The sequence below is a fragment of the Pseudopodoces humilis genome, chromosome 5 (assembly GCF_049639895.1).
Source record: "Pseudopodoces humilis isolate 2021_Gansu_Grassland_sample_001 chromosome 5, ASM4963989v1, whole genome shotgun sequence".
Lineage (NCBI taxonomy): Eukaryota > Metazoa > Chordata > Aves > Passeriformes > Paridae > Pseudopodoces > Pseudopodoces humilis.
This window is the reverse complement of record NC_142204.1, coordinates 70,270,085-70,338,998: the sequence shown is the minus strand read 5'-3', so window position 1 is coordinate 70,338,998 and position 68,914 is coordinate 70,270,085. Positions and strand designations below refer to the sequence as shown.

General features: G+C 47.1%; 1 long non-coding RNA gene and 1 other non-coding gene across 2 annotated transcripts; one reads left to right on the top strand and one right to left on the bottom strand.

Moving 5' to 3' along the window:
- Window positions 1–8,559: 8,559 nt before the first annotated feature.
- LOC148184379 (uncharacterized) lies at window positions 8,560–10,342 on the bottom strand. Its single transcript, XR_015772583.1, has 3 exons — window positions 10,162–10,342; window positions 9,893–10,004; window positions 8,560–8,992 (listed from the first exon to the last, which is right to left on the bottom strand). It is a non-coding gene; the product is annotated as an uncharacterized LOC148184379 (long non-coding RNA).
- A 19,066-nt stretch (window positions 10,343–29,408) lies between these two features.
- Window positions 29,409–29,523, top strand: LOC148184378 (U5 spliceosomal RNA). Its single transcript, XR_015772620.1, has one exon. It is a non-coding gene; the product is annotated as a U5 spliceosomal RNA (small nuclear RNA).
- Window positions 29,524–68,914: the final 39,391 nt, after the last annotated feature.

Sequence of the window (68,914 nt, the reverse complement as noted above, 5' to 3'; positions counted from 1 at the left end):
ACTGGTGTCAAACATTCAGAAATTATATCTTGAATGATTTTGTGGAAGCACATTTCTGCACAGGCAGGAGAGACCTTGTTACAGCAGCATCAGCTTGGTCTGGGTGCGATCTACAAGAATAATCCATATGAAGGATGAGCAACTGGTGACCCAACCCTGCAAGGGGTGTCAGTGCCAGTTTAACACCAGAGAATCCCCTCCTGATGTCTAAGGGATGCTTGGTCAGGTGCCATGGGCAACATAAATGGCTAAAATTGCTCTTTTTTCCAAAATGCAGCTTAGTTCACATCCCAGCAGGGGCCATTTCAGCAGCTGGTGGTTTTTCTTGCAGTACCTGAATCAATCACTGACTGCAGATTAATTCCAACAATTTTGGGTACTCATTGTCTGCAGTCTGTACTTGGAATCCCTTTGTTTATCACATAAGGCAAGAGAGGATTATTTCCTTGGCCAGGCAGGCCTTCACCATGAATTAGACTTAAGCAGAGGAGAAATGCAGCAGGAGGACAAATGTACAGACCCCATTGCACCGAGGAATTTAGCCAGGGCGCTTTTAAATCCATGCTCATAAAGAAAAGACAACCAAGCACCGATTTCCTTGTCCAAACACTGATTTCCTTGTCCAAACACCGATTTCCTTGTCCAAACACTGATTTCCTTGTCCCTGGTCCCTGCTGCTGCAGTCAGGTTCCCCGTGCCCAGCTCAGGCACACCCAGAGCTGATATTTTCTGGGCAGTGCTCTTGTCCTCAGGACATTTGTGACATGCAGCTCAGGGCACAGCAAGCCCAGAGTGGGTTTGGGTTGGTTTTTTTTTTTGCCACAGAAAATATTCCTTCCATGCTGCATTTAGGATAAAACTGACCAGCATCACTGCCATGAGTTTTTAAGAAAATGAGAGAACTGAGGGCTGAAAATAGCCCCAGAGTAAATATGTTTCAGAGATAGGTTCTTGATGAATGGGATTTTCCTTGCTGAAATCAAATTGTGAAGTCAAGCATTAGAGAACTAAAATGCTTTTCTGTATTTTCTCTTTTGTCATGGTTTGTTTTCTGATAGGAGTTACCAGTGTGACCAAAGGATTTATCATTTTTTTGTTTTAACTTCACTCTTCAGCAAACTCATTATATCATAAATTCCTTCTCATGCAACATCAGACAGTTTTACTTTTATGACTGAGCCATTAAAGAAAAAAAAAAAAAAAAAAGAAAGAAAATCAAGAAACCCCACAACCCAGATCAGCTTTTAACTTTCTGTGAAAAGAAATAAAATCAGTTAAAGTTCCTAAAAGTATCATCTCCATTTTCATCATCCTTCAGGAATATGAAAATTGTAGCTGATCAATTTTCTTCTGCCATAATAGTTAATTTCTAATAACTGGGAAATGTCTTAAGACTCACTCAGGTTATTCAGCCATCCATTTACTGGTGCCATTCCTCAGTGTTTTCACATATTCCACAGTGAAAGCTATTAAGTCTCTTCTGTCATTCTGAAACCTTTTGCTAGATGAGGAAAAGTGAATTAAAAGTTAGTTATATAACCTGCAGAACCAAATGACAACTTAAATATAGCACACTCTGCAGTATGTGAATTTAGCAATTAATCTGGAGATAATATTCCTCTTATTTGTCATTAATTTGTGGACAAAATCGTTTCTCCCAAGGTTAACATTTTCATTATCATCTGCAAACGATGGTACATCACCAAAGTTCAAGCCATTTGAATGTAGAGCACCTTTTACATTTTTAAATATTCCTAATGCAGTTTTTATTGCTCTCTTGAAAATAATTAGGCAGAAAATGGATTATTCCTCTTTCAATGAACAACTATTGGAAACATTCTGAAATTTCATGCTTTCAGGCACCAGTGGCCACAGAGAGAAATATGCCCTTTCAACCAAGCCCTTAATTATTTTATCAATTGAAAGAGGAGCTAATATATTGTTGGTAACACATAAAGCATTGTCCTCCAGATCTGTATGGTTTTATCCATGGGCCAATCCTGAAAAATAATTAACTGCCCCAATCCAGTGATCTACACAAAGAGCTACAATAAAAATGCTACAATGCACCCCTGTCCCTCCTTCAGAACAAAAACCTTTCAAGAGTTTTGTTTTCAGGAGCTGCAATAGAACTATTTTTATCATCTTTTATATTCCCACGCTTTCCTGTATTTGCCAGTCCACGTCAAGTAACCTGGAGACAGTATTAATATTTGTGCTGGAGAAGGCTTTTTGCTTTCCCTATTGATCCATTCCCATTCTTTGGGAAGGAGCAGAGGATTCTGGCTGAGTGTGTTTGGACCTGCTGATGGACAAGGACTGATCCACGTGGAGATTTAATTCAATTAACTAATGAAAACCATGGACAGAGTCCTCAGATTTGACTTGAGGTCACGATTGCTTTGCTTGATTCATCCCCTGCATGTGCTGGCCCGACGGTTTTTAGGAAATGTGCCACATCTGGACCAGATTTAGCACAAAATAAACATGTGAGATAAAGTTTTCTATGGAGACAAAGGGGTTGGATGTGCAGGGCTACCCCCCCTTCACTTCCAGCAGACTGGATCTGTTCAGCTTTTTGTATTTTGAGGGAAAAAAAATAATTTGTGTAGCACTGGGAGAAGAGTCAGGCTCCTGCCTAAGAAAAAAAGATGGGAAACAATGAATTTTGTTTTATTTAAGAGATGGGCAGTCACAAGCTGGGAACTCTGGTGATCAGCCAGACCAAGTTCATTCCTATGTGTTCAGTTGCCATGGAGACAGGCACGTTTTTATGAACCTCTTCCCAAAAAAATCACCACAATTAGATCTGCCTTCATGCATCACATAGGCCTGAACTCTTCCCTGAGGTTCCTTAAGCAGTTGTGACTGATTCATTCTCCTTGCTGACATCTAAAGAAACAACCTTTACTTCCCAGTTCTTGGGCCACCTTCAGTTCTAGTTTCATCTCTCCACACTTTCCCCACAGCCCAAAATGGGTCACTCCCTGCTGTGCTCTGTAGTTAAAAAAGCTCCAATCCAAAATTCCCACCAGGGATCACCCAAGGAGAAATGCCTGCCCAAAAAATATGGAAAAGAACAAAGTTTGGAGGCAGGAGCATGGGAAAGAGCAGGAGGAGGAGGCATCAGGGTGTCTATCTTGTGCTGCTTGACAGCTGCAGAGACTGGTGTTCAAAACACTGATATTTCACAACCTGATCATGCTCAGAATGGCAGAGGCAGCTTTGTCTGGGTCAGGGACTGGGACAGGTCAGCTCCAGGCTTCCCTTTTCATTCCGAGATGTTCAGTTCAGCTCTGAGGGCCTGGAGTTTGCACATCTGTCATCAACAGGGCAGTACTCTGTTGCTCAAATGCTGTCTCCCAGGATGTCCCATCATCTTCAGACAAAACCTTGTAAGGCTGGTGGGTCCTCCCATGATTTCAGAGTGAGAAAAATGAGGACAAACGACCCTTGGAAGAGCTGGGTGGGATTCCTTTGATTGAATGTAGACATCTGTGCAATGGGTGATCACCTGGGAGTCCATTTGTACCTTTCAGAGAGATCCTGGCATTCCCAGGGAATGGTTCAGCTCACCCAAATGCAGTCAGGATTAAGGCAGGTGCTGATTTTACTCCAGTGCCTGCCAGAGAAGAGTTCAGCACAGCTGGAGGCCCTGGCAGTAAGGCTTGACTTAAATTAATCCCGTGTAAACACCTCTAAATTCAACCCCGTGCTGGATCCAGCTCAGGACCCACAAGTTCACTTTGACTGGTACCAACAGTGTTGGGAAATTCTAATGACACTAACTTAGTTTTACAGAGAAATGCCACTTTTAGTGATTAATCTTCACTGAATTCTTGCAAAATCCAGGGGGGTGGATGAAATGAACATTTTGGAAGGCAGAAAGAGTGCTATGTTAATTAGCTGCAATCATAAAGGGAGGAGAAAGCGTCTCCAAAAACTGCACTCCTCTGATTTACAAGTATTTCAGCTGATTTTGCTGAAGCTGATTTTGGACTCCATCTGAAAGGTCATTTCCAACATAAATGAGTCTAAGTTTTAAGGGGTGAAATTACTATTAAAAACTCACATTAAAGTGCAAGGTGCTTGCATAACTGCATTATAACTGGTTATGAAAAGAATAATGGGAACTCTTCTGGTGGCCAAAGCAATTTTTCCTGCACATGTTGTGATGATTTGAGAGCTGAAAGCCACGGGATTACAACACTGACCTCTACAAGTTATCACACAATCAGCTCAGCCTTGAGAGTCTGTGGTCACATGAAGTGATTTTGTGTTCCAGGTGCGACACAAAGACTCAAAGAGTTTCTCTGGTTGAGCTGGTATCTTCTAAACACCCCCCAAAAAATTCAGGCTTTGTCCTGGTGGTTTTGAAATCAGGTGAGTTCCGGTTCTTCACAAGAAACTCTTCACAGGGATGTTTTAAGTCAAGGCCAGAGGACATCTTTTGTGTTGTTTAAACCACCCAAGCCATAAAGAAGACTCTTCACTTTGAATTTATGAACCCCATTAACTTCCCCAGGAAAAGTCCCTCTCTCTTATTAAATCATTCCCTGGGAAGAGACAGCCACACAAGTCATCCTTGGAGGAGGGAAAACATGGCACTGCTTTAGAGGCTTCCAGATAAGAATTAATTAGCAAAACATACTGTGTAAATTCAGCAATATGCAAATGAGAGCAAATCTGAAGGTCTGTGTGCAGGGCTGAGCTGGTGCTGAATTATTCTTATACTTTGCATAAAAAGTATAAATAGTTTACCTGTTTAATGAAATTTTTCAGATTTTTGATGTAATTTAGGATAATAACGATACCATTAAATATACATACAGAGATACAAAATATTCTGTATAATTTATGGCTTCTGTGGGTTCTATGCTCACAGTTTATAGATCTAAAAGTGAACTTATTTTTTTCAATTCTAATTAAGATTTAACAGGTTGTGTGCTTGTGTAGTTCTTAATATTCTCAGCATTAGACATATATTTATTTAATATTCTCAGCAAAAGAAATACATTTCCTGAGAAGAGTTGAGGACAAACTTAACATTTTTTGACGCTTTTAACAAAAATTGTCTCATGAGTGTCCTAGGCAGCATTTTTCCCAGAGTGTGCTCCAATCCAAACCCTTTTTCTCCTGTGCCTGTGAGTTTGGGGACAGCTGGGACAGCAGGTACAGCGTGTGTGGATATTCACTCTTGCTAAGCTCAGACAGGATTTGTTGCTCGTGGCATGAACCCCCATTTGTGTGCAAATGTGTAATTCTTAAAATAGAAATTTTATCTACTGCCAGGAAGAGAGGAAAGAGGAGGAAAAGAGCGCTGGACAATTATCCATGACCTGTTTGGTCTGGTGTTGGGACTGGATGGAGCCCAGCTCCATTCCTGCTGGAATTCCTTTGGTTTAACCTTAGACATCCCCTGGCCACTGAGCAGAGCTTGTGTCTGAGCCAGTCACCCCCAAATCATTCCCGTATCCAAGGCACAATCCATAATTTTCTCCTGGAGGCCACAGCTGCAGGATGAGGTGTGAGGTGTCTGGAAGTGCTCCTTTCTCCCACTGCTCACAAGGTTTGTCCAAGTAACCAGCCAAGAGTTGATTTTTCTTTTTTTAAGAGTCCCTTAAGTCAGGACTGATGGGAGCTCCCCAGGCAGCTCAGCAGCCTGGAGAAGAAAAAGCTCCATGGGGATCTTATAGAACCTTCCAGCACCTAAAGGAGCTTTGAGAGAGCTGGAGAAGGACTTTGGACAAGGGATGGAGGGACAGGGCTTAGAACTGCCAGAGGGCAGGGTCAGATGGGACATGGAGAAGGAATCCCTGGCTGTGAGGATGGGCAGGCCCTGGCACAGGCTGCTCAGAGAAGCTGTGGATGCCCCTGGATCCCTGGAAGTGTCCAAGGCCAGGCTGGATGGGGCTTGGAGCACCCTGGGATGGTGTCCCTGCCCATGGCAGGTGCTGAAACAAGATGATCCTTAAGGTCCATTCCCACCTGAATCATTCCAATATTCTATTAGTAGTAAGCAGTTTATTATGAGCAGCCATAATTTCACCCTGCTCCCATCCCTTCAGCTCCCACTCCAGGCACAGGTGAAGGCCTTGCACCACATCTAAAGGAAGGAGGATCACAAGATTTCAGTGCCTTTTAGCCAGGAAAATTGTTCCAGTGATTCTCCAGTTCTTCCTGTCCATGTTGTGTTTCTAATAAGAGCTGTGCAGGGATTCCTTTGCATAAAAGACATGAATTTGAGTTGTGGGTACTGTCATCAGACATCTGAGATGGGGGAAGATGAATCCCGTCACAATTCCACTCGGGCAAGTAGGCAATTAACCTTCCTTTCCCCTTTCCACACTGAGTTATGGATTTATGTGGTAAAAGGGGCAACAAAGAAGTGCTTTAATGTGAATTATTTAGCCCAAAGAATTACCGTGTGCCTTTCCATCATTTGAGTCATGGCACAGATCTGATTAACAAAATGCATCATGCATCAGCCTGCCCTCAGGCACCTTCCTGGGAGAAACAGGGCTCTTCTCATGGAGACTGGGCCTGAGGGAGCAAAGTCTGGGATTTTACTGTGACCAGGAGGTTTAGCCCACGAGAAAAGACAAAGGAATATCAGGTGCTGGAACAGGGAAAGGCCCCTTGATCACCAGAGATCCTGGAAGCAGTTGGAAAATGGTTTTGCTCCCTGACAAAGCAAAGGCCAGGATTGCTCCAAGGATCAGAACAATCTTCTCAATTTCCCCTCACTTTTCACTGTTTCCTAATATCAGGGTTAATCTTTCTGCTGCAATTTAAGCCCATGGCTTTCCTGTCCTGCCTCCAATGTCTGTGGAGAATTCTGCCTTTATGGCACGAAAAGGGACTGCAAGGTGGACACCACTGTCAGAGAAAGGCACTTAAATTTGAGGGTTTATCCACCCCATGAGGATGTAACAGAGCAATTGGTAGGAACCAACAGGAAGAGCAATGGAAGGGGAGATAAACAGGTATCTTGTTTATTTTCCTTTTTCATAAGGGAAAAAAAAATGAAACATAAAAATTGCATGAGCTGGGTCACACAGGAATTCTGCAACAGAGCTGGAAACTGCATCCAAGCCTTCTGAGAGCCTGCAGGAGCTGAAACAGCTCAGCTGCCAAAACTTTCTCCTTTTTCAGCAACTGCAAAGGAGAATCTCAGGTCCAAACAAACCAAACCTTTGTAAAAAAAAATGGAAAAGGGCAAAAAATTCCCTTCCTTGGTCAGAAAGGATGCTCACCTCAGACCTGCAGAAAACCAAGGGACAGCAAACACAAATGTGCAGGCAGGAATGTTTAGATGTGGACCAGTGGTGGGTTTGGCAGTGCTGGGTTAACAGCTGGAATTGATGATCTTAGGGGTCTTTCCCAACCAAAATGATTCTGTTAGAGGCACAGCAGAGATCTTGCACAGAAGTTGGGGACCTGGCTGATTTCCACTTGTTCTGGGTCATTTTTGCACAGTTGTGTGTTCCCAGGGTTCTGCTTCAATCACAGTTGGTGTAAAATTCCAGACTTGTCTTACCTGGTGCTGGAAAATGAAGGATACAGAGGATTTCCCTTTTTTGTCCTCCATAGCACCTCATTCCTGCCCAGCACCAAGCAGCACTGGTGCATTTTCCACACGTTCCACTAACGGGGATAGGTCTTGAGAGAGAGAAAAAGGCAGGGACACACTTCAGCCAAACAATTTATCCTCTCCTGAGTCCAAGACATTCCTCTTTCACCCTGGCATTGCCTTCTGGCCACCCTGTGCTCACAACACTCCAAACAGGAGTGGAGAACTTGATCACATCCTCAAATTTCAGACAGAAATTTCAGACAGGAAAAAGCTGAAGTTAGCATTGCAGTGCCAGGCCATTTTATCAAAGAAAAGGGGATTAGCAAGCAGGAGATGAAAAGTCTCCCCTGCACGAGCCATCTGGCAATTCCAGTGAACGTGGACATAATCAGGAAGCCTTTCCCGACCTGGCAGCCTGTGGGATAGTGGGCTGGAAATGGGATCAGCCAGGATGGGTGTGTGACCCCGAGCCCTACAAGAGCCCTCTGTGCCTTTTCAACCACTTTTTCTCAAGAACAGAAATGGAGAAAACAACCCAACCCAAGCTCCCCCTGAGAGACTGATTTATTCTGTGCTGGCAGGAAAAAGAGGAGACGACATGGAGACAACAAATGCAATTAAAAGGGAAGGGAGTCATTCCCTGAAATGGCTGTTTCCGGCAGGCAATATGCTGAGGATTAGAACGTCTCAGGCCCGGAGTGGCACCATATGGCAAAACTCCCTCCGTCCCACATTAAATCCTGGCATTTTGCAGCTGTCAAGATTAAGCTGTTTGTATGAGTAACATTGTAGTTTGCTTATAGGGAAATAATATGTAGCCAGTTATGATTAATCAAGGTGTCCAAAAGCGGCTGCGGGCGCCTGGAGGAGACTGGGTTCCATGGCAGGAGCTTTGTCTCTTAAATTATTGACATGTTTTTTCCCTTTTTTCTTTTCCTTTTCTTTTTTTTCCCTCCTTTTTTTCTTCTTCTGTGTGTGCTGTTTATCCCCCTCCTCCCCAGGGCACACAGGGAGTTGGGAAGAGGAAGATTTCATCCCCAGGCAGTTCCGTGGTCCTCTATATCCAAGAGATAGGGCTGGCTCCATCCATCAGCTGAGGGGTGATGTCTTTGCTTCACTGACTCGAGTGGGCACAAGAGCAGAATATGTCCCTTTTTTAAAAACAAAACCCCTGCCTTTGTAAATCTGGAGGCTTTTCTCTGCATGGGATCATGTTATTTTCATTGCTAGAGATGCTGGCTATCCTTCTCTCCTGCCAAGAGAACTTGTGGATGCCTCACCCCTGGAAGTGTCCTTTGGACAGGTGTTAGTGTGCCCTTCCTGCTGGATTCTCCCTTTGGGGGGATTCTCTTGTGCTTTTTCCCAGTTTTGCCCAAATCTTGTTTTTCAAATTGCACATAAGGCAGCCAGCAGCTCCTGATGGGAAGACAAAGAACCAGCTCTGTTCCTGGCCATCCCTCTTGGCAGGGAGGCCATAAAACTTGGTTATTTAAAGGCAGAAAACAGGTGATTTATAGCAGTTATGCTAGAAAATGTTGCATATTGTTCTGAGACCCTCCTGGGAAGGGTTTTACAACCAGCCTGTCCTGACTCTGACAGCTCCCTCTGGACACTTTATTGCGTGACCATCTCAACAAGGCACCCAAATCTCTCCCTCTTGCCTTGGGCAAGGATTTTACCCAGCCTTCTACACAAACACACAGGACAAGCTTTGGGATCTGGCCTAAAACACTTTTACACCTTCTATCCCTTCCTAATGATAATGCAACAGCCTTTTAATCTGCAGATTCATCACCTCCCCCCACGAGCCCCCGAGGAGATTTATCCCTCCTCCTCTGCCCCATCAACATTTGTTGCTGATTAGTCAATATTTTTGGGTAAATCATTTGGAATAGGATGCCTGGCAAAGGCTGTCCCATCTCCCTGGATGAGCCACTTATGGGAAACAATCCTCTCCATAGGAGGCTGTTAATAGGGGCTGCAGAGAGAGTTATAGATAATCAATGCAGAAATCACATTTGTAAATGGCCCCTGTAGCTGCTTAATTAAGCACAGCGTTCTGGCATCAGGCATTAAGGCGCTTTAAAGCCTATTTGTCTTCACAGAAAGGATCCCAATAATATATTTGCAATTCTGTGCTAACCCAGCCTAATCTCACCTGCCTTTTGTGGATTAACAGGATAAAGTGATTTAAATAACGGTGAGGAACTTCTGGGGAAGGTGTGGAATCAATGACAGTGCCAAAGGAATATTTGCTTTTGATGCTCTGCTGAACAAATTTTTTCTCTCTTTTAACTTTCCTCTCGCATCTGATACCTGGGATGTACTCTGCAAACCTCCGAGCCACCAGGAGAGCCACCAGCTCTCTTTCCCTTCCTGACAGAGAGCTTGGGATGTGGCAGGGAGCAGATCATCAGCCAAGTTATTCCTGAAAGAGGGAGAAAAGGAGGGATTCAGAAGCAGGTAGGAGAGTTGAGTTGTTTATGCTGCTGTTGTTGTTGTTATTATTATTATTTTATTTTTTTTCCCACACTCCCTCCTAACAGATGTTCATTTCGGAAACATCTTTGGGGATTTTTTTTTACCCTCCTCCTCTTATCTCTCTTGCAATTCCTCATTCTTCAGTCCCTCTCCTGCTTCCATCTGCGGTGAAAATTCAGTCTTGGAGTGTGTGATCAGCTGCTCCTGGGAGACTGGGCTGGATCTCAGGAGCACCTCAGTCCAATCAATGTCCTTCCCAAAATCCACCTGTTCCCCAGGTGCAAGACATCCAAATTCCTTCTCAGGTTTCCAGACAGACAACAGCTGGGACAGAGATAATAAATTGCACATTTCCAAGTGAAACTCAAACCTGCATAATTTGACCAAAACAAATCCCCAAATGTTAAAGTTTTCCTGCTTTCTCTCTACTTTTTCACTAAGTCACAGCACAGATTTTTTAATTTTTTTTTTTGGTAAATTTTAAGTCTAAAAATGTCATGATAAGGTGCAGGCAATGCCACAGACATGACAGCTGGGATCCTGGACAAATGTGACTTCATCCCATATTAATAATATCAATTTTCATCTCGCTAAGAACCTCAGCTATTAAAAATAACTTCTTGCTCTCTGACATTGTTATTTGCCTACTGCCAGAAAATCTTGAATAAACCCATGGTGGTGGCACTCTTTCAGTGAATAAACCTGTCACGACTTTTGGGGGTGACTTCAGACCTCCCTCCTGCCAGGAACTGTGAAATTTGAAGGAATGTGCAAATCAAATGGTGAGAATGTTTCCAGCATGAGGAAGAATTTACTTGGCTGCTGCTGAGCCTGGGAGAAGCCAGGCCTTTGGGTTGTCTGCAAATAGGTGTCATTTTAGACATCCCATTCTCTACCTGGCCCCAGCACAATTTCCAAAGGGTTTGGGACTCTCAGTCTGTGTCACATCTGCTAGCCTGGAGCATCTCAGATGGCACAAGGAAAGGAAATGTATGGTACTTGTCTAGGGAGGAAATTCAGATGTATTTTCGAAGATTATGTCAAAGGGAGCTGCAAAACAAAGGCGGGCTGTGCTAGACGAAACAAGGAGGTGAGGAAAGCCCAAAATCAGATCCGGCCTTCTCCGTACTACAGCATCACCACAGGGAAAATCCTGGGGATGTGATGCAGCTTATCACAGCCCTGTGTTTAATGGTCAGGGTCCCTTTTATCCCCAGTGCTCACCATTTGTCCTGCACCCTGCCAGGGTGGGAGATTGAGGCAGAAATCATCGCTGTGCCGGAGGGGTCAGGCCATGGTTCACGTGCTGTGGCCCCCTCTGTCCTCCCAGCTTTCATTAATCTGCTGGTGACAAGGGCATGGAAAGCACTGGCTCCTGCTCCTGCCTGCAGGGATGTGGGCAGATCCTGGAGGTGGAGAGCCCTGGCAGCAGATAAATTCTTGGGTGGGAACAGGGCTGGTGTGTCCTGAGCACATCCTCTGGCAGGGAGCACTTCATGGAGGGGGTGTGAGGGGGATAGGAAAAGTGGGAATTGGTGATTGGGAAAGATAAAACAAAACAAAACATCCTCAGGCACAAGGTGAGGCAGGAAGGAAGGAAGGCAGGAAGGAAGGAAGGCAGGAAGGAAGGAAGGCAGGAAGGAAGGAAGGCAGGAAGGAAGGAATCTGAATGCTAGAACTAGGGGTGAAATAAAGAGCCTTTCTTTGTCTGGTCAGACTCCCTTTGCACGCAGAGCTGTGCACAGAAGATCCCACATGGACAGATCAAAGCCTTTGAGGATCTTCCCAAGCACCTGCTGCTCATCAAGCTGCAAAGGAGGAATTCCAGGGAGGTGCAGCCCAGGTCCTGACTGGCCAAGCCCATTTCATGAAGGAGCATGTGCTGGTAAAGCCTCAGAGCCACACAGGCAGAGCTGATGATGAGGGAAGCTGCTTTGAAGCTGCACGGAGCCCTGGGAAGCAGTTTGGGTTTTATGAGGAGAGAACTGCTCCAGAAATGTGTGCAAAATGAGGCACCACTACCTGCCCCTAGCTCACCAGTTCTTTCATGGCCCTGAACCATACAGGACCAAATGCAGCAAGGCCAAAACCTACCCCGAGAGAATCCCAAACCCTTGTCCCTCCTGGTGTCATTTGCAGCTCTGCTACTGGACATCAACACCAGATGATGTTTCGGGACATCCTTTGGCTTTTGTGGCAGAGGAGGGAGTGAGTAGACCCATGGGGATGGATTTCTGGGTGGTATCTCCAGCCAGGGATAAGAATTCTGTATTTTTTTCTGCTCCACCTCTCCTCTCACAGCCTCAGGCTCTTCCCCTCTGGAACATGAAAAGTTTCCTCGTAGTTACCAAACACTGGGGCTCACAAAGGGTTTGCAGTGAGCAGGGATTTGGTTTCTTCTGTGTATTTCAGGCAACATTTTTCATCCACAAAGCAACAGATGAACACAGCTGTTCCCTGCTGGGCTCCATTACGCCTCCCTAGCCAAACTGTTCCCTACTTGAAGACAGCAAATGGCAAAGATTTCCATATCCAGCACAGAGGAGCAGGGAGGCTGAGTCAGGTGGACAGCCAGGACCCACATTAACCCCTCAACAACTGCAAAATTCCCTACAAGATCACTGATGGAGACAGCAGACCAGTTTTAATCTCACCTGCCTACTTTTCCTTTCTTTCCTTGAAGCTTTAGCCTTGAACACACCACGACTCGTTTGTTTTGGGAGAGGTTTGCTCCCATTTGGTGAGATCAGATGTTAAACTCTTAGGTTCAAATCCAGATGCTGAATATCTTCCCCTTCATGTCTATTCCTGCTTCCACAAAACCCCTCTCCTCCTCCCTCAGTGCCATGTAAAATAAATGAATAAAATCAGCTTTTGATCTCCTGTATTCAAGGCTTAATGGGGAAAAGTTTAAATTTGTCCCTACCATGTGCTCTGTGACCCTTCTTCTTGAGCTAATGGTTATTAGTCTACCAGGAGACTGGATTCCTAAGGTTATAATGAGTCTTAAGAGCTTAAAGCAGAGATTTTTAGAACTAAACAGTGCAAAAATACCTGTAAGTGATCACCTTTACTCCTAACTATTGAAATAAGCTCAGAAATAGGTTTGAAAACATTTTGGAAAATGAATATTCCCAGGCTGGGAGCCAGACTGATTCCAGAATCCCTCATGTTAAATCCTGGATGTGGGAGATGTCCCAGGAGATAGGACAACATCTCAATTGCTCTTCAGTGCTGGGAAATGTCCTCCTGGCCTCTCATCTCTGGGCCTCAGTTGCTGTGACTGGAGAAAGAAATTCATGCTACTTCTGTTTTCAAATTCCTTTGTGCTCTCCCATCCCTCTAGGGTGGAAAAGCTTTATTTTTCAGTATTTATGTCAAAGATGGCCATCCTTTACTTAGTGACTATTGCTTCTTTCAGTCCTAGCACTGGTAAAAGCTGAAGCTTGTCCCAGGAGTGATTTTCTCCCAAGGTTGACAAAATTCTGCATAAACAATGCCAAGGAGCTGCCAAGGGATCAATTAATAACAGGGTTTGATTTTTTTTTTTTCTGAACAACAACAACAACAAAAACCTGCTGAAAAAATCAATTAAATTATTTTGGGAGTATAATGTAAATACTTTTCAAGCCCTTAGAACAGGCGCTGTTGGACTTCCTGCAGAGGGTTTTTTTGGGAAGGGGTGAAATGTTTACAGGCTGAGAGTTCATCAGAAATGTCATTTATCCAAGGATGTTTGTCAGCAGGCTGCATGGGATGCCCCACATATTTCTGGGAATTAATTTCCCATGCCAGTCATCACATTCCTATGGCCAAGGTTTGCAGAACCTGGGATGTGCAGCTCACTGGGCTCTAACCTTCCACTCTGCTCTGTCTTGCACAGAGAGACCTGGGATCATCTCAGATGAGTATTCCCACCTAAAATTTAGCATCCTCTATCACAGAATCACAGAATCAACCAGGCTGGGAAAGACCTTTGAGATCATCGAGTCCAACCTATGACCTAACGCCACCTTGTCAGACCATAAAACCACCTGACTTTTGGGGTCTGTGAGGAACGGGTCTCCATGGGATTTGGGTGTCCATTCTCCTAAAATCCTAAAGCCACCAAAAAATGCTTTATCTCACCCTAAAGCAGAAGATTTTGTGAGCCCTGAGTTGATGATGTTGAGATCTTGATGAACTCACTTGTGGCCCTGTTTGTTAACTACAAATGCCACTGAACATCTTTGTTTACACAGCTAAACTCCCCTCCCCTCTGGAGCATCTTTAATCTCCAAATCTGCACCTGAGCTGAGTGTCCTGGCTGCCAGTAGGAGCTGGCATTGAGCTGAGATCATGAGTACAGTTAAAGCCGTCATTCGAGCGATGAGAAGCCAACGCCGTCTCCGGGAGAGATGAACCACAGGAAATTTCAGTGCCCACACCGACTGTCTCTCCTGATAGAGCTCACTGAAGGTGACATGCTCAGAGGCAGATTCTCTGTTGCATCCCTGTGTGATTGTCCAGACTCCTTGGCTAATCACTGCTGAGGTTGGTACCTAAAGTCCTGCCTCCCTCTTGGATGCCCCACAGGGTGGCAACATCTGTCTTCTTCATCCCGACCACAGAGGGGACACGGACACTCCTCTCTTGCACACCTCATGCACAATCTTTGATTTGCTCCAAGCCTTGGGACACCACCATGGTCAGCTTGAGGGTGTCACCTCAAAATCTGAATGTGAGGAACCCTGGAGACACCATGTGGGGATTGAAAAGCACCTCTCAGTGGAGGCAGATTTCACTTGCTGTGCCTACGTTTGCTCTGAGACACAAAATCATGGAATTATAGAAAGGCGTCAGGTGGAAGGGGCATTAAAGATCATCTTGTTCCAAACCCATGGGCAGGGACACCTCCCACTAGACCAGGTTTTACTCCAAGCTCTGTCCAGCTTGGCCTTGGAAACTTGCAGGGATGGGACAGCAGAGCCCAACTCTCTCTGCAGCCTCGAAGGTGTGAGGTGGAAATATTAATGTGGATGTCCATGAAGGTTTTGAGGTGGGAATGATGCACTTGGATCCTGTGCTGTAAATCTCAGCATCCGTCCACCAACAGATCCCACCCTCCTGCAGTACCAATGGCTTTCAGCCTCACCACAGGAGAGAAATTAAGAATATACTGAAAAAAGAACTATTTTGATCCATGTCAGCTGCAGATTGGCCCCACCCCAGGCCTGCACATGCCCATAGAAGCAGAAGATGAAACTACTGTTGTGAAAGATTCAGCAAAGAAATATAAATGCACATTTGCTGATTTAGAGTTCCCTTTGGCTTGGCCACTGAATCCCACTACAAAAATACCCCTGTTGTTCTCCTCAGAGGGATTTTTTTTTTATCCTCTTCTCCACCAAAAACTGAGAAATATGTTGTGTGAAATATCAAGACTAATTAGACCAAATGGTGCTCAGATCTGTTGCTGGTTTTCTGGAGGATTGCTGACAGCTTAGGAGACTTTATTTTTCTTTCTTGTTAACTAATTACGAACAATTCTTCACACAGTTGAAAATTCCTCTGGAGGCATTAATGAACATGGGATGGCTGTGGGAACGGAGAAAGTGTGACAGCATGTGTGGAAGGGTGTGGGGCTGAGAAAGGGAATGTTTCCATGGTGGGATTGTTTTGGAGTGCACATGTGGGGAGGGAAGGAGTGTCTGCTCTTTAAAGGGTGTGTTTATGGTTTTCTGAAGCAGGCAGCGGTTTGGGGCAGCATTTCTGAGGGTGGGGAGGTCTCTCTTGTGGTGGGAGGGAAGGTTTGCATGAGGAGCTGCTGGTCTGTGGGGCTGGGGTGCAGATGGTGCTGCAGATGTGGAGGAACACGAGGATTTGGGATGAGAAACTGCTGTGGGATGGCCAAGGCTGTGCAATCCTGGAGAGCTCAGGCACAGCTGGTTCACTCATCTGAGGATGGCAAAAAATAATCCAGAAGTGGCTGCAGAAAGGATCATGGCATGGAGCTGTGCCAGGGAATGTTTGGGTTGGGAATCAGGAAAAAGTTCTTCACCAGGACATGGTCCCAGCCCCAAGCCTGACAGAGCTCAAGAAGTGTTTGAACAATGCTCTGTGGCACATGGTGGGATTTTTGGGGGGTTTTGCAGAGCCAGGAGTTGGACTCAATGATCCTTCTGGGTCCCTTTCAACTCCCATGAGTCTATAATTCTATGAAAGCTGAAATCACAGAGAGCACAACTCCTGGGAGGGCTGCTGAGCTGAGCAAACACCTTGGTGTGGGTGATGAATCCTCCCTTTCCATGTCCATGTGCTGTGAGGAAATGTCAATCCTGCAGTGAATCCACAGAGCTGAGTTAGTCCCAAATCCATGCCCTGAGGAGGGGGCTGTTAGAACAAGTGCCCCATATGGAGGGCTGCTTCAAAACCCCTAAAATCAACACAAAATGCCTCTTCAGCATCCTCTTCCCATCACATCAGACCTTGCAGAGAGCAAAACTCCACCATTTCTATGACCAAGGGTTGTGCAAACCCTGTGGTGAGATGTGGGAAGCCAAACCTTGTCTCCAGCTCACAGAGTCCTTCAGCAGCAGGATCTGAGCAGCACCCCTGACAAACCTGGATTTCACCATCTCCTGTTTCATCCCAGATTTGGCCCAGTCCTGGCCCCTCTCTGCCAGCCTACCAGGCTTTCATTTGTGTGTTTCTTCTCCTTTCCTTTTTTTTTTTTTAATTCTGTTTTTTTGGAGGTTTTTTTTGCTGGTGTTATTTCCTGGCATACTGAGCTGACAGCTGCATTAAGAGACCTGAAAATACCATAGCAGAACTAAAGCAATTATTGTAATGTAGTTTAACAGAGGCTGTAATGAGAGAGATTTAAAAATGTGCCAGTCTCATCACAATTTGGTGTTCCTTTGACCTTCCAGGGGTACTGTCAGATGAGGAATTGAGCAGCCCCTCTGCTGTTCCCTCCTTTTTTTCTTGTCAGAATAAGGAACAAGCAAGGGAGAAAGCAAAAATTAACCAAATGCACCAGTCTTTTCTCCAGGGCTGTGTGTGGGTCACATTTGCCCTGACAGTCAAGGGTAGAGAGGTGTTCACTCATCATGGAATAAAGTCCATCAGTCCCTAATCCATCCATATCAAATCTGCCTGGTAGACCTCCCCACTATTAAGGTGAAATTTAGGATATAAAGAGGCAGAAAAGTGATGTGGGTCTGGAAGAGGCCTCTGAATCAGCAGGCAGATAAGGCAGGTAGAGATACATTGCTCAGAAGCAATAGCCTGGAGGTGGAAACCAGAAAAATTTTCTCAAAGTTTCAAGATGAGACAAAAAAAGGGTGTTAAAGTGGTGCTTTTTGTCATTAAAACGATGCCTTACCAAGCTGCAGTCATCTCAGGTCAGAGAGGGAGCTGAGGTCCCACAGTCCCCATCCCTCAGAAACAATTTACTCCTAATTTTTTTGCATTGCAGGTTCTTTCCCTTCCCTGCAGCACCCCTGGACTCACAGCTGCTGTTCTCCTTCCTGACAAGTGAATCCTTTAAGAAAGGTCTCACCAGGATGTTCCAACTCTTCCCAGAACCACCAGGGCTCTTCCCTGCCTGCTGCAGACAAAATGTCCCAACACCTCCACTCCTGGACTAGAGAAAGCAGCAGGGCAGAGGACCCACCCAAAAATGAGATTTGGTAGGATTTTATCCCCGCTTCTCCCCAGCTCTCAACTTCTCCACTGTGCGTGCAAGTGCTCCGACCAGTAACACCATCACCAACACCTTCCCCAGGCTTTGGTTTGGAAAATGTGCTAAAATTAGACTTCTCTCATGCAGATGAAATCTAAGCCTTGCAAATCTAGGAAGGATTCCTCATCTCAGAGAGGCCAGGTGAATGTTCCAGCAGCAGCCAGACCAGCACCTGCCATCAGACCTAAGACATGAGGGAAAGTTTATTTGCAAGGCACAGGAAGAATTGTGGATTCTGAAAAGCCATATTTCATTCTGGAGACAGACATGGAAGGGCTATGACTGTGCTCTTGGTGTAGTTTTATTTTCAACACAAAATTTATCCCAGGCACTTGGAACAAAATGAACTTTCCTCTTTCCCTGGCTGGAGGGAAGCTGTGACTCTGTCAGGGGCAAGATCATGACCAAAAAACCAACATCTGAAAATGAGGACAGCCTTAAAACTCTTTGGAGAAGTCAAACTGCTTAAAAACACTGAGTGAGAGTGGTAGCAATCCCCTGGATCAGGAAAGGGATGGCATGGAAAACATTTCAGCATCCACCAGCTCAGACAAGAGTGCTGGGGGGTATCGTTAAGGGGTAAAATCTCCACAGATAAATATCTGCAGGTTGTGCTTTGGCAGCAGCCCTCAACTGCACCTTCTGGGGAAGCATCTCATTGGTTTTGGACCTCCACAGGGCATCCTCTGGGCTCTAGAGCAGGGAAGAATTGCTCATCCTCCACACTGCTCTTCCATAACACATCTGAGAGTGAAAAGAGGCTCGAGAAATTCTTAAACTAAGGAAGAGATCAGGAGGAGGCTGTTCCCGTGTGTAAAAACCCAATGTGTTTGTTGTGTACTACTCTGAGGCTTCTCTGTAGGAGCAGGACCAAAACCACAGGAAAAGATGTTCTTTGAAAAGCAGACTTTTGTGCTCATCATTAAAAGAGGCTGTGGGAAGTTATGGCTGAGGGGATGAACCCAAACACAGAATGAAGTGGAAAACAGCCTGACTTTCAATTATGTTCTCATGAAACCGAGACAAACAGGTCCCTGAGCCCAGCAGTTACCAAGAAATATTCTTTCCTTTTTCAGTTTCTGACTTTGGAACAGCTTGGAGACAACAGCCCCAGACATCTCCTCTGTTTGCTGCCTATATTTATAAAATCAGTGGATGTCAGACTCTCACCTGGCCTGGAGGTTGGAGGGGGACATGGCACAGGACCAGCTGGAGACCAGGTGGGACACGCTGGGACATCTCAAATGTCATTTCCTGGCTGTGTTGGCAGCTGGATCCCACTCATGGAATTCCAGCCACGATCAAGTGCAGCTGGTTGTCTCACAGAAGAGGCAACACCCACCTTCACCCACCTTCCTCTGTTATCTGCTCTCTTCAGCCCCACTGGTGGGAAAGCTGAGCTTCCCCCAGCTCAGTGAGGAGCGTGGAAGGAATGGTGAAGATGCAGAGGAAGTGCTCAAAGAGGAGAGGGTTTTTCCAGGAAAACACATGCTGCTGTTGAGACACTTCTGGGTTCAATTTTAGTGTCACAACTGGTCCAGCACAGACACTTAATTATGAGTTCTCCTGTGTTTTGCTGGCAGTGATGGGATCAGTTTTAGGCAGCAGTGCATCCTTACACCACCAACACCTGTAGAAACAGTGGTGAAGGCTGCAGGGACAGGTATTTCATATAATGCTTTTGATTTTGTTACTAATGCTGCTTTTCTGTGCTGCCTTGAGCTGAGTGTTAGTATAACTAGAGTGATAATGAGTACTGTATTTTGGTCCAACTGTTAATTCTGTAATTAAGCCAACAATAAGAGGTTTTTTCCCTACAGACAGAGTGTATCCTGTTAACAAGATGTTGAGGGTCAGGAAATGAAGGTCTCTGAACCTGCAGAGCTGCCTCTCTGTGATCAGCCACTTTCTCTTTTTTATCTAAATGATCATGCACATACAAACCACAGGACCAGTCTTTTTGCCTCACTGCAATCCGCTCCAAAACTGGCCTATCATTTTCCAGAAGGCTCAAGAAGAGCTGGGTAAAATCTTCACAGGTTTGTGTCCTTTAAAATAAAAAATCCTGTGGCTGGGGGACAAAAATGCAGTGAAAAAGATTGGATCAAGATACCCTGCTCATTAAAGTCAGGAAATGGTACAATCTGAAAGGTCTTAACTTTCAGTCCCAAAATAAAAACGCCTTTTCCTCTCCTTTTTATTTCTTTCCAAGCCATTTCAACGCTGCTTACTGCTGCAAAAGCGATCTTGATAAACTTTAAAAAGGCTCCAGATCCTCTGACTTTATTGGAATTCCCTGTTACAAAAATATCTTAGCTGAGGACTGAGTGTGCTGGGCACTGAAACTGCTCAGCTGTGTGCTGCAGCTCTCAAAGAGACAGCACAGATTTGCTTTCGGGTCTTGGGTTTTTCAGAGCAGAAGGACTTTTTTCTAAGGAGGAGGATTGACAGTTTGTGGAGGGGGATGATCCTTCCCTTCTGCTGAGGCCACATGTGGAGTGCTTCCCATCTCAAGACACACATGGACATACCGGACATGTAAATACAAATAAAATCTGTTTAAAGGAATTTTAAAAAAAACAACAAAACAAAAATTTTTTTGTGAAGGTGGCTGAGCACTGGAGCAGATTACTCTGAAAGGCTGTGCCCAGGTTGGACAGGGCTTGGAGCAACCTGGAATAACGGGAGGTGTCCCTGCCCATAGGAGGGGGTTGGAACTGGGTGATCTTTAAGGTCCCTTCCCACCCAAAACAATCTAAGATTTAATGTTTCAGTGAAAAACTGTAATTTTATCCCAAACTGTAACCAAAAGCGTGAATCATCCAGGGAGCCAGATGGGTGACAGCAGGAAGGGAGCAGTGCAGGAATTATTAGACCACTGGTGTTCTTGTGGTATCCAGAAAGAAGAGGTATCCCACAGAACCTGATGAAGTAGCCTCTGGAAAGAAGGGGGGATCTCTGTGTGAAGGAGTTTTGATGTTAACTGGTTCTTTTGACACATTTCTGTCTCCCTGACACCTGAACCCTGCACAGCCACACTTCAAACACCTTCCCAGCTGGAAATAAGCTGAAAAATAGTAGATGTTTTCCATGTATTAAAGCACTTTCCTAAATAAACTTGGGGTAAGCACCAGGGGGGATGAAGAGGTACTTAATAAAAATGACAGCACTAACATCAGTGAAAATGAGGATAAATAGCCCAGGAATTGGTTTAGGGTGGGAATTAAATTTAAAACTCACCCTCTCCTGTAGATCAGCCTCCCTTCAGGACCAGAAACAGAAGTGTTAATTTGCCTCCTCCTCACTTGATCTGATGGAGTGAATGTGACAGGGGAGAGAATGACCTTACACCACAGTCTATCCTAGACACAGTTACAGGGATTGTTTCTGAAAGGAAATGTAGGAATCATCTCACTTCTGCAAGAGAAACTCTAACTCTCCTGTTAATAAAACCTGTGACTTGGGCTCCAAGTACTCCTGAAGCTGGGAATAGATTTTTTTTCTGGGAGAGAGTTGCTGCAAGGGGTAGGAGAAACGCAGAACTGCTTTTACAGAGGCCACAAACCCAGCTTTCTTCAGAGCATCTCCATGCTTGTTGTCCATGTGGTTGTGAAGGCTGACATGGCAGCTCAGAATTCATGTTCCCAGAAATAAAAATTCAGATTCTTTGCCCTTTACAAAAATCTTTAACATCAGGAATTTTCCACTCTTGAGAGCGAGCAGATGGGAGGAACCTCCCTTAAATGCCATCTGCAGCACTACCATAATTTCATAACTCTCACTGTCATGAAAGATCCCTTTTTAAGTCAAAAGAATTGATTTGAGCGAGAAAAAGGGACATCTGAGCCTACATTCCTTGTTTCCCTATACTGGCATACAAAGAGGAGGTGAACACTGTGAATCCAGCTTTAGGAGACTGATGGGTGGCCTGAACAGGCAGAGATCTTTATGAGGACATGAAGGAGCACGATGGCCCCAAGACACTCGGGTTTCTTCCTTCGCACCTCCAGCGACCACTCCATGATACCTGATTCACACCTGTGTCAGGAAAGGACAATTTTCTCCTTGGAAACTCCTCTCTCTCCCTCTCCATGGACATTAGAAAGCCCTTGAAAAACTGGTTTGGGCCAGTTACCTGTTACCTGTGGCTAAAACTGGACATTGAGTCCAAGCCTGCACAACTCACCCAAGACCAGGCAGAAGCAAAGAAATTATTTACTGGGGCACTCAGCTGGCCTCTGGGATAGCTCTGGAAATGCCAGATCCCAAATATCTTCTCTTGGAGATGCAGACAGAAAAGCTAAGACCCTCCACCACAATGCTCATCATGCAGGGCAGTGCAGGATGGTTCAGTCTGGGAACTGGGAAATGCATGCCAGGAATATTCCAACAGCTGAAGGCTGCTGGACCCTAAAATTTCAGTTACCTGTTAGAAAAAACTTATTATCTCAGAAAAATATGGCAGGAAGAGAAGCTCTGTGTGTGAATCTAGATCTAAAACTCAATTTCCACCTAATATAAATAAACCAAGTTTCGGAGCAAGGCGGAAGGAGGGAGGTGGGCAGGGGAAGGTGTCCATGGACCAGTTTCTCAGCAGAGCGCAGGCCTCCCTGCTTCTACTTAATTGATTAATTCCTTCTTAGCAGAGTCATCTGTTTGATGTGCTTTTCCATAAAAAGCAGTTCAGAAGGTTCATGGGAGTTAATCCATGAAGATGGCTGGAGCTGCAAAGCCGAGCATCTGATTAAAGGACGAGGAGATCGCTCACAGCTTAGCTGCTTTCAAAGTTGTTCCCAAAGTCTTTTCTAACCTTCATATTTCAAAGTTCACTTCATGGCACTGGGGAATTTAAAGGGGAAGGCTCCTTTTTAGCAGCGGAATTATTACTGTGATCAAAAAGCCGGGGGAATAAATTCCAAGGGAGGCCACATGCAAAGTCAGGCGCACGCCCGTAAAACGCCGCGGATGAAAAGATCCAGAGGCAAACACGCACACAGAGGCCTCTGTTCCACAGCCCATCCAAACCAGCCTGCTCTGAATGCAGCACACAGCCCACAGATGAAGGCACAGCCAGCCCTCGTGCCAGGGCTACCTGCCTGTGCCCGAGGGCTTGGAGGAGCGAGCAGCACAGGAGCCTTCTCTCCGCTGGGGTTTGCATGATCGCTGCTCGCAGCAGAGCCTGGCCAGCAGCATGGAAAGGTGGCCAAGAGCTCCAAGGGGGACGTAACTCAGGTGTGCTGGTGCTGAGGGATGTAATGAGGTGACAGAAATCCTCTGCTGATGCCGTGCAAGGCAGTAACGATGAGGGATGATGTGGGAGGCTTGGGACGTCACACTGCCGAGCGATTCTGTGACTAAAGAGCAGCTGAAATTCGGGGGAAAGAGGTGCAGGGTGGTACACACGGGAAAAAGAAAGCAATCCTAACTTTACCTGCAGTGATGAGCTCTGAATGGACTGTTTCTTACTCAGGAATGAGTTGGTGTTTATAATGAGCAGCTCTAAGAACATGTCACCTCCGTGCTCAATGGCAGTGACAAAAAGCAAATTGAATGTTAGGAATTAATAGCAAAGGAATGGAGATCAAAATAGAAGCCATTATTACACCCCTGTGTAAATTCAGTGTGTGTCTGCCTTGAGAATGTTTTGAGCAGCTCTGCTGATGCCTCCACAGAAAGGATGCAGCAGAACTGGGAAAGATGTGTAGAAGGGCAATAGAGTGATCAAAGGTACAGAACAATGAAGTACTCCAGGAATATTTCATCTGAATAAGAGATGACAGAAGCAGAGTATGATAATAGTCTATCAGATTATGAGTGGCATGAAGAGGATGAAAGAGAGCAGCTATTGTTGTTTTTTCCCCTTTGAAAAGACAAAAAAGGGCGCTTGAGATGATAGCAGGTCAGAACAAAGGACTTACTTCACACAAGGTGAAGTTAATCAAGAGATAATCCCCCCTTGCCGAGGGATACTGCAAATGCTGGAAGTTTACTCAATGGAAAAATGTTAAACAACTTAATGGGAAAATATTCATGGGATTCCTAGTAAATACAAAGATACTTCAGGAATAATTATGGTTTTGTTCTCTAGAGGATACAAAAATACCTGCATTACCCAGTGTTTCACCTCATACTTTCCCTTATACTGCGTTGGGTAGAACCAAAAGTGTGGGTGATGTTATCAGTGCTTGATTTCCTGTCTCCTCCAGAGGCTGGAGTGCGGAATCACCATGCCAGGAAGAGTTCAAAGAATGTGTATATGTTGCTTAGGGATCTGGTTTAGTGATGGACTTGGTAATAATGGGTTAAGACTTAATTATCTTAGAGGTATTTTACAACCTCAGCTCTTATGTGAAAAAATGGTGAAGGACTGGGGACTTTGTCCTGACCTTTCAGGAGGGCAGCTCTCTGGAATCTTTTCTGGATCAGCTTCAAGGCTCCTGAGGAAGTTTTTCCACCCTAATTTTTCAAATTTCCTGAATTATGTTATGGAGAATTTGAAGTCCTCAAAATTTTCTCCAATTCTTGGAGGTTTGAGGACAAATCAAACCTCACTGCTCTGCAGTTGTGTTATGAAGCTGACATTGCCTCTCCAAATTAGGGGCAGATCAGGAGAGGAAAAGGATTTAACTCTACAAAAGAGTATTTTTTTGTGCTGGAATTCAGTTCTACCGGACCATGTAAGGCCCCAGAAGTAAAGTCACAGTGCAAAGGGAATGAGATCTGCACTGCTGCCTTTCCTGTATGACCTTGTCCATGGCACAGCACCTCCTCTCCTCTCCTCTCCTCTCCTCTCCTCTCCTCTCCTCTCCTCTCCTCTCCTCTCCTCTCCTCTCCTCTCCTCTCCTCTCCTCTCCTCTCCTCTCCTCTCCTCTCCTCTCCTCCTCTCCTCTCCTCTCCTCTCCTCTCCTCTCCTCTCCTCTCCTCTCCTCTCCTCTCCTCTCCTCTCCTCTCCTCTCCTCTCCTCTCCTCTCCTCGCCTCTCCTCTCCTCTCCTCGAGTCTCCTCTCCTCTCCTCGAGTCTCCTCTCCTCGAGTCTCCTCTCCTCGAGTCTCCTCTCCTCGAGTCTCCTCTCCTCTCCTCGAGTCTCCTCTCCTCTCCTCGAGTCTCCTCTCCTCTCCTCGAGTCTCCTCGAGTCTCCCCTTCTCTTTCCATGGACCCACTCTATTATGGATATTAGTGAGCTAATCTAAGGAAATTTAGGCAAGCAGATGATTCAGAAATATTTCACTCTCCTCCAGCAGCAAAAACAATCAATGGGAACCTTGTCTGCTGTGGACAGGGCTGGATATTTTCACTGGTGAGGCACAAGACAGTTTGAAGAAGGCAAAGCCCTTCTGAAAGAGTAGAAATGCCAGAGTTCAGGTTATGGACAGGTCTCTTTCACAGCCCTGCAAGTCCCCTGGCTTGTTCCCTCTCTCTCCATCTCTCATGAAGGCTTAGCTGAGGTAGAGGTTAGTTTTTGTGATGGATTCACACTGTCCATTTGGAAGCCAAGGCGCTGGAAGCACTGATATCGTCAGCCCTGGAGAGGTGACGAGGGGCCACACACACACACTTGAGAGCCTGCAGCACCCAGGCTGGTGCCAGAATCATCTCAGGAACACGTGGGCTGGGTGTGGAGGCAGAACAGACGGTTGTCAGTGCTGTGTTTAGAAACATGGGACAAGGAGGTGCAGGAGGAGTCGATAATTTGAGATCATGCCCCCAGGTTCAGCCCCTGTGTCCTGCACGACATCCCCTGACTCTGTCTTTCCTTCTGACAGCCTCTGGCCGGGGAGCAGCACCCAAGCTGGGCTGGGCACAGGAATTTGGAAGCGATAGCCCATGGTGAACACAGTGGACAGGTGGAGCAGTCACACAGAGTTATCATCTGTGGGGAAAATAACTCTGCCCAAAGGGATTGGGATGAGTCAGGCTAAGGATGCTGTAATTGAATAAAAATACCTGCGCTTTCCTGCAGTTCAGCTAATCCACATTAGCAGTTCACTCGGATTTCCTTCCCTCTGACAATCAGAGCACAGACTCGCTGGATTTTAGGGTGAAAATGCTCCAGGTACATTTTTAACAAAGATGATTTAAGTGAAATCTGCTGGCCACCTTTCCCCTCTCCTCCACTCAGACTGACCTTCACCCAGTCTGGCTTTAGAGAAGAATTTATTCAGGGAGTGAATATGCAGCAGGCTGCTCTTCCCTGGACAGATCCCTGTCTCCAGCCTCACAGCAGGCCGAGGTCAGCACAGGTAGCTGAATTTTCATTAGGAACAGATCCTTTTGTTGCGGTTTACAGTTCTGGACACAGAGATCAGGAAGGGTATCAGCTTGCCTGCTCTTACCTTTATCAGGCCTTTCCTTCAGCAGGTGACATCATCTTATTGATAAAGGTCAGGTTGGGCCCAGCTCCTTTCTGACTCATTGAATATTTGAGATGGCTGGAGGCAGGGGCAGGCGGTGATTTGATGTGACGGGGCAGGAGGGAGCACAGCAGCAGTGCAGCAGGACACAGGCAGCAGGAACAGGCCATGCCATGATGCATTGTGACAAGGGGAGAGCTGCGGATGGATGGTCCGGCGGCCTCAAGTGACCCAGCAAGGGCAGGGTAGAGAGAGGCAAAAACCCCTCTGGTTTGTGTCTGTTCCCACTGCAACAGGACAGATCCAGAGACCTTCCTTAGCTGAGGATGGGGTCACAGATTTATTGTGTGAGATCCTCTGACATCATGAACCAGGTCCCATCCTTAAAGCTCATCTCATTCCACCCCCTGCCACGGGCAGGGACACCTTCCACTATCCCAGGGTGCTCCAAACCCTGTCCAACCTGGCCTTGGACACTTCCAGGGATCCAGGAGCAGCCACAACTGCTCTGGGTACCCTGTGCCAGGGCCTCACCTCCCTAACAGGAGAGCAGTTCTTCCTGACACCTCATCTAAACCAACTTTATTTCAGTATAAAGTCATTAATTCTTTGTTTTAAGGTACAGAGCACAGCAGTCCAGGCTGGATCCAGGATGTGGATCCAGCAGAGCAGGGGAGAAGCAGCAGCAGGGACTCTGCTCTTCAGATCTGTGGCTGTGGAAAAGAGAGGCAGGAGCAGGAGCCTGTGATATCCATCACTTGCCATGTGCTGCTTGACTAACCTGAACATGCATTTAAAGACATCAGGTTTGCTCCCAGGAGATTTCTCCTTCCTCCAAAGGGCTGTTTCTCACGCATTCAGCATCCAAGTATTTTGAGAAAAGGGTTCTCTGTTCCTGCAGGCTCAGGAAAGCGGGGACAGCTGGTAGCTGTTTCCTTCCAGCCCTCTTCCTTTCCCATCCTGTGAAATTTCACACCAGCTGTGGTCACCTGTTTGATTTCTCTTTGAGTGCCTGCCTTCCTACACAAATTAATTTTGATTATTGTCTTGCCTGGCAGGGAGGGAACTCTTAGTGGAGTGAGCCTGAAGCACTCACTCTCTTCGTACCTTTCACTTTTTCCCCTGCAATTTTGTGGTTCTCTCTGCCTTCCCCAAAAATAACCCTCAGACCCAATTCTGAACTGTCGTTTTCATTACATCACAGCTGCCTGCAGACGGGGCTTATGGCCTGCAATCCCCTCAGTTACACTTGTGATTAAAACTGATTGCAAACCCGATCCTGGCTGCTCAGCCTGGGAATTGGGAGCGTCTTTATCATTTCTGACAGCAGATCTTGAGGCCTTAGATGAGCCTGGCAGGACTAGATCTCCGCAGGACAGTGGGAGTGGGAGAACATGCATCTGTGAGAAAGAAATGGTGATCTAGGAAAAAAAATATATAAAGGGCCCAGGTTAGGAACCTCCAAGCTGAAATTTGGGAAAGGCAGGGGATGAAAATGAAGCTCAGCTCTTTGGATTGCCAGGACCATTCCCTAGGAATAGGTGATGGAGGAAATGGTGTGGCAGAGAAAAGCAGAGCCCTGCCCAAGCCTTTGCTCAGTTTGGGGCATCAGCAACTCGTGGAATCAGTGTGGATGCTCCTGGAAAAAAAACAAAAGACAACTGTTGTGCTTCTTCCCAACAACAGCAGCAGCAGATCACAGTCCCAGGACTCTCCTGCACCTCTGCATCTGCTGCTGCTCCATCCTATTCCCTTTGTGTAGATGGAGCCATTTATCCTCTGCTACATCAGAGCAGGGCTGCAAACTTAAATTTTGCAGAGAGATCGAGCCTTAAATGTGCTCAGAGAGTTTGGATCGTGCTCCAGACCTGGAAGGTTGATTGAGCTGCACCACCTTTCTGCTGGCTTGATTTTTGGCTTGATTTCAGTGATTTGTAAGCTTAGAATTAACTATGGACTTGATATTTATGATATAATAAGTGTATTTTTTTAATTAATAAATAAAATATTGTAAATTATCGTAAATATTACCTATCTTTTTATCATAACTCATTTGTTTTTCCCCACCTGCTCTTGTTGGGGGTCCAGTGCTCTGTGTTGAACTACAGCCTGATTTCCAGAGTTCTGAGGAGATAGGAAATCTACCAGATTCCTCGGGGTCTTTTTCCAGCATCTTAAATCCTCTCCATGATTCCCCTCAGTCTTTATTTCCTCCAGCCTGACTTGAGCAATGAAAACTCTCCGAAACTCTCCGAAACTCTCCTGCAGAACCAACCAAACATCTCCGTGAGGAGGTGCCTCTCCCGTGCCGCTCCCAGGAGCCGAACGGGGTTAGTTTGACACGTCTCCTGCTCAGAGTTTGTCCTCCAGACTTCTGAGTCATTTCTGCTGCTCTCTTCTGATGTCTCTCCAAGCCTTGGATGCTCCCTTGCAGGCACAGACATCAGAGCTGGGTGTCTCCATGCCCAGGAGAAATGACTCTCCTCATCTCGCTCAGCATGTCCCTGCTGCTGCCTCCAGGGACTGAGTCAGCCCTTCTGAGGGATTTCAGCCATCGCTCTGAGACTTTTTCTCAAATCATCAAATTGGTCTGGCTCTCCTGGAGCTGCTGCCTTCCAGCACAGCTTCTCCCCCTCCTGCCCAAGCCCCAAGAGATTTTTTTTTTTAATAAAAGCAAACCTTTGCAGAGAGTCCATGCCCTGGGATCCTCTAACTCAAGGCATGGAGCTGATGTGTCTCTGCCAGGAGCCCAGTCACAAAGATTATCAGCAGAAACACCCAAAAAAAGTCTGGTTTTCTGTATCAGCAGGAGTCTTTCAAGATGCTGAGATCCCTGGCAGTGTCCAAGGCCAGGCTGGACAGGGTTTGGCACAACCAGGGACGGGGGAAGGTGTCCCTGCCCAGGTGCACGGGGTGAGCTTTAAGGTCCCTTCCAACCCAAGCCACCCTGGGATTCTGTGTTGGTCAGGAACGGGAGCAGAGCCAGCCCGTGTCGCTGTCCAGCCGACGAAAGGCCCTGATGAGCTCATCTTCCTCGCCTCATTAGTATTCAGTAAATTTGCATACCCAGGGTGCACCGCGGGGCAGCGGCAAAGCCCCGATGGAAATTCCCAACTCTGCGGTGGGGACAGGCGGTGGGGACATGGGGCTGGGCTGTGTCACTGCCAGGGACCGGGCTGGGGACACCACGGGGTCAGACTGGCACCTACATGGGGTCACCATCACCAGCAGAGGAACAGCCCTGCGGGACAGGGTGTGGGGCGAGAGCTGTGGGCATGCTCAGGTTTCTCTTCAAATCGAATAAATCTTTCGCCTTTTACTAAAGATTTCCGTGGAGGGGAACAGCCTTGAGTGATTGTGAATTTTTTGAGGCTCTGCTGTGGCAGAGCTGCTCTTCTACTGGTCAAAAATCAGAGTAATTTCCAGAGAGTGCTGGAGGAAAGCAGCTGAGTATGGATTGGGTCATAACCCAGACTCCTTAAACTGAGGGAATAACTTATTTGGGTGTGGGATTCTCTACCCTGGGATCTATTGGAGTAATTCCAGAGGAGGGCACAGAGATGCTCCAAGGGCTGGAGCCCCCCTGCTCTGAAGCCAGGCTGGGAGAGCTGGGAGGGTTCAGGAGGAGAAGCTCCAGGGAGAACTCAGAGCCCCTTGCAGGGCCTAAAGGGGCTGATAAAAAAGGAGGTGTGTGACTTTTTACCCCAGCAGGTACTGAAAATACGTTTTAAACTAAAACAGGGAGATTTAGGTGGGATTTTGGGTAGAAATCCTTCCCTGGGAGGGTGTTCAGGTCCTGGCACAGAGTGCCCAGAGAAGCTGTGGCTGCCCCTGGATCCCTGGCAGTGTCCAAGGCCAGGCTGTATGGGGCTTGGAGCAACCTGGGATAGTGGAAGGTGTCCCTGCCATGGCAGGGGTGGCACTGCATGATCTTTAAAGTCCCTTCCAACCCAAAGCATTCTCTGGCTCTGTTCTTATCTCTGAAGCATACCCTGGTGCCAGGGGAAAAAGGTAGCTCCTCCTAAAGGGATGTACATCCAAAATTATGGGTAACATTTGCCAAGTTAAGGTTGTGTGTACACCAAAGTGGCACCTTTATCTTGAATTCAGTATTCCCACTCTTTGGGACTGTTTTCACCATAATTAATTTTTAAGGTTAGGAAAGGAAGACTTCAGACCATTGACACCCCTCTCCTTCAAGAAATTAGTTTCCTGCCTTTATTTTTTGCTTGCCTTCATTTCCTGCCTTCATTTCCCCTGCTTTTGAAAGGAGCAAAATTTTCTGTTTGCGCAAGTGAGACCAAGGGTGACAAATTTTCCCTCCCAGAAAACCCCTCCATCTCTGGGGGAAGTGTGGCATCTGTCTGAGAGCACAGGGAAATGTTTTTGTGTGTTCAGAACAACCCAGAGACAGGGCCTGCTGCATTAATTGGGACACTGAGCAGAGCACTGAATTTATTTGGAATAATAAAGGGAAATGTCCCGAGTGGGAAATGTCCAGGGCATTCTACAGACCCTGAATGAGATGTCTGGCTTGCAAGGTCCAGGCTTGAAGTGTTTGGCTGCCAACAAATCATTGCTGGCATCTTGGCAGTGCTGTAAATACCACAGACATCCGATCTTTTCCTTTGGCTCCTGCCCTGGAAGCCCTGCTTGTTATAATCTCTTGATCATTCTCCACAGACACAATTTGGATGCATTTGTGGCTGTGGTTGTGGCGACCTTGCTGTTCTGGAGGCTGTAAAATCACCTTGAAGACCTGCATGGACATCCCTGGTGAGTGGAAAAGGCTGGAGGAAAAGATGCTTGGGTTTACAGGCTGTTAAAAATGGAAATCATGTTGCATTGGATCTGTGGGAGGCAGATGATTGTTCTCTGCAAAGGCAGTTTGGAGGGAGAGAACATTCCCACATCTGCTGTGGGACCTGCAAACAGTCCCTGTATGGCAGAGAGTCAGAGCCACTCATCCCTCACTTGAGTGGGACGAGGTGGAACAAAAAAAGAGGGGAATTTGCATCACCAGGCTCACATTTTCCCTACAGCTTTGTATGATTTGGGCTTCCAAACCCAGCCTGGCTACCCAAAGCAGACTCCTGCTTTTAAACAGCACTAAAATTAAGAGGCAGAGATTCCTCCACAGGATGCCTGGGATGCTCAGTGCCAGTGCCCCAGCCAAAATTAACATGCAACCTGCAACCAAGAGCCTGCCAGTGACAAGCAGCAGCTTTGAAGGTCACCTTGCCTTCAAGTAAATAAATAAACAGTAAATAAGAAATCAGGCAGCAATGAATAAACCAGAGACGTTCCACTGGCTTGGACTTGATTTTTTTTTTTAATATATATTTCTTCTCTGCTCTTTTCACTTTCACATCCTCAAAGGTCGGTGCTAATAGGAGACCCCTCTTATTGCTCATGCACACTGCAGCACCCTGGCCTGGCTCAGAGGCCCTGAGAGCAGCCCAGAGCCCAAGCTGGGAGCACAAATCCTGTCATGCCCACAGCTGATGGCTGTAATGAGACCTTCTGTCAGTGCCAGCCCATGACAGGTGGGAGGATGCTCTGCAAATACTGGTTTTGCCTCTTAGACCGCAATCTTCGCCTTTTACGCCACAATTCTTGCTAAAGGGACATCGTGGTGCCAGGTGTTTGTTTTCCGTGCTCTTCCCTGCCGAGCCTAATGAGATCCTGGCTCTGCAAGCTCAGAGTTGACTTTTTCCAGCAGTTCCTGCAGCTTGGCCACATGGCCAGGGAAGAGACAGTCTGAAATGACGCGGGGAGCTGCGCCAGAGCTATTTCTGATTGTGTCAGTGCCATGCTGGACCCATCTGCTGCCTCTGAAGGGCTGCTCACAGAAGGAGGTGCAGGAGATGGAGACTTGCTTCAGCTCTTTCTTCTCGAGCAGAGAGGCCACAGCCAAGAGAGGGCTGTGCCTGACCTCTCACAGTGCCTGGGCTCTTGGGCATCCATCCAGTGGCTCTCTGCAGGCAGGAATCTGGGCAAGCTGATGGGACAATTTCCCAGGGCTGCTCTCCAGGGACACACGGGGCACGTGCTACACTAATCGAGCCCAGTGCTGTCCCAACAGGGACAACGCTCACTCAGGCAAATTTTTGTCCCACTCCAGGTCATAAAACTCATTTCCTGGCATCAGACTTGGAAAACAGCACATGGAGGGGCATGACACTCCTCGGTGCCAAGCAGCAGAGCCTTACCAGGACTCAGTATTTTGTCCATGTCACTGGCTACTCCCACACGTAGTCCAGCAGAAGCCAGAGGTGGATGACAGGAAAGTTTTGTCCTTTTAAAGAAATGCACCCTCAGAACATTTTGGTCTGCCTGTCACTGACACTTTTGAAATGAGACCAAACAATCCAGCTAAAGTTGAAGAGGCTCAGGACACTCAATCAACATCTCTGGTTACTGCCATCCCTTTGTGCTGGATACATTTATGTATCTATAAAAATATGAGATCCCATATATTTAAGGATCCCTGACCAGCAATGTGAAGAGGAGCTCTCCATATTCTGTGGAAAAATTCCATGTTTTCCTGCAGGATGAGCTCCAAGGAAGAGCAGGGTGCCTGGAAAGCCCTAACCCTGAACCCCATCATAAGAAACAGTAACTTCTAGAAGCAGTGAATGCTCTGAAAAGAGCATCCCTAAGGGAATGAGGGACAGTGGGGACAGGCAAAAGAAATTGTAGACACTCTAGGAATAAACAAAACTGGATTTTTTTATTAAAGAAATACAACCTGGTGGTGTTTTCTTTTTCCTGTTAGAGCTTGATGTCACAGTTTCTTTGCATCACAATGAAGAGGGTGCCCAGAGGAGCTGTGGCTGCCCTGGATCCCTGTGAATGCCCGAGGCCAGGTTGGACAGGGCTTGGAGCACCCTGGGACAGTGGGAGGTGTCCCTACGTGTGGCAGGGGGTGGAACTGGATGGGATTTAAGGTCCCTTCCCACCCAAACCAGTCCACAGTTCTGTGATAACAAACCCTTTCCCCATGACTTAATATGTGTGATGGCCACAGCACTGGGAACAACCAGGCTGATCCACCTGCTCACTCCTCACCCCATGGACACGTCCACCACCTCAGGCTGATCCAGCCCCTCAGCTCCTCACCTGCTCACTCCTCACCCCATGGACACATCCACCACCTCAGGCTGATCCAGCCCCTCAGCTCCTCACCTGCTCACCTGCTCATGGACATATCGATAACCTCAGGCTGATCCAGCCCCTCAGCCCCTCACCTGCTCATTCCTCATCCCATGGACACATCCACCACCTCAGGCTGATCCAGCCCCTCAGCTCCTCACCTGCTCACCTGCTCATGGACATATCGATAACCTCAGGCTGATCCAGCCCCTCAGCCCCTCACCTGCTCACTCCTCATCCCATGGACACATCCACCACCTCAGGCTGATCCAGCCCCTCAGCTCCTCACCTGCTCACCTGCTCATGGACATATCGATAACCTCAGGCTGATCCTGCCCCTCACCTGCTCATTCCTCACCCCATGGACACGTCCATCACCTCAGGCTGATCCAGCTCCTCACCTGCTCACCTGCTCATTCCTCACCTCATGGACACGTCCATCACCTCAGGCTGATCCTGCCCCTCACCTGCTCATTCCTCACCTGCTCATTCCTCACCTCATGGACACGTCCATCACCTCAGGCTGATCCTGCCCCTCACCTGCTCATTCCTCACCTGCTCATTCCTCACCTCATGGACACATCCATCACCTCAGGCTGATCCAGTTCCTCAGCTCCTCACCTGCTTACTCATCACCCCATGGACATGTCGATCACCTCAGGCTGATCCTGCCCCTCAGCTCCTCAGCTCCTCACCTGCTCATGGACATATCGATAACCTCAGGCTGATCCAGCTCCTCACCTGCTCACCTGCTCACTCCTCACCTGCTCATGGACACGTCCATCACCTCAGGCTGATCCAGCTCCTCAGCTCCTCACCTGCTCACTCATCACCCCATGGACATGTTGATCACCTCAGGCTGATCCAGCCCCTCAGCTCCTTCCGAGCACTGCAGTGAGATCTTCCCACCATTGTCACTTCCAGCCCAGGAGGGACAATGAGGACCCCAACAGAAATCACAACCCACCAAAGCTCTCCGTTCCTTTACCTGTAGCTCTGATGGGGTGGCTCCAGACCTGACCCTCCCTACATGGGTGGCAGTGCCTGTGTCCCCAAAACTCCAAGCAGGAGTTTTCTCCTAGAAAGTGGAAACTGGCTGGCAGGAGACCAGATGATCTTGTCCTGATTTCCTCACAATTGACTCTTCCCCAATTAACATGATAATTGTTACCCCGTGGGCCAGACATGATTAATCAGCAATTTTCCTCTTCCTTCCTTTATTTTTTTTTTTTTTTTCTTTCTTATTTTAGGAGCATCTGGGAAATGTCGTTCTCTCCTCCAGTAGAGTTTGAAAGCTCTTCCATCTGGACAATCAAATTCCCGATGTAAACACAGAGAAAGGAGGGACCAGAAGAGTGGGATCCCCAGGGAACCCCTCCACACCCCCCTGTCCCTGCCTGAGGTGACTTTCTCTCCCTTCCCTCATTGTCCTGGCCTTTAGGAGCAGAGCCAGCCACTCCGCTGAAGGGGAACTGAATAAGTGACTGTAAATTAAAATTAACATCCAGCAGCAAGGAGTACAAAGCCATGATTAATGACTTTTTAATGCTCCACTGTTCCACACTCAGAGCACTTTGTCCTAATGGTGCGTGCGGGGCATGGGGGATGAAAAGTGTGTGGATGTGAGGACAGAGCTTTGCACACACATCCCAGGAATTCTCACCATTAAGGGGAGATAATCCAGCTCTCTTTAGCTTAGACTCACACAGAAAAGCCTCATATCCACCTCATCAGCTGCATCACAACTAAAAATGGAACGGAGCAAAGTCATTAAAAGAAATGTCCTCTAACCAGCACTTACCCAGATAATTGTTTTTCTGCTTTGGGTTTAATTATAACGTGGACCAATTGATTAATTGAGTAAGTTTCTATAACCTCCTCCACCCTTGCCCTAAGGAAGGCTCCAGTCAGACTTGCTGAATGATAATTATTTGTCTTTCAGCCCTTTTCAGAGTTACAGCTTCTTCAGGGCCATGTCCATGGGTAACACTTCCAGCTGTTCATCATTCCATGTGTTGATACGTGCCAATAATTCCCCACATCACTTGGCTACAGGAAAACTTGGAAGAGCCATGCAGGCAGCAATCATTCTTAAACAATCCTTTTTTATTTCTTTTTTTTCTTTTCCTTTTTTTTTTTTAAATTAAAAATTGCCTCCCAAGAGCATTTTCAAATCACTTCTATCCAGGAATATGATCACACCACACTGAAGTTTATCCAGTGTGACTCCAGCCAGCACCTAGAGACATACTGTGATTTGCAGCAGGGATGATCAAGGTCAAACTGGATGAAACTGTGATCAAGTGAGACAGTGAGACAGTTATTAGTAAGTGAGATGGTTATTAGTAAGTGAGATACTTATTAATGATCCCCTCAGCTCTTGGAATAGCTACTCCACCTGCTGTTCTGTGATGCAGAGTAGGCCTTTCCTCGTGATCCAGTCTGGATTAAATTTTGGAAAAAAGGATCAGGTGCTTTCAGGCATGTTCTTGACTGGAATAACTGAGATTATCAATTCCCTTGAAGCAGCTTTTCCCCTTGGGAGGAAAGGGTTGGATGATGGGTTCATGTGGTGATGCCCACACGTAGACTCGTGCAGCTGCTGAGATGAGCCCCATCCTTCCACTCAGGCTGATCACACAATCTTTGGCTTTGGGAATCTGGTTAAAAACATTTCTGCTCAATAATGCACTGCAAAAGGTCTCTGGTAAATCCAGGTCCCTGCATTTCCCTACGGATAAATTCCCACTAAAGGAATAATCTGCATCAAAGACAGACTGTTAGAGCAGCAACACAACAGCATCAAACTTGGCAAGTGGCTCCTCCAGGAAACTAAAGCATTTTGAATTTTACTGCTCCCCACCACACTGACCCTGCTGAGGTTTCTTTTTTTATTTTGCAGGGACAATTACAGGGAGATTTATACCCAGGAATATTGCTTGACACAAATTGAATGGTGGGTATAATTATGTATAAAAGCTCTCTTGTTACAGAAAAAAAAAAAAAAATAATCTGGTTTGTGGGTTAAAAAAAGGAAAACAAAACCAGTCTATTCCACAGTCAGACAGAGGAGATGTTTGTTAGTGCTGCTATTGATTGGTAACTATGGCAAAGCCCTGAGAAGCTCTAATATGGGTTTAGTACAAGGAGTAACTGAATGATCTCATTGCAGGATTCATGATCCAGGACAGGATCTGAGCTGCTGATGGTCAAATCTTTGACCCCCTCTGCTCTCCTTGTAAACATCTGCTGGTAAAAACTCCTTCACAGTCTCTTAGCACAGCTGGTAGCCCTGGACTCACAGCTGGCTCCCCTGGAGAGTGCAGAGGTCCAGCTGGTCTTTCTGGAAGAGAGGCTCTTCTGGAGCGTCCCACGTCGTTCTGGATGGCAGAATGTGCACAGCTCTGCTTCCATCCCAGCTGGGAAAGCTGACAGCACCGGGAACTCTACCAAGCACAGGAATAGCAAACAGGATGCTGTGATGGCTGACAAATGCAGGGAAATATCCAAAGGAGGCAAATCACCAGCCCATATATCCCATAAACCTGATGGTACCAGGATTTTTGAATCAATAGTTCACTGCCACAGGCTGTCCTATCTCCCTACAAAAGCAGAGCTCATTTGGGATCTACCTGTGGCCTTTTTCAGAGCTCAATGCCCTGACACACTTGTTAAGAGATTTTGGGTTTCTCCTTGGGAAAACTTTGGCAAAGCAGGAAGACACATTCCATGAGTGGTGTTATTTTCATGGTGTTGATGAATGGTACCAGGAACGGTTTGCAAACAACAGGAGCACTTGTTGCAGGGTAAGAGGCTCATCACTGGTTTGATGAAGCCTGAAAACACATCCCATGTCCCAACACAAGCTGCTGCTGTGCCCGAGCTCAGGAATCCCTGGCAAGGACTAAGGACAGCTTTTCTCTGCCATGCTTTTACCAAAGCTTTGGGTCTTTGGAGTAAAATCATAGTCCTCCCACTTTTTCTGGTGGGGAAGGCACCTGTGCCAACTCACTGCTGCTCTCCCTCCATCTCAAACCGTTTGTGCTGATACTGCTCACTCACGTCCACACACAGATGTGATCCTCTCAATTCTCCCTCGTCAAAATGGAAAGTATCCAAAGGCACCTGGGAGGCACAGGATGGATTACGAGTCTGGCACATCAGATCCTGATGAATGCAGAGGACTCCTAAATTTCAGAATTCTCATCCCTGAACCTTTCTCCCTGCTGTTTTGTTCAAGATCTCTGGATATTTCAGAAGAGAGACGATGTGCCAAAGTGGAATAGTTTGCACTTCAATGTAAGCTGAATTCATCCTGAATGCTGCTCTTTCTCTAATTTTCCTGTAAGTGTCAACTCCATCCATATATTTATACACAGACATGACCTCTTTGACAGCAAATCAGCAAAGTTACAGAGATGGAGAGTGCTGAGATCACAGAATCGCAGAATCATGGAATGGTTTGGGTTGGAAAGAACCTTAAAGATCATTTAGTTTGAACTCCCTGCCATGGGCAGGGACACCTTCAACTATCCCAGGTTGCTCCAAGCCCCGTCCAACCTGGCCTTGGACACTTCTAGGGATGCAGGAGCAGCCACGGTTTCTCTGGGTAACCTGTGCCAGGGCCTCCCCACCCTCACAGGGAAGGATTTCTTCTTAAAATGCAATCTTACCCTACTCTCTGTCATTAAAGCCATTCCCCCTGTTTCTGTGCCTCTACCTCACCCCTTGTTCTCTCTCTGTCTCTGCAGGAGCCACCAAACCTTCACCTGCTGCTCCGACCCTGTTTATCACCCCTGCCTTAACTTCCCTTTCTATTCCAGTCCTCCCCTGCTAACCAGGGGCCTTGGTGGCTGCCACTTGCCCAGGGATCCTGCAGAAATGCTGTGTTGTGTGCTCCATTCATCACAGCCAGCAGCAGACCTGACGATTGCATGGCCAGATCTACAAAGGGCCTGACAAACTGCCCTTGAGGGCAGGCTCCTTCCCTCCAGTATCAATCTTCTTCTCCTCCTCCTCCTCCTCATCCTCCTCCTCCTCAGTCCCCTGGCTCCCCGCATTAGCTCCGTGGCTGTTCCAATGCTTGCTCCCACTCTCGGCTCTGGTTTTTCCCTTGTCTGTGGCTCTGATTTGCTCTGATGATAATCTGAGGTTCAAGGTTCACTCTCAGCACAGGGACTCAGGATCCAGCAGCAACAGGCAAATAGTTCATCCCCTAATGAAGGGAAGGTTCCTCTGAGCCACTCCAGCACCTTTGCCAGCAGTTATTTACCAGGGCAGCATTGGGCACAATCCTATCAAAGATATTACAGTAAAGAGTTATTGGAACATAAGTGGTGGCAATGATCAGCCCCTCACACCAAAAATAATGTGAATATTACTACTCCTAACAAAACAAACCTATTCACGTGACAGGCTGGTGAGTGGGCTGAGTTCCCATGGCAACTTCTGGTGCTTGAGCTTCTAGGAAGAAAGTAAATATTCTGTTTGAAATGGTTCAGATTCTTGCCACAAAGTTCACACAGCATGGAAACATTCATCAAATTCCTTCATTAGCAGCGCAAAATGTCCCCCATCCCCCAGCAGCTTCCCAAACAGAATTATCCATGTCTGGTGTGCCTTTGAGGACTGAAATTCACACAGAGGTTTTAGGGAAGGGATCCCAGATGTTGGATGCTTTCACTCGAGCTGTCTGCCTGTGTCTCTCCTTCCATCCTCATTGCTGGTGGCTCCCGGTCCCCACCTAAGATGGAGCAGGAGCTCCATCAGGATTTCTGCTGCTCAGTTTGGATGTGGCACAGACAGCCCTGATCCTGCCCCACCATCCCTGCCCTCCCTGGGGAGCCCTGGCCTTTAGCCCAGTGCTGCACTCATCTGGATTTCACAACTGGCCTGGATGTGTCCAGAATCATGGAATCATAAGGCTGGAGAAGACCTCCAATGTCATCAAATCCAACTCTTGACCAAACAACTAAACCACAGCACTGAGTGCCACATCCAGTCATTAGAGACACCTCCAGCCACCCAAGTATTGCCCAGGGGTGGGGATGGGTGGTTTGCCTCTCACACAGCTCCTTCCAGGGGACAGAGGAGCTGTTGGAATGTTGATTTAACTCAGTGGGAAAGAAATCCAGGGCATTGCAATGCAAAGGACTCTGAGATAGCTCACACAGAAACAAATGTCCTCAGTAAACACTGCAGGGACAACACAAAAAGGGGTTTGGCTGTGGGATTTCCTTCCAGCTGGAGCTAATGGTGTTATCCTCAGAAGAAACCCGAAACTGCAGCCCACAGATTCACCTTCCTCTGTACAGATCCACCCAAGCTCTTCTGAGGAACAGGGACTTTGTGGTGATGGCAGCTCATGGCTTGGGACAAAACCATCCAGAAATTTTCATGGGAAAAAAATGTGCTTCAATCATCTTTCTGTAATTTCTCATTTCAATGTCCCACTGCTCCCCCAATTCCCCTCCATCCCTCTCCCCCCTTTTTCCACCAGGCTGAAATAACCTTTGGCACTCAGAACAAGCATTCCTGTGTTGGATTATGAAGTGATCTGAGTGGGAATGGCAGCACCCACCTCAAGCCACAGAGCAGCCCCTGAGGCGCTCAACTCTGGCAGAAAGGATGGTGAGAAAATTCTTCTGCTCTCCACATGTAGGGCCTTGGCCACGTGCTTGTCACCTGTGCCCAAGCTGTGTGTCCCCAGTGTGGGCAGGAGGGTGGTGGGGACAAAGAGAGGTCACAGCTCTCCTGAAGCCACCAGGGAAAGGGAGGTCAAGGTGATTTTGGGGAATGCAGTCCCCCACCAGCCCCCCACCAGCCCACCCACAGCATCTCCAAAGTGCCTGGAGAGATGGAGGCCATCGGTCTTCCTGCTTTGGAGCGTGGCCAGATCCCTGTGCCTGTGTATGAAGGCCACTGGGAATGAGAATAAATTTGATTTCATATTTGGTTTGCAGGAGCAGAGGGTCAGACATCCATCCTGCCTCTGTGCCACATCCTTCTCTGTTCTGAGAGGTGGAAAAAGAAAAATGCTTCACTTCTCTGCTGGGAAACAGAGACACAGTGACTTGTCCAGGGAAACCAAGGGAAAGGGAGATTCCCACATTTCATTAAAGCCTGGTGCCTGCAGCTACCTCTGCACTGTGCACTCTGTACATCCCTGAAAACATCACCTCTGTGAGGGAGAGCTGCTCTCAGGACAGGCCGGATTAATCGGAATCCAGGAGTACCCAGCTCTTCCTTGGCCGTGAGCTAGAGCTGCACGTGCCGAGCTCTGACAGGAAATAAACTCAATTAATTCCAGGCAGGAATTAACTGGGAGTAGATCCAGACTTGAATCTCTGTCCACCAAACACAGCCTGACTGGAAACCACATGGAAACCACCAGTGCAGGAATGTTCCTGGGGGTAAGAAAAGAAGTCCTTGCAGTGTCTTGATGTTAGGAAGCTCCTGAAATAGTTTTAGTTTTAGTTTTAGTTTTAGTTTTAGTTTTGGTTTTAGTTTTAGTTTTGGTTTTAGTTTTGGTTTTAGTTTTAGTTTTAGTTTACTTTTAGTTTTATACTTTAATTTTAGCTTAGTTTTAGTTTTATAGTTTTAGTTTAATTTTAGTTTTAGTTTTCATGTTCTGATGCAATTCCCAGGCATGACTTGAGGCTTGGCCATGGATATGTGCAGCTGCCTCAGGCAGCAGCTTCACCAACAACCCAAAGAACTGGGTTTTGTTTGCTTGTTTTTAACTAATTTGTATGGATCTGAACTAGATATGGCACAAATACTGAAGCAAGAGATTTTATTGAACCCAAGGACTTCAGAACCAGTCTCTGGAGACACCAGAACTGCAGAAAGTTGGGGAAAAGAGGCTTAAAAATTGAATTATTTTCCTTTTTTTTTCCTAAAGAAAGTGAATGTGGCTTAACTTGTGTTTGTAAATGATGTCTCTGACTGGTGAGATTCTGATCAAAGGGAGATGTGATGGCTCCTGTGTGATGTTAGGGAGGAAATCGGGCCAGGGAAGGGACAAAAGGTGACCTGAAGACATCTGGCAGCAGGAAGAAACTGGAGGCAATAGCAAGAACACAGAGCATCAGCAGGCAGGGACAGAAGTGAGCAGCCCTTGAGCCTGAGGAGATCCAAGTTCCCACTTTGCTCCTACAGTTCATGGAGGGGGATTAAAGGCAGCATTAATACGTGTGCAGCAGCAAGCTGCTCCTCCCTGATCTCCTGACTCCAATATTTTTAGAAAATTTGGGTTGCTGTGGAGCAAAACCTGTCTCTCAGGGTTTGTCTGCTTATTGGGATCGTTGCCCTGTCTAATGAAATCGTGAGAGGGAAGGGAGGACGTTGACCATTGTGGGGAGAAAGTGGGGATAACAGGTGGGGAGGAAGGGTCCCTCCTTTTAGCAGAGGTTCACAGCCCAAGGGTGTGGTTTTACCTCCTTGGCAGGGCTAAGGGAGCTCAGGGAGGTCTAAATGGGACAAAAGCAGCCCAAAACCTGTGGAGACACAGCTAAAAGTGTGTGTGAAGGACTTTTCTGGGGAAATAGAGTCAAATTAATTCAATATGATTTTCTGTCCCGGTCTGGCAGTGCTGGTCCAGTCAGGCTCAGAGAGAGGGGTCCCAGCAATATTTTGGCTCCTAAGTGCTCAGGAGTCTCTCTCACATCCATTTTTTGGGACAAGGGATGCCTCCACCTTGCTCCAGACACTGCAGGAATCTTTCCAGGGGTGGGACAGCCACAAGCAGAGACAGAGGATCTTCCTGAATTCCTACAAAATCCCTCTGAGACGTTCACAGGATCCTTCTGAGCCTCAGGTTCTGTTGTTTGTCCTTCTTGTCCTACTGCTTGGAGTCCTGCAGATTCCTTGGGGTCACTTAAGTCCAGAATCTGTCCCAGGGTATTTGCCCTGCCCCTCCACCCTGGGTTTCTCTAATTAATAAGTTGTCTTCAGTGATGTAATCATCCTTTTGAACAGACATGATGTGCATTACTGACTTTGATTGGGTTCAAAGACCAGCTCTGATTTTTTTGCCTCTCTCCATTATAATTTTTTTTAAAGTGTGCTGTGAAAATGTGTCACCCCTTGTGATTACACTAAGGAAAAGAAAAACTACAGAATGACACCAATTACTAATTACTTTATTATGCAGTGATTAAAGAAAAAAAAAAAGAAAAGAAAAGAATTAAAATCTAGAAGTTGCTTCAGCAAATTCTATTTTTAAAAAAATAATTATTGAGTTTCAAATGTACTAAATTAAGTAATTCTCTGCCAGATTTCCTCCCCACTTTTAATCTTCTTTCTTGGCTGCATGGCTGGTTCTGCTGTCAATGCACTAGTGGGATGATGTGCTCAGACCCATACTATTATTATTATTATTAATAATAATAATAACAACAATAATTATAATTATAATTATAATTATATTTATAATTATAATTATAATTATAAATATATGAATATTATTAAAATAATGCCAGGATTTCCCTAGGAAGGTCTTTTCCTCCAGTTTCACCATGGCAGTGGTGAATTTCCCCCTTGCAGGGATGTGGGAAAACCAAGTGGGACGTTCTCACTCACTCCAAGGAGGATGCTCAGAGATCAGGGAAGCCAGAAGGGATGGAAAAGGTGTTGGAACAACTAAACTGTGACCTTGGAGGAGCTCCCAGGCCACCTCTTGGACTCTGGAGAGCTCTAGGTCATGGTGAGCACCTCAGGAGACACCCCAGGATGTGCTGGGATAAGATTTGGGGAGCAAGGCTGGAGGAGGTGACAGGCACAGAGAGCGGGTCCAGCTGAGGGGAAGGAACAGTTAAAAATCAGCAGGAGAGATCCTGGTGAGGGTGGGAAGGTAGGAGTGTGAAGTCTGCTTGGAGATACCATTCCCCAATATCCTCAATCCTGGATCCAGTGAAAGACACTCAGGTTTCTTCTTGATGAGGGCTGAGATTCGGGAGGGATGATGGCAGTGACTTTCTCCCACCTGAAGGTAATGACAGTGACTTCTTCCAACACAATGTACAAGAAATCTCAGCTCTCTAAGGATCAGCTCTTTAAACACCCCTTTCTCTCCAATCCTAGGCTTCAAGGAGATGTTTCCTATCCCCCTGGATCCCAGAAATGCATGCTGGCAGTTTCACAGCTCTTCAGCAACACTTAGGCACCCTCTCTGCCAGCATAACTGCTGCCTAACTTTGTGCCAAGCTCACTAAGTTCTGTTTCTCTTTATTTTTTTCCTGTCATGCAGTTTGGTGAGCCTGTGTCCCCCAAAATCTCCCAGGACCTCCCCTCTCCCCCTTCTCTGTAATTAAACAAGAGCTGTTGACAGATGCTGTCGAAGCCAGTTCCAGCTCGCCAGAAATTTTCAGCAAATAATAAGAAGAGCTCAGAAATGAGAAGTCAGAAGAATTGAATTCAGTAGGCAAGAGACAAATTCTCAGCAGACCCTAAAGGACCTTAATTCAGAGAAGCACCACTGACACCACACAAGAGAAAGGAACAACGCCTTAATTTCTTTTTGCTCCAGAATAGAGAAGGGGAGGGTTTCACAAGGCTCTTTTTTTTCACTTTTTACCTTCAGATTTGGGTCACTTGCCCTGCATGGGGTGTCTGAGCTGGAGGATCTGCTGTAAATCAGGGGATTCCAGTAAAAGAGGGTGCACACCCAACATTTGCTAGGCAAAAGTCACCAGGGAGACAAATGTGGCTGCCTGAGGTGTGGAAAGGGATAATGTTTGGAGTGAACTCTCTGACATCCTTTTCCTTGCCAGGAGTTTGAAACACCTCAGAGTCAGAAAGGATTTGTGGTGGACATTTCTCCAGGCAAGGAATTTGACAGATATTCCTGCTCTGCTGAACTTACTTTGCTGACTGCTCCCTAAGTCCATTAAACAATCCTATTGTGATTTAAAATGTCACATAACCAAAAGCATCATAATTGCAAAAAACATTCTCATTAACAAAAAAGTTCTCCTTTCAATTTCCCCTATTCAGGCAGCTCTGTAAGCTTTTAATCGTTCAAGCACCAGTAAATGACATCTTTGCTAAGAATTGGGCAGTTTACATCAGCAGAGAGGCTGGGGAGCAAATCTGGGTTCGCTGCAGATGGAGGGGGAAGTGTTTCATGTTGGCTCTCAGATTCCAAGAGAAATTCCTCTTTGCTTATTCAAACTCACAGCTACAAGTGGAGAGGCTCAAAAGCTTGAGACCAAGAGCTGGGAGGATGATGATGATGATAATGATGATGATGATGAGAGGAAGTGATCTATCACAGGATCCCAGAATATCCTGAGTTGGAAGGGACCCCCAAGGATGAGCAAAGTCCAACTCCTGATCTTTCTCTGGAGGATGTGGCTTTCCATTTGTGCCAGTGCATGGAGAGGTCACATCCCTGGGCTCAGGGGGAATTACCTGAGTAGGTCAGGAGGAGACATGGAAAATAATGGGGTTTGTGCTGGGGGTGTTTGCCAGTGAGACCCAGCTACACCCTCAACCAAAATGAACCCAAATCCAGCTTAAATTATCCCAAACTGAGCTCCCCTTGGTGCCCAACTTCAGACTGGCCAATTTGTTGTCCTCTGTTTTTCCTCCAAAATCCAGAAGGCAACACAACAGCTTTTCCAGGAGCCAGTGATGCTCCTGGGGCCACCACCTCCGTTATATGGGACAGCCAGACCATGCTGATATTGAAATATCCCATCCATGGAGGAGTGGCATCAGCAGAGTGATCCAAGACTCATCCCAGAAGGGTTGGGAAGGGTTCCCTACCACCAGTGCAGTGGGATGTGGGGTGCTTCCAACACTGGAAATAGGAAAAATTTAAGACATAGAAGAAAAGTACCTCTTCTGTTGACTTTGGAAATGGCCAGAAATGGATTTGCTTTACATCAAAGCTGAAAAAGAAGCCACAAGTGAGAAGGCCAAGTTGGTTGCTTTTGACCCAGGATAATTATTTAAAAGGGAAATAAACCTACCAAATCTGAAGAAGTCATGTTTGTGACTTGCTGACCTGAAACCAAGCAGTTTTGTTTGCATTTTGGGTTTTGAAAACAAAACATTTCAATCAACTTGGAGAAATAGTTTTCCTCCACATTCATGTTTGCAGTTTTGGTCCTTGTCCTCTTCTAAAATTGGGTCAGTTCTTTGAATTAAAATCCCACTTTGAAACACCTGAAACATTCTTCTTTAAATTGTCCAACCACAAGGAATTTTTTTGTTTTTTTTTATTTTCCTGGAATTACCTTTTCATCTCCTCATTCTAAATTACTCATTAAATTCAATGTGAATTTAGACTCATTTGCAAACTGCTTGTTTTTGTTGGGGTTTTTTTAAGGGTATTTACTGCTCTCTGTTTGTACATCTACGTGAGTGTGTATAAATATCTGTGCATGGAATGTGACTCAATTTTGAGTTGTGGAGAAAGGTTCAAACGGAGACTGAGACAGAAGGAATTGCCTGCTCAGGAGGGGGTAGAACTTATTTCTTCCCAAGGACAACCAAGGAGCAAGGAGAAGGCGTTTCAGACATCCAGTGGCTGCCAGACTTTGGCTCCCAGGAGAGACGAGGCAGAGCATCCCAAATATCAAGTGTCTGAACGTGTCCCTCTGTCACCACCAAATCCTGCCTGTCCCAGCCGGCCCAAGGGAATAGTTCCTTTCCCAACTCAATGCACTTCCCACTGCCCCCCTGCTGAAAATCAAACAATCCATTAGGGCTTCCCTGAGTGGATCTGACATTTCCCAGGTGTGGATTAACATCCCCTCAGGGCCTCGGCGCTGTGAAAATCAGTGAAAATCAGCTCATCTTTTGTGCCTCGCTGCCCATCGCTGCTCCCAGTGAGGAGGAGCCCCAGAACCTGCCAGCCCACAGCTCAGGGCCTTCCAGAGTGGTTTTCCAAGGTGTTTGACTTTCCCTGGAAGGGATGAAGGGGAAATGGTGGCATCTTGTGAGGTGTTCAGGGATAAGAGGAATGTTTTACCGAAACTTCGGGCAAAACAAAATCTCTCCAACAACATTTTTAGTGTCAGAGAATTAAAGCATTACTCTGTTCTGGCCAGGGTGTGCAACAGGATTCATTTCATCCACACATTGCCCAGGTTGGAAAGAGAAAATCATTCCATCACACATGATCTTTACCAGATTTTTCACAAACTTTATACAGTCAAAATCCAGAGAAAGTAATTGGTTCAATGTTCATTGGTCCCAAATTGCACAGTTATTAATTTGGTTTCCTATTCTTTGGCTGTGATATTAATTAAGTCCTCATTCTTTGACCTCTTATCTCTCCTTTCCTGACCAGGAGTCTTGGACCATGCCAGGGGTGATATTTGGAGTTATCTTTTGTGTATCTTACCTGCTACTCCCAGTCTGTTGAAATGTTAAACTCATCAGGCCTCAAGTGGTGAAACAGTCCTTTGAAAAGAAACTTCAACTCCTTCCCCCCTGTGAAGACAAACAAAAACCCCTGACTAAAGTCAGTTTAAAGTTGTAGGAGTTGTGTATTTCCAACAGTAGCTCAGGGTATTCCAGCCTTGCCCTGGTTATTCCTTCAGGTTGTGGATTCACGATGTCTTTGGAGATGGAAGCAGATTTAAGTTCCCTTCCCCTTGTAAGAGAACCAGCATGGAAATCAGGCCAGGGATTGTTTTCCTCCATCCCCTCCCTGGATAATGCTGAGCATCACTGTTGGAACTGATACAACTTCTACAATTTTTTAAACTAACTGAGAGTTGTGTCATTTGGGACCAGTGAACATTGAACCAAAGAATTGCTTTGGGTTTTGAATAGATAAGTGTGTGAAAAATCTAATAAAGAACCATCTGGGCAATGTGTGGATGGAATGATTTCTATTGCACATCCTAGCCAGAATAAAGTAATGCCTTAATTCTGGAACACTAAACAAATTCTGTTGGAGAGGTTTTGTTTGTCCTGCGGTTTCGGTGACATCACCACGATGGTTTTGCTCTGGATTTTGTTCCATTCTTGGTACCCCTGCTTATCCAGGCACACTCTGCTCCATGCAAACCTCACAAACACAGCTGAATCCCAGATCTCTCCTTGTGCTGTTGGAGGCTGAGACCAATCCCACCCCTCACAGAATCCCACGGGAAGGCAGGGAAGCTGCAGATCCCATGCTCTGCTCTCTGGGTGGGAGGAAATTGCCAGAGGAGCCACTGCTCACATAAATAAGGGATGAGTTACAGAGCTGACAGGAGTTAAAGGATAAGAACAGCCAGAGCAGATCCAGCAGATCATTCCAGCTCAGTGTCCTGATGCCTGGAGTGGCCAGAGGTGTCAAGAGATTATCTAAAAAAAAATGTGATTTTGCCCCCAGTGAACCACAGATCGTGGATGTTTTGAGAAAGTGCTTTTATATTTAACAGCCCTGGCTGTTTTTTTCTGCCCATAAATTTTCCCAGTCATTTATCTGTGGGAGCACTGACATGGATCCAGGAGATGAAGGTTCTTTGATGTGCCATGTTGGACAACAGTCCCAGGCAGTGTGTTCTGGGCTCCATCCATCACCTCAAATATCGTGTTTAGTGTCACTGCAGGCACTCAGGTTACCCCAGACGCCTGCAAGGGAGTGGCAAAGGTATTATCAACCCTCATGGGCTGCAAATGTTCTTGCCTGAAGCTGGGCAGGTGTGAAAGGCAGCTCCGTGAGGATTTTCTGGTATCTCAGTCTCGGCCCCACTCTCACTTCTTCCCTTCCAGCAACTTTTTGCCACTCGATGTGTCTGCTGTTCATTTGCAGCTCGATCTCATCCCACCATGTACAAAAACCTGCCCTAGGGTCTGTCACACCGAGGGGCTTTTACCCCTGTGGTAGTTTGACATTTAGGGATAGAAATAAGAACCACCCAGGGAAGTGATTCCTTTGAGAGAAGCTGCTGGGAGCTTCTTCAGCACAAGTCACTTGTGCTTGTTCTTCTTCATCAGCGAGTTTTCAAAGTTTTCAAAGTTTTTAAAGTTTTCCGTTTTGAGCCTGTTTTGCCCATCTCTGAATCCATATCTCACAGAGAATAAGTGTCCTGGTGATTTTAGCCAGAGCTAAAACCCACCACGACCCCCCACGCTTCAGCAGGGCCAAACTCACGCAGGGATTTTTGGATCTCACACCAAGGACTCCACGACAGGTGAGAGCTTTTTGGAGCCCACATCCTTCTGCATCAGCACAGGGTGAAGGTCTGGTCCTGCCCTTCTTTCTCCTTGCTCTTGGATGCCCTGGGTGTTGCTTCACCCTTTCCCGACAGCCGAACCTTTCTGCGAGGCTGGTGCTGGAAATGAGCTCCTGCAGCCTGCAGAGGAGGCATTCCTTGGCTCAGGAAGGAATCAGGAGGGCTCAGGGGACATCCAGGGGCAGAGGCACAGCTGCATGCCCTCCCCTCCCACCTGAGCTGTCCTTGCTGGGGTCACCAGGCGCCTCCCAAGCCCACCCGTGGTCCCCAGGCAGCTGTACCCCCGCAGGGTTAACTTGTTCCTGCACAAACCAGCTCTGCACTCCCATCAGTGCCCTTTGAAAACCCTGATTTGCCCCCTCAGCTTCCAGCATCCCACTGCTCCTTCTGGCACAGCTCTGGCTGGATTCTGTCATTTAAAGCCGTGGGGAGGCAAGGGCTTAAAACAAAGAACCAACTCAAATTCAGGCATTTTGTGATGGACACAGAGATTTATTCCTTCCCTGACTGGCCCCCACCAAAAAAACCTGCTTCCTCCAAATCCTCCAGGATTTTGAAATACATTGGGAATGCTGATAGTGCTTTGTCTGTTCTGATAAACCTCAGTGAAGGAGGGTTTCATCCGGTTGTTTTTTCACCTTATTCCAGTCATTATTCTGGTGTGATCATGCAGCTCAGGGGATGTCTCTAAATCCAGAGTGTCTGAGGGGTGTCTGGTGGGTGAAGCCACACAACCCTACACAGGGGGAGGCTGCTGGGAACCCTTTTTGCAGCTAGGAAAGCAAGGGACAGACTTTCCTCTTTTTCTTTAATCATTCAGGCTGGAAAAGACCTTTAAGGTCGTCAAGCCCAACCACTAAGCCAGCACTGCCAAGTCCACCACTAAACTTTTTCCAAGCACCAAATCTACACTGATTCAGGGACATAAGAGAGTGACAGAGCCAGGAATTCTAACCAAGTGCCAAGCTGGTCCCTAACATTCTGTCCTAATAATTCAAGATGCTTCATTCTCTCCTGTATCCAGAGACAAAAGGGTTTGGAAATCCCTGGACCTTGCTCTCTCCTGCCTGCACAAAACCCAGCAGTTCTGCCTTCACATTGCACCTTTAAAAGGAGAAATATTTCCCTTCCTCTATCCCAGGGTTGAGAGCAAAGGCTCTGGAAGAGGGTTCAGAGTGGGATGCACAGGAGTGTTCAGCCAGCAGTACAAGGAGATGGAAATGGAGTGAGCAAAACTGGATTCATTAGCTGGCAATTAGCTCTAAATTGACAATCATATGGTACAATTGAGCTTGGAAGGGAAAGGTGGATCTGCCAGATGGAGACAACAAAATCTTTGGAGATCAATTCCTGCTGGGTGGGGCAGGATTTATGATCAGTCCAGCTTTGTGTGCTCTGGACACCTGAGGAAAATGTTGGCTCCAGTACTGTCAAGGGAGGGCTTTGGACAGGAATGGGGGACAGTACTTTCCTTTTTTTCTTGAGTCCATAGAGAATTGCAAGACCAAGCTGGACCACCCAGCTGCAATCCCAGCATTTTAGTAATTCCAGTCACTTAACAATCCTGGTGATTTCCTGATCCCATTTTCCCCAGGGGCCATTCCAGCCAATCTGCTGCCTCATCCCACCAGCTCTCCAAATCCAGGTGTCTCCCAGCTCTGGTGGCACTACCATCTGTGGTGCTGGACAGTGCAGCCTGGACATCAGGAGTGGTTTCCTTCCCTACCAAATTCCCCTCATCCTGGCTTTTCCGGACTCCCTTCTCCTGGCTGAGCCTGGAATGTCTGGAACATCCCAGGTGCACCCGCTGCCAGGTGCTGCATCTCCCCCCTGCCTCTCCTCCCCATCTTTAAAGGACCAGAGAAAGGCTTTTATTGGGGCCAGCGCCCGATGTGAGCAGCTCAGAGCAATTTATGGACCCTCAAAAGCCATTGCCAGGCAACCTGATGCTTGAGGCCTCTTTCCCAGCCTTGGAGATGAGGAATCTCTCCCTCCCTCCTGCTTTCCCCCTCAGTTCCCCTCCTCCTCCTGCTGCTGCTGAAGACAAGCACCCAAAACTCTCCTGCTCTGTGCCAGTGTCCTGTGCTCCCTCCCACCCAAAGCCTCTGCTGCTCCAGAGCCCAGATCCTGCTTGTTCTCGTGCTGGGGTCACACACACCTCAGTTCCAGCTTCAAACAAATCTCTGGCCAGCCAGGACATCTCTAGTGGCTGCCACAAGCCACCAGCCCAAGCACTTTTGCAGCAGTTCATGGAGCTGGAGGCTTCCTTCCACCTCACAGCCCTGCTCAGAGAGGGTCTGCACCCAGAGGGTGGCAAAGCAAGGCTGGAGACAGGAGTCCTGGTCCCTCAGCAGGGATTGTCCCCACCACCCTGAGGAGCTGAAGGAAGACAGAGCCTGGTGGGGCTGGGATGAACAGAGAATGTGTGAAAGAAAGAGTGCACAGAGAGTGGATGTTGAGGGAAGAGGAAGGGGAGAAGTTAATCATGAATGTTTTCCTTGCAGGTTACTGATCTCCCTTGCACATGGACTCCCCTGGGCTGGGAACCTGGTAAGCATAAGCTTGAGGAGAAAAATATAAAATGAGTGTGAGTTGTAGTCATTAATTTGTGGTTCAGGCCAGAGTCATCCATCAATTAGACCTCAGCCACTGCAGGCTGAGCACCAGCCAGGTCCTGTTTCCCTGGGCACAGAAAATAGATGGTCTGGAAACCCCTACTTGCCAGGGGCTACAGTGGCCCTGCCCAGCCCTGAGGGCAAAGCTCTGCTCCCATGGCACAGCTGTCCCTGAACACACCCAGTCTCTGCTGGGGCAAACCGGGCCATGGATGTGACGTTCTGTGTGAGCCCCGTAGAAATCCCATCCCTAAATGTCAGTCCTGCAAGCCAGGCTCCTTGACTCCTGCACACAGCCGAGATGAATGCTCCTGGTGGTCCATCCATCCCAACGTGCCTTTCCCATTGTTCCCATCCCTCCAGGCCCCTGCTGACAGACTCTTGCCATTAGATATGATGGAGAGGGCTGCTGCCCCTACACAGGCACAGTCCCGTACTAGGGGGGCTCTGGGAATAATGGGAGCAGTGAAATAAATGAAATAAATCACCCAAAGAACAAGTGGCTGTGATGAATTAGGAGGTGTTAAATGCACGGAGCAGACAGGGCACTGCCAGCCCTTTTCCCCAGCAAAGCCACGAAGACAACGGGCACTGGGGCTTGCAGTGCCTGTAATTCCCTTTTCATATTTTGCCAGGAGTGCTTTCAGAGCCGCTTTGCTGATTGAATTTGTCAGCCACCATTCTGGAGATCGCAAAGCTGCTTTCGCTGCCTTCATTGTGGAGCTCGCACGAGGCAATTCCGAAGCATCTGTATTCATTCCAGGCAGCATTAGGTAGCTGATGATTCAGCCAGCTGCCAGCAGATAGCTGCTCTCTCCTTGAGATGACTGAGTAATAACAGGAATAACCTGGGGATTTTGCTCCCCTTTGCTGTGCCTCTGGGTTTATTTATTTATTTCGGGTGGATCCCATTTATCAGCGGCGCGCGGGAGCCGAGCTCCGAGCGCTGGCGTCCCCCCGGGCGTGGAGAGCAGGGCAAGGCTGCTCCTGGTTTCCTTTGGACAGCTTTGTCTTGCCCACTGGAGATGGAGCCTCGCTGTAGCCGAGGAGCAGGGCTGGGGGATTGGGAGTTGTGTGTGGGGAGAGAAAAACAGGGGTTTCCGCCGGTGGGTAGGAGTGGATGTGTGAGAGGCGAAGAGGCTGGAAAAATGGGGTGGAAAGAAGGAAGAGGGAGCTCTGTACATCCAGCACAGGCTGATGTGGAAGGTGCTGAGGGTCCCTGCGTGCGTGGAACCTTCTGGAAGCAGGCAGAGATTAACTGTGGCAGCAAAATGGGGACTGTCCCTGCTCTTGCAGGCTTGCCCCTGTGTGTCTGCTGGGACATCAGTGGGTCACAAAAGCCCTGAGCCTGCTCTGGGGCCTGCAGAAGTCCAGAGCAGAGCTTGGATGCATTCCTGGTAACTCTTCCTGCCTGCAAGTTCAGCTTCTTTCCTAAGCCCTTGGCCTCGCCCCCATCTCCACACTGTTCAAGGAGATAGGGAAATTTCAGGCCTCCCGAGAGAGGTGTCTGAGATAAGAGGACTTGAATCATCCTAAAGCAGCTCTGATTTCTCTGCGCTGATTACAGAGGGAATTTGGTGACAGCCTTAGACCAGACAAGAGGCAGAGAGCAGCCCTGAATCCAGGCTGCAGTCACAGCTCCTCTGCCCCCACTCTGGGCACTCAGGATTTTTCCTGCCTTTTCTCTGGGAGCCACAAACCGATTTCTGAAAGTCTGATTATCAGCTTCATGTGCTCCCCCAGTGATCCCAGGCACAAGACAAACCTGCCCTGAGCTCAGGACATTTTTTCACAGGAGAACACTCAGATTTTCTTTATTTCTTTTACTCCCTGATTTGGAGAATTGGTGAATTTCCAAACACCACGAGGGTGCAAGAGGGAAAAGCATCTTTCCCTTGGATTGTCAGCAAGGCCAGCCTAGCACTGACACTTTCCAGGAATTAATCAACTTGCCAGAACTTGGACACAGGCACAGAGGATCAGGAAAAGGAGTATCCTGTCATCATGGCTGGTGTATGTTGCCAGAGGAGGTGCAGATCCCACATCCCAGGGGCTGCTGAGGGGTTTGTTCCTCCCGTGCCTGTCCCAAAATTCATTTTAGTCTCTCCACGTGGTCATTGCTCGTGGCTCTGAGATACAAAAGGCAGAAAAGAAATCTCTGGGAGAGCATGTCCTTATCTCCATCTCCAAGACAGAAAAACTTGGGTTTCATACCCTAAACCACTTTATCCCCTGAGATATTCCTGCATGGAAGTCCAGGGACGTTGCTGCAGCTCTCAGGGACAGAGAGAAGGGTTTGATAACTTCTTCCTGAGATAACCTGAAGGCTGAAAGATCTCCTTCCACATCCATGCCCTTGCACTGACTTTTTCTGACCTTTCCCCATCAACACATGTTGGATTTCCTTTCCAGAGGGCAAAAGTGGAGCTGTCCCTCAGGGTCAGGCAGTGATGGGTCACAGCCCAGCTCTTCTGTCCATCCCTGCGTTCGCTGGAAGGAAAACTCCTCTCTGCGAGGCGGGAACAGAAGGGAGAAGATGAAAGGGGGAGAGAGAGGGAGCATTTCAGGCTTGTAATTCAGTTACAGCACGGAGAATCAATTTGCTGCAGCTCAGGGGCCCGTTTGTTTTGGCAGAAACAGAGGAATGAGTCCAACAAGGGTGGTGTGATGAGCCTGCTGCCCCATCCCAAAGGCAGGGGAGGATGCCAGGCCAGCCCTTCCCCAGGTGCTGCCTCAGATCCAGCCTGTTGCATCCTGCACACAGGTGAGGTGGGGTTAAGGAGAGGGGAGCGTGGCAGCCAGTCTGTACCAGACACACTGAGGAAAAAAACTGATTTTGTCAAGGTTTTCTCTGACTGAAAAGAGAGCAACAACTTCTTGGGGATCCTGGAAACCTAAAACAGCATTTTTGATGGCCTGGAAGAGGCAGCATCTGAATGGGATTGCTGGTGGCTAAACTGAAGGGGTGTGACATCCTGTTTGCTTCAGGCACCTGAGAAAAAATAAATTAATCCAGGCTCAACATTTATCCAGAAATGTACAAGAGCAGAGAGAGAGAACAATCAGGAGGAAATGTGGGGCTGAGGGTGGGTTGTGTCCCCCAGCAGTCCCTCCTCTTCCAAGAGTTAGGTGGGCACTTGTCACTTTTCATGTCTGTGACCAGACCTGGCCACCAACTTCCCTCAGAACAAATGCAGTGCTCAGGACCGTGGACCCAGAATTCCACCCAAATTCCATTAACTCTCAAGATCTGCCCAGAATATTCCTGAGGAATCTCCATGTGAAACTGGTGATGTTCCTGGCTTTGGGAGACAGCCCTACCTCTGGCTGGGCTGGGCAGCTCTGTGTCCTGTGTCCCTTGCACTTGACAGTGACCTCAGGAGTCACAAATCCCAAAAAGGATGGAAAAGGAGCAAAAGTAACACCAGACTTGAAGCACAAAAGGCTGAAAGGTCCCAGGCGGTTGGACCTGGCTGAAAACCACCAGGCACTGCTGTCACCCTCACTGAACCTCACTGGAAAGGGAACAATGAACCCCATTCCCTTTCCTTGCCCTTCCTCAAGGCAGACAGGGCCATCCCAGGGCATCACCTGGCTGGAGGCAATGTGGGGCCACACAGGACAGGGGGAGGAGGTGCTGGGAGCTCAAGAGCTCCTAAACTGCTCAGGACTGCAGGGCTCTGGAGGGACAGGGGCTCAGAGCTGCCTTCCTTGAAGAGCTTGAACATTTCAAAGAGCTGGAGTTATCCAGCATTTCTGGTCTGTGGAGAAGGAGCAGCACAAAACATAAAGGAAGAAGAGTGAAAAAATGTGGGTGTGCTGCAGGAGCAGGTGGGAATTCACCAAATCAAATTCCCTGAGTTGTGGGAAGGAGGGAGAAGACCCTTAGGAGCTTGGTCCAGCATCCCACTGCACTACCTGCAACACAAAACCTTCCTTCTGAACACGCTTTTGAAAACAAAGCAGTTTAAATCCCAAGAAAGTGCAAGAAGATAAAGCAGAAATGACCTTCCTTTGACCAAGCACCTTTTCTTTTTTCCTTTTGGAGCCTTTATCATTCAAACATTGCAGTTAAGAATGGAAACTTCAGCCTTGCAGGGGCAGGTTTTTGACCATCCTGCTGTTCTCAGTTTAATCTTACCCTGAGGGTACTGGATCCACACAGATTGTTTAAGATGGAAAAACCCAGAGATGTCCACTGGAGCTCTTAAAACCAAAGATACAAGAGACTGAGCTGTTCCTGCTCCTCAGAGTCAGTCTGTAGCTTGATATCCCAGACCTAGGCAAAAGAAAAAGGAAAGTTGTCTCCCAAAATGTGCTACAAACACTCTCTCTGGTGCAGTGTCTGTGGGTATAAAGCAGCAGCTCCAGGTCTTGTTCCTTTTTGTCACAGAGATCCTCTGGGAATTTAGGTGAAGACTGTGGGGAAAATTTCCCAGATCGGGGAGCTTTGGGAAGCTGAAGGTGAAAAACATTGCAGCTGGGAATGGAAGAAAGCTCCACCGAGCTCTTTCAGAGCCGTGTCCTTCCCCTGAGGGCACCTGGTGGCCTCTGCCAAGGGGACAATCTCAATGAGAAACTTCTGGGACCTTCTTGTAGTGACCTGGATGTCCAAACTCTGTCTGACGAAGTACGTGGGGCTGGAGAAACACAGAGTGACGGAGGAAAATCCTCTTGGGAAGTGCCTGCCGTGGTGGTGCCGGGTGTCACCTGTGTCACACTCCTGTCCTTACAGGGAGAATCCTTCACCAAACCTCAGCTCACCCTGAGGAAGGCGATTTGGCTGCCTGGTTTCTGCTGCTGATGGTTTTTGGGGAAGGTCCCTGCCCCTCTCTGCCCCACATCTGGGCAGGGGGGCTGGCAGAGGTTGGTCCCTGCCCTGCCGCTCTCCAGCCTTACCCGAGGGGAGTCGATACCCACCAAGGATTTTAAGGGATCTGTGCAGCTGCTCCCGTTTAAAAAGCGAGATTCCTTCAATCTGGCGCTTTCATCCTGGCCGGAGAGAGAAGGATCAGCCCCTTTTCTCCGCTGCAAACCCCCCGTGCCCCAGCCCCGCTGCTCCCCATCCCTGCAGCTGCGGGATTTGGGATTTGTGCGGTGGAGGGTTCCCTCTGCTGGCCTGGGAACCCCACGGCTCCGAGCCCACGGAGCCTTTCGGCTCAGGGAAAAGTCTCTTTAGGAGAATCAAAGGGCAGCGCTGGCTCCAGAGCATCCCTGACCTTCCCCCGGTGTCAGGACCCGACCCAGGGCAGCTTTCATTCCCCCAGCACTAAAGCTCCTGGTCCTGTTCCCATGGCTCGCCAGAGCTGCCCATTCCAAATAATTCCTGCCTGTTTCTGTTGGATTTAGCAATGCCACTTTCCTCCTCACGCAGCACAAATCCCATGTGTGCATGGAGGACACAGGTGACCAAAACCAAAATACAGCATCCTCTGTGTGTGGCCAAAATTCAGGTCTGGACATCCCTGGGAGCAGTGTGGGATAGCCAGGAGGGCCACAGGCAGTGGATATCCAGGACCTGACCAACCTGCCTGGGATGAGGGACTCTTCCCTGCTTTCTTTCATGCCATAATCCTTCTGTGGGTGTTTTGGGAAAGGAAAAGATGATGCAAAGGGAACATATATCCATCTATCTCCATCATCCTAATAAAGAAAGGAAGGATTGAAAAAGAGATAAAAGTGTGTTTTAATTTTGCTGAAAGGTATTTAACCAGCCCAAGCAGAAGCACAAGGCCTTAGAGGTCAGGACATGGAACAACCAACACAAATAAAAGAGGAAACTCCACCCCTGTGACTGCACCCCACTGTCTCTGCTCCGTCCTTTGTCCCACACATGAGCACCTATCTCTCTCTTCCCCTCTTCCAACCTCTGTCTTTATTATTATCAAAGTCAAATTTATGAAGAGCTGGAGGCATTGGCGATTTCCTGGATTTCAATATAACTTCTTGCAATCTTAAGTGAACAGCTTGGTTGCTTCTGCCTGTCAGGGAATTTAAATTGCAAATTGAATGGTGAAATGCAGCAGCCAAGGGTCTGTGTCAGTGACTTTGGAGAGCAGAGATATCGCTTAGCAACTGGAGGCAGAGAGGGATGGAGGCCGTGGTAAACACAGCAGTGAAGGATCTGGATTTTGGGATCCCCTTTGCCCCTGGGGTGCCAGAAGAAATAACCCATTAGTGAGCTGGGGGTGTGACTTGTGAAGGAAGCACCGGGATCCTGGGTGTGCTCAGCCTGGGTGAGGCTGGCAGCTTGCAAGGGGAACTATTTTCTCTGTAGCCACCAGCTCCAGCAGGTGACAGAAGAGGCAGGGCTGGGCTGTCCCCAGAGAAGCGGTGAAACGGCCAGAGCTGGCAGCCACGGCTTGAAATTTCCAGTTTCAGCTGGAAATAAAGACAAAATCTGCACAGTTTGGCCAAGCTCCAGCACTGGGGCCCACACAGGTGATGCAAAGCCTACATGAGGAATCTTTTGCCACTCATGTGGGTGAGGTATGGCCCAGCTTTGAAGGTGGCCCTGCTTTGACCTGGAGGTTGAACCAGACCCCCCTGGAGGTCCCTTTCAACCCGTGCTATTCAACAATGCCATCCAATTACTTTTCTTTTTTTTTTAATTAAAGATGTTAAAAAATTACTTCCATACTGCCAGGAATTATAAAGGGGAAGAGTCCTGAGGAATCACTCAAGCCTCCCTCTGCTCCTGGCAGGCTGAGGGACATCCAAAGGTGTGTTGTCACCTCTTTATTGTGGCATTTTTTGCAGAGAGGGACATTCCACATCCCCCATGGACATTCTGTTCCTATCTGTGTCGTTAGAAAACGTTTTCCAGCGTTAATCTTGCCCCCAAATGAGCTCCAGCAAACTTTCAACCCCCTGGCTTGAAATTATTGCTTAAAGACACAAACCTTCAGTGCAGCCACCACTTAAAGGCACAGCAAACTCCAATATCCTGCAGCAGTGGATTCCACCAGCCTGTTGTGCTCTGAATTAATATTAATCATGGCTCTTAATCAACAGGCCAAGAGGGAAGGGATTCTCCTTGTCTGTCCTCCCTGATCACAACCCCTGAAACTTGTGTAGAGAAATTGTCATCCTAGTCCACCTCATCCTAAATTTCTCTAATAAGCAGAAACAGAAAGTACCTTAAAGATCACCTGGTTCCACAAGGGGCAGGGGTGCCACCTACTAGATGCACATCCGAGGCTATTCAGGGAGTACTTCCTGTATTTCTCCAGAATTTCTCCAACCCCAAATTATTTCTCCCATTGTAAAAAACCCTCCTGGGTTGTGACTTAAAAGGAGCAGGGATATTTCTCTGCCCATCCCTCATCCCCCTGGGTACAGCATTGTTTGCTGCCTGGCGAGGGTTCAGCTGTAGGAACCAGAAAGTCTCACCCCGGAGCCGACTGCAATTTCCCAGTCAGCGCTAAATTCCCTTAAATCCCACACTTCCTCTGGAAGGGTGTTGACATTTGCTCAGCTGCTTGTCAAATGTCTGGAGATGTGAAGTCTCAAACAAGAGCTGTTGTCATGAAAGGAACACAAAGACAGGTAGTTAGCACGACTTGGGGAGAGGTGTCTGGTGAGAGGGTGTTTAGTGTGTGCCTGCCTTTCCCCAGGAAACAGTTGGTGCCAGGGTAGCACATCAGATGGCAGAGGAGTTTTGTGGGATAAGCAGAGAACATTTAGATGTGGAAGACCAGCAGAGATGTGGAAAATTCCCCGTCTCTGTCATTCATTTTCTTTCATGAAAAAAGGACTTGACAGGAGGTTGTAGACAGGTGGGCTCAGCCTCTTCTCCCAGGAAACCTGCAAAAGATGAGAGAAAACAGCCTCAAGTTACACCAGGTAAGGTTGAGGCTGGATATTAGGGAAAATTCTTCTCTGAAAGGCTGACCAGGCATTGGAACAGGCTGCCCAGGGAAGTGGTGAAGCCACCAGCCCTGGAAGGGTTCAGAGAACATGTGGATGTGGCCCCTGGGGACATCCTGGTTTAGTGGTGGCCTTGGCAGTGCTGTTTAATGGTTGGAGTCAGTGATCTTAGAGAGCTGTTCTGACCACTGGTTCTGTGATCCTGCAAAGAATCAGTGACACTCAGGTTTGGCTCACCCAGCATTCAGGTGCCAGTCACAGCTCCTGAAATGGGGGAGAAAGAGAAGTTTCCAGGAACCAGCATCTCTTCTGTTTCAGGATGAACTATTTCCTTGTGGTGTAACCCTTAGGAGCTAATTAGTCTTTGTGCCCTTCATTTCCCATGGTGAGAACACCATTCCTGTGATTTCTTTATTGAGCCTGGGCCTTGGGCTGTTTTTTATCCTCCATGAACATCTCCAGGTGAGAGAGCTCTTGACACCATCCTTCACAAACCACCTCGATATGAATTATATCCCTGTCCTCAGGAATTCCAGTCCTTAACCCTGACCCTTCAGGCCCCACAGCAGCCTGAGGGAAGTGGAGCAACATCCTGGGGAGCTTCAGAGACCCTGGCATGGACTCCACCGTGTCCATGGAGCGTGCAGAGCCCCGTGTCCACGTGTGTGGCATCACTGGGGAGGTTTGTGCAGGCATGGGGAATGCTCTGCGCCTGGGCTGGAGTTTCAGAGCCTTGTGAATTTAAATCCCCTACGTCTCATTTTCCAAGACCCAGCCTCTAAGAGAGGGGCTCTTTCCCTGCAGGCTGAGGTTAATTGGCTTGTGCTTTTAAAAGGATAAAGCTGCGGAGACTCGGAGTCAGGGCTGTTCTCCAGATTTCCATTATAATCTACATTGCAGGAAAATAGCTTTCCTGATCAAATCATCTGTCCTCTCAGAGCAGAGGATAAAGAGCTGGTGATGTGGGAAATCTGCAGAGGGGGAAATCTGCAGTGTCTCTGCACGACCTTGCTGGACAGAGGAGAAGGAAGAGGCAAAGACTTTTCTCTGCTGTGAGGAAATGTAAGAGAGGTGCACAGCAGCAGTGAGCAGAATCAGGGCCATGCCTGAGCTTGGTGTTATGTACCCCTTGAAAAAAAAAAACAAATAGGAAAACAGGATGGTGCACGAGACTGGGAATTCTCTGAGAAATGGTGTGAGTCCTGGCACCAAGCCCAAAAATTGGTTAGAACTTGTGGCACTCCTGACCCTTGAAAACTTGAGCCTTGTCCAGGTCTCAAACACCTGTGGGAGAGAGGAAGCAAGAGGTGGCAGTGGGGCCTCCCCAGAGCCAGGACTGCTGTCTCAAGCTTGTAGCTCATTCCCCAGAAAGCCTGGAATATCACTTTTCCTTTCAGGACTGGTGGATATTTCACAAAAGCAGCATCTACCCAGAGGAAGACAAACCAAGAGTGAGGATGAGGACTGGGAAGAAACACAAAGAGTTTTTTACCTCTGCATTCACCACCTGTGAAAAGGGAACAGCAAGATTCACTTCCCAGATTTGTCTGTTTCAAACTCTCAATTTTGATCTTTTTCCTTGATTTTTCACACTCATGACTGTGGTCAGCACCCTGTTTTCCAGGCGGCTTTCATCCCAGCAGGACCTGCAAGAAAAGGTTTTTTTCCCAGCCACACCCAACCCTCCTGGTCCTTTCAGCTCCCATTTCTAGGAATTCTCCCCAGTCACCTGGCCTTGCACACCTGGCACCTGAACATCCCTGTGGGCTCCCACCCCACACCCAGCTCTCACAAGCACACAGCACCTTCTACACAACACCTTTTATGGCACAGAAAGGAAGTTCTCTCAAAGAAGTTCACCTCACCATTCTAGCTCTCCTGAAAATTCCTTTTTCTAATTTTATAAAAATCACATAAAGAAAAATTCTTTGGAAATGGATGGGACCAAACCACCCAAAAGCTCAAAGCCTGTGGTGAAATTGCTCACCTAGCTGGGTTTGTCCAGGTCCAGTTGTGATGGCTGCAACCCATTTGCCACAGAAAAAGAGGAGTGACTGTCAGTCTCCAAGTGTCTGAAGAAAACTGCATTACTCCATCCCCTGTGTGGAGATGGCCTTGGAAAAGAGGAGGATTCTTTGCTTTCCATGTGCAGAGGCCTGAAGAACTCAGGGTAAAGTTTACCTGGAGCACCTTCCCCTGAAGTTTCTTTTCTGAGGCCACCAGTTCAGACTCACTAGAAAAATTAGTTAAATATTCAGTGTTCAAGGCTGGCCTGGATGGGGCTCTGAGCAGCAGAATGTCCCTGCCCATGGCAGAGGGCTTGGAATGAGCTGATCTTTTTAGATCCTTTCCAAACCAAAACATTCCATGGTTCTATTCCATGGAAAGAGGCTCAGTTTTCCCTTCTCCTCTAGCTCTTACCTGGCACACACCCAACAGCCACATAAATCAGCACCACGACTGACAAAAGTTGTGGCAGGTGCTACAAATGGACAGAAAATCCTCCCCTCCTGAGCATCCCACCCACCTACTGACACCCAGGACTGTCAGTCACCTCCCCTCTTCTGCTCAGCACTCCAGGGAACTGCAATCCAAAGGCCAGCTCCACCCCATCCTCCCCATCCATCCTGTAAACCGTGTTTAGGATTGGGAGGAAAAACAAGTGCTGAGATTTCTCCCTCTCCCACAGCAGTATATTCTCACCGCTGAGCTTCTGCCCATAAAGTTTGCAAGATGTTTGTCACAGGGGTGATTTGTATCAGAGAGGATGTTTACCTATGGTAAATCACAGCCTGCTTCTTTGTGTTCCCCTGAAATTTCAATTACTGAAACTATTCTTTTATTTCTTGCTTTCCTGTATGTTTTTCTCATTTAGACAATGAGCACCACCGTTCAAGTTTGTTCCTGTGTGACTTAAGGTTTTATATGACCCTCATTTTGCCTCGATGCTTTATGCTCTGCTTGGGTGTATTTCTCTTTTTGTATTCCCATTTTCTGCTTTCAGCTATTTTATAACACCTTGCTCCTGATGAAATTGCTGCTGCAGCTCCAGGTTGGGTTCAGGAACAGGACTGTGGGCTTTGTGAAAGGTTACAGCTCTGTCCCCTCCATGATGTATCATTTTCTGACCTGATCTGCCACCTTCCATCCCTGCTGGGAAAGGTGGTCAGGGCTAAAAAAGAGAATTTCGAGGGAGAGCAGTGGCAGGGCAGTTTAAGGCTGGTATGCACTGCACACCTGGAGAAATGGCTTGGTCACACTGTGGAGACTGGGCTGCAGAGACTTCCAGAGCAAAGGACTGATGCAGACCCAAACCCCAAGAGGGAAAGCTCTGCCTGCTCACTAGGACTGATGCAGAAACCATGGCAAACAGAATAATCCTTTTATCAGATTCCTAACTTGTAAAACTACTTCCTCCTCCTGGCTGAGCAAGTTTAATAACCATGTCTGGGCCCTACATCAGTTGTAAAATCAAGCCTAACCTGCCTGACATAGACCCTGAGGTCAGCTCAGCTGGCTGGAGCATGGTGCTGATAGTGCCAGGATTGTGGGTTAGATCCCTGTGTGCACCATTCACTCCAGAGCTGGGCTTGATGATCCTTGTGGGTCCCTTCCAGCTCAGAATATCCTATAATCCATGTCCAAGCCCAGCCTGATTGGAAACTAAGTGCTACTTTCTCTTTCTTAGTCCTTTTAACATCTTACAGGGGCTCTGCCATCGGAGCTCTCCACTCTCACACCCATTTTTGCATGGTTTCCATGCAGCTTGTGAAAATTAAAACAAAACCAAAACCAAACCACCATTATTTTGGCCAAGAAATCAATTTGTACTAATTATTGTGGTGCTTAACAATCCCTACTCTGTTTTGGAGCATAACTCTGACCATAGCACATCTTGGCCCCTTGCCTGCAGTTATTGTTGTCTGAGATAATGTTTATGATTGAATTCAGTGAGTTGTGCATTTCCTTATCTTTCCACATGTCTGTGAATGCCAGTATTTGGAGTCAATCCAGCAGAATCCCAGGATGATTTTTCAGAGACAAGCCAACAAGAGAATATGAAAAGGGAAAATGTGATGGCAACGGTGAGAATATGGAATTTTGCCTACAGATGCACCGCGTTTGATAAACCCTGGGCATTGCAAGCTCTGAATTGTGGGGTCCAGAAAGAACCTAAACAAGACACAAAAATGTCCTGTGTGCACTGGGACATAATGGGAAATCTCCTTGTCCTGCTGTGTCCCCTCCACAAAAACAGAAGAGGAGAAATAAGCTCTGTAAAATATTAATGAAGCAAATTATTCCTATACAGTTGGAATTCTCATCAATTATAGAGTATTGAAGTCATTTTGGAGGCAGGAACATCAATGATTGTGGTTCTCTGAGCTGTTATGCAAGCTTCAGGATATCCTTAAATGATGTTCCCTATTCCACCAGCAAAGTGGGAATGTCAGTAGAGATTGAGCAGAAATATTTGCTATCACCACGTGCAAAGTGCTTTGAGATCCTGGTGTGAAAGAAGTGGAAGATGAGCAAAGCACCTTCCTCACTAAACTCCTTAGCCATGGTAATTCTACACGGTCATCATTCACAGGAAGAATGTTTTATTTGGGAAGGAATAATCACATCTTCCTGCCAAAACATGAAATCCAATTATGCTGTGAACTAAAGGCTGTTTTAAAGGGTTTATAATTTCTCAGCTTTATCCTCATCAGGATATGAAGTGGGTTTTCTTCCCTTCTTTCCTTCACTTTTAACAGGGCTTGGTTCCTTCTTTTCCCATTTCCATCTTCTCAGAGTGCCGAATTTCCCTTCTCTATGGCAGAGTTAACAGTTGTATTTTGCTTGGGATTTTGCCTCACACCTTCAATATTTCCCCCCAGAAATCAAGGCAAACCTATGAGCCCTGCTCTGGTTTTATTGTTTCCCGCTGAACATGAAATACAAAACCATGGTAGTGTTGAAATTGGGGGTTTCTGCCTGTTTCATCCTCTTGAACAGACTTGGTGGCTAAACTTTGGATCCAGTCCCTGTAAAATATCTATCCATGGGGAAATAGTTTCTTAAAGCAACCATTTAAAGAAGGGGTGCTTCCTTTCCTTTCCCATATTTCCTTTTTTCTTTCCCCTTTCCCTTTTCAGTTTCCTTCTGTCTTGAACAATAAATAATGTGTCTCCCTAAGAAGGGAAATTTTGTGTTTGTGGTGTGTCAAACTCCTCTCTATCCATAACTTTAAAACAGAAGGACGAAAGGCTCATCAGCACTGAGAATTTAAAGGCAGGAGAATGGGCTTTCTTCCTGTTGCTGCCACAGATTTTTATTAAAAACAGAGGTTTGGAAAACGTGTGGGGTTAAGGTGCTCCTTGGGATGAGACAAGAAGGGAGATGAGGTCAGGGTGGGATTTGGTAAAAGTCTGCTGCTCTAGGGAAGGATTTGTCATACATGAGAAGGAAGAATCTCATCAGTGGATAAAGCAAGAATCTGCTGTTTTAAAGAATGGTTCAGGATAAGAAACTGCTGTGGTGGCATTGGTGTGTTTAGAGAGGCAGGCAAGGAGGTGATGGCAGTGGTAGGACTGCAGTCCTCTAGAGGTTGGAGAAATACATTTGTCAGGAACTAATTAGGTGGAAATGACCCTGCTTTGCTGTCTTTCCACCTCTTTAAAGCCGTAATTTCCAGTGACTGAGGAAGTCCCTGGATGGGTTAAGTCTCCCTCTGTTAAACCTTGTCTGTGTAGATTGTAAATCCTCTCAACCAGGCTGAGCCTAAGCTCAGGACTGCAGTGGAGTGTCACAGGGGCAGCCAGACCTAGTTCCAGTTCCAGACTGGAGACCCCAGAACAGCCCTGTCAGCAGGGACAGATGTGCACTGGGCTGGGCATTTGACAGCTGTGCTTCATGGAGTGCCCCTGCCTTTTCCCTTCAAATGAAATGGAGAGCTCCTGACCCCCAAACCGGACTCCAAATCCAGCGTTCAAAGATCCCAGCACTACTGAAGACACTCCTGTGCCTTCAGCCACAGAAACCTCTGGCTCCTCCTGCTCCTGCAGTTGCAGTAGCCTGGTCTGAATCCCATGACAGCTGGAAAGCTCAAGATGGATGAGCTACTTGCCTTTCCTCCCTGATTCCTTGATTCATTAGTTAATGTCTGAAAAGCACTTTGGAGCTCAAGAGTGTTAAGTGCTATTATTATTAGAGACCTTTCATATGGCTGTTGATTGAAAAAGATAATTGTTACCTTTCTACCTTTCATTTCTTTTTTTTTAATTTTTTTTTCACGTTTTTATTAAAGAGAGCAGTAACTGGCTTCCCCAAGAGGTGGGAAGGAAGAGCTGGATGTGCTACTGACACAGGACATTATGGTGCAGTCCTGATGGAGGACACTAAGAATGGAAAAAAAATGGGAAAACAGGACGGGGACTTCCATCTGCCAACATCCAGAGGACGTGACAGAATTTATGGAACAGGGCTTCTATTGTTTGAACATCCCAGGCCATTTTGGTTTCTCTTGTATGAAGGAGAAGGAATGATTTGGTCGAGTTTTGGTGATTGGTTCAGCTGCCCCCTCGCAGGCATTGTGTCACTGGGGTGTCCTGTCTAACACTCGGCAGGGAATGGATGTGTTGGATGTCTTGTTCCCTGCCAGGCAGCCCTGCATGGATGTCTCCCAAACCCCAGCTCCACAGAACAAGACATCTTTATCAAACCAAGTCAAAAATGGCTGATATTGCAGCTGCTTCAAAGACAAAGTCAACATTGAAGTGTTTCTTTGTTTGTTCCCTTGTTCCTTTGATCCCCAGGCCAGCAGATAAAAACCAGGGCAGGGACTCAAAGACTCTGCAGGCTCCAAATCCATGGATATTTCTGAGTTTGGCTGGGTGAGACCTTTAGGGGAACCAAATTTAACTGCATTTAGATTGTGGTGGACTACAGACCTCTTAAGGCCTTTTACATCCTGAATTATTCTGAGATACTTAGCTCAGGAAGACAAACTGGACCTCTGGGTATCCACCCCTTCCTGCTGGCTCTAAAGGGAGAGAAGTGAAGGGCTGATTCAAACAGAGGGATCTACACCAGAGATGTGTGAAGTTGTGGGTTCATTATCATGCAACCAAGTTTGAATGTCTTTTTACAGCTGTAAATCAAAACAGGCTTGTAAGTGGGAGAGTGGAAAGCAGGGCTTGCTACCAGTAGTGGGTGAATCACCCCCAGGAGGTCTTTCTCCACCAAGAGTAGGTAGAGTTTGGATAAATAGAATAAAGTCCTATTTTTGCATGGAGAAAAAGAAGGAAAATAACCCATGCACCATCTTCTGCCTCCAGAAAGTTTTGCAGTGATGGGTTTGGAGGATTTGAAGGATCTAAATTGAAACTTTTGGCAGAAACTCCTGAGTTTGCTTGAGTTGTATCTGTCTGGTGCTTCCCTGACCTTCCTGGATGCACAAATGCCTGTTCTGACCCACCTGAACTCATGGGAAGGTGAACTCTGAGACCTGGAACACTCTCAGCCATAGGAGGAAAACAGATAACTCCTGGAGATCTGCAGCTGGAAATCCCCAGCCCACAGAAGGAAAGATCCAAGTTCCTCCAGGGCACCATCCAGTTCCAGTTTAACACTCTGGGAACAAGCCCAGGTTCATCCACGTCTTGTCTGACTCCACATCATGATCTTCTTCACCCCAGATGGGACTTCCATGGAAAGAAGCAGAAGAAAGTGACCCAAACAGAGGCCACGATGGTTTTTGCACGGATTCTCACTCCATGGGGACCAAGACTCTCAGGAGCCAGTCTCCTGAGAGGGGCAGGAAGATTGTTTTGGGACCATGGGAACAGCCAGGGCTCAGCTGGCTCTGGGACAGGTGGGACCAACCACAGGCACAGCACACAATTGGTGTTTAAACAGAGGCAAAGAGCAGGGCTCTTCCCCTGGAGCCCCAGAGTCACTTTCACCCTGGATCCCCCACAGCAGCATTGTCTTCCCTTCTTCCAGCTTTGTTTCCCCTCTGATGGCTCCACCAGGTTGGAACTCACCTTTCAGCCTCCCAGATGGAAGCAAGAAACAAAGTGGAAAACCTGTTCCACTTTCCCTGCCCAGACCCTTTCACTTTGGGTTAATGGGACCCAGAGATGCTCATTTTGCACAGCTGTGGAGTAAAATCATTTACACAGACCAAAGATATTGCTCTCACAAAATAAATGTGCCAAACTGCTATTGCCCTATCTTCCCATTTTTATCGAGCCGGGGTTGCATTAACATTAATGAGATGTTAAAGGAGAAGGGGAGAAAAAAAAAAAAAGGAAGAAAGAAAGAAAGTCTTCCTGAGCAAATAATAACTACTCAGTCATAATTCAGAGGAAAATTATGGCTCTGTTACATGTTTGAAACTTCCCACTGTATTTCACTTCTGCTTTTGCTAAATTATGTGCAAATGATGGAAATCCATACATACACATGAATGTGCTTTTCAAAGTTGAAATGTTTTCTTTGCCTGGAAATTATTTCCTCTTCCAGTGACTCTCAATCTTGTTTCTTTCTCTGTTCTCTTTCTGTCCACGCAGTGCAGATGAGGGAAAATTCTTCTTTCTTCCAAGTTCCAGCCTTGTTTAACTGGGACAAAGAACTCATTTCATGACTCAGTGGAAGGGACATCAACAGAGATTCCTGGCCTACAGAAGAATAGTCCCAGAAATCCAGATCTCGCTGCATTGTGATTTTTGTTGAGATTGGAAAATGGCAACACCACTCAGTTGAACTCTATCAATTTTTCTTCTCTGCATCATGGGGCTGTCATTCTGGCCCAGAAAAGATTTGGTTTATTTTCAGTCTATATGGCTATTTTCCTGTTGTCCTCCAGTTCTCAATCACCCGCAGAATACAGAGTGAAGCAGCAAAAGGTACAGGTGTAAAGAGAAAATTGTAAGTTGTTTTGGACTTTCTTGATAAAGAGTCTTAGGGGGAGTTATTCCGGTGTTATGGATGGGCTCATCTCGTGCACACCACGCCAGGGACCTGACAAAGTGTTCTGAGAGTGGGCAGCCAAAGCCAAAGGTAATTCCCACCTTTCCTGCCTCAGCAAAACTCACTGACAGGGCCTGATCTGAAGGAGAATCACTGAGACAGACACCTCAATGATGTGTCTGTGCTTGTTTCTGTAACAACACGAGTATCTGCCGGGCTGCTCAAAAGCACGCAGCGTTTTGTAGAGAGAAAATAAAAGAGTCCAAGCTGGGATTTCCTCTTCTCCCAGGAAAATGAAACAAAACCAAACACAGAAAACCTCATGGCAAAGTCTTTCTCAGGGAAATCAGTTTGTTCTTTTCCCTTGGGACGGGGATGGCCTCAACACATGTCTCTTTCTTCTGGCTTGTGGTCTTTGGCTACCTTTTCCTGCCACAGTTTCCATGTTTTTGGAAGCCAGGGAATGTGGAAATACCTCAGGAACACTCATCCTTTGCTGACAGCAGATCAGAGCAGCCCCATGTGCCCTGCATTTACCCCCAGGAGCTGAAGAAACGCTTCCAGCCCATACAACCCCTGGCTCACCAGGAGACAGATACACAGCTTTGTTTGGGAAAATCACACAGCGATGACATTCCACAGTAATTCCCCTATTTAATCTTCTGCAAGCCACAGAACTTATCCCTAAATGTGAATAACCACTGACTTGGGGTGCTGCATGGAGCATATGATTCTCTGGACCTGTTTGAAGCCCCATTTAAGGCCTGAGAAAGCAATTTTGGTTTCCTTGTGAAAGCTGAACTTTAGCCCACAATGCCTTCCTGGACTTTGGCCACAGATTTGTCCTAGATTGAGTCCCAGGACTCCTCAGAAAGTCTGGAATTTGCTCCCATTGCTGCTGCAAATGAAGTTGACTGAAAATATGATTCTATTCTACCTTGTTCTATACAAACTACCTTTTCATTTATCCAAAGCCTCTGTTTGAAATCTCTGGCCAGATCC